Source organism: Hippopotamus amphibius, chromosome X, assembly GCF_030028045.1.
Source record: "Hippopotamus amphibius kiboko isolate mHipAmp2 chromosome X, mHipAmp2.hap2, whole genome shotgun sequence".
In the NCBI taxonomy this organism is placed as follows: Eukaryota; Metazoa; Chordata; class Mammalia; order Artiodactyla; family Hippopotamidae; genus Hippopotamus; species Hippopotamus amphibius.
The window spans coordinates 21,416,431-21,488,519 of record NC_080203.1 but is presented as its reverse complement, the minus strand read 5'-3'; the positions used below and the strand labels follow the sequence as shown (position 1 = coordinate 21,488,519).

The following is a 72,089-nucleotide window of genomic DNA, read 5'->3' as shown; positions in this document are numbered from 1 at the left end:
TGGTTTGGCAACCAGAGAAAAACCCTATCAACATTTTAGGGGCTGTGACTGAAGAATAACAGAAATCAATAAAAGACTGTATGCTTAGGAAGAAATACATGGGAGTGTGGAGTCAGGAGCTCACCACAATGTGAACAAGGAGGCCCAGATTTCCAACCACTGTGACTGCATAGATGAGGAATAAGAGGGCAAAGAGGATGGGCTGAAGCTGAGGATCATCAGTGAGGCCCACGAGGAAGAAATCTCTCAACTCACTGGCATTGCCTGCTCCTGTTGGGCCACTGCAGGTCTGCAGGAGGGATATGTATGACAATAGTGAGACGTGTACAGCTCAGGTCCTTAAACAGAGATCTGCAGTGTCTGGCCCTGGCTACCTAAGACACAACGTATTGTGTGTGTCAACTGTGACAAATACTTCATCCTGGCTCACCTATTTCTTGCTACCCTCCAGCCTATTGGTTACAAGATTTAAAGACATAAGGATGGGATATGGAGTCAAAAGAATGGATCTGAATTTCAGCTTTTGCTACATATTGTCTCTCTGACCTTGGGCAAGTGCCTCAACCTCTCTGAGTCTTCTTTGTAAACAGGGATAAAATACCAATTTTGTAAGACTGGTTGTAAAGACTAAAGGTGATAGCAGGTGTATGTAAAATATATAGCAAGGCATGGGAAAAAGAGCAGGTACTCAGTGAATCCTAATTTTCTTCCTCCTTCAACATACTTCTTTCCAGCACCAAACCTGTCCTCAGCTAAAGTTTAGCCTGAGCATAAAGTCAAGGATGCAAATCTTAGAACATGGGAGGGACTCTACAAACTTACTAGTTCCTTCATTATCAGTTGTGTGTTTGAGGGACAGTAGAGGATGAGTGGAGGGGGAATATAATATAAAACAATAAAATATAGAGGTAAGAGGACAAGCTCCAAAGTCAATTATAGGTGGGTTAGAATCCAATACTATGGCTTACTAGCTGTGTGACCTTGGACAAGCTAGTTAACCTATCTGAGCTTCAGTTTCCTAATCTTTAACATGAGAGTACCAAATTTTTCCTACTTCATTGATGTGCTATGAAGATGAAATAATTCATGTAAAGCACTTAGCACAGTCTCTGGTACACACTAAGCATGTGGTAGCTTTTATAATGATTGGAAATCTTCTAGTTTGTCTGTTCAAACCACACAGAAGCCCCTTTTAGATTCTGGCACTTGTCTCTCTAAGAATCCCTTCCTAGCTGAGCTCCTGTTACTGATCATTGTGTGTGATTCTCCAGTGTGTTGATGCAGTAAAAAGGGTGAGAACAACTACTTTCATCTAATACTGTTTTCAAGAGGGAGAAATCCAGAAATCAGGACATCAAAAGGGGAAGTAATTTGCTCAAAGTTGCCCTGGGATTTGATGTAAGTGCCAGAACTCAAACCCAGGTGTCCTGTCTACAGTATTTCTTCCGCTTGAAGGAGGTAGCAGCTTTTGACCTCTCCTCTTTCAGAAGCATGAAATCCATATCCTTGTTAGAATACAGGGAGTAGCTTAGAAATCTCAATGTTGAATTCTGCTTAGGGTCATCTCTATCCTTTCTCTTAATCAGGAAGATTGACAATGCCTAACCATACTTTATTTTAATACTGTTTTTCCTGTTAAGAGCTGAGACAGTGAGGGACAAACTATAGCATTGCACAGAGAATTTATATCATTGTCTTTAGAGTCAGAACACCTGGGTTTGAGTTCTGATTCCACACTATTTTTCGCTCTATAGTATTTGGTAAGTCCTTTCTGGGTCATAACATCTTCATCTATAAAATGGGCATAACACTTGCTCTTCTGAATTCACAAGATTACTGCAAAGATCCAATGAGAGTCTCTAGGAAAATGCTTTGTAAAGTTTAAATATAGTCAGGGCAAATATTCAGAAAGCATGCACTGGGATAGCCATGTCAACTTTTAAAACATTCTATGACGATTGCTAATTTGCTGCTCTTGAGCCCCCTCCTCCTTGGGTGATTCCCTGGCACCTGCCAGCCCACCTTGGTTTTCACAACATTGACCTCCATGTTCTTGTGGGCTACAAGTCAGACCCTAGAAGAGAAAGATAGATTAGCCTCTAGCAACCTGTAAGTTAATGCCTGATGCCCTTCTGCTCTTCCAAAGCTGTAGCTGCCAGATTTTGGCAGGTGTTCCATTAAAGTCACCTTTATGGCCATCTTTGGGAACTGAAATGTCCACAGTACATAGTAAAATCATTAAAATTTTAAATATTATCATGAATATATTAATAAATACCATTAATAAAGTACCTAGTAAGTGCCACACATTATGCTGGGTGATTGACATATCATTTTACTTAACCTGCTTAACCACCTTAACAAGTAACTGCTATTATTATCATTTCCATCCTACAAACCAGGCAACTGAGGCTTGGAGCATTTCAATGCCTTGCTCAAGATCTCATGGCTGTTAAGTGGCAGAGTCTACATTCAAATATGGTTTCGCAATATTCTAATGCTATCATTGTGTTTATGCTGTCTTTTCTAAATATAGAGTCATACAATTAGAGATTGTTAGTTTTTTCCAAGGGATTTACAAATCCTTTCTTTGTTATCATGCTAATCTTGGATATAACAAAAGTGGTTTCTCTTAATTTTATAGATGATGAATTGAAGCCACAAAAAAGTTATGTATTTTGTTCTTGGACATGCATGCATTCATTCACTCAGCTAATATTTATTGATTGCTTGATGTGTTCCAGGAAATGTGATAGGCACTAGGGGACCTTCCAATCCAAAGGAATAGATGGACAACCAACTAAAAAACAAATACATAAATAATATTTGAATAATAAAATTATAAAGAAAATAAAATAAGCTAATAGAATAGAGAGAACTCAGAGTCTGGAAAGGAAACATTAGGTAGAGTGGAAGGGAAAGCCTGTCTGAGGAGTTGATATTAGAAGCTAGAATCTGAATGGAAAGAAGCCAGCCACACAAAGATCCAGAGTACACCCAGATACTTAGTGACATTGTCAGGAATAGGATCGAGGTCTCCTAAATTCTACCCAGAGCTCCCATCTCCAGTTGGAAGAAAGGCAATAATAGAAGTTGACTAGGAATGACTGAATATGTGGGACATTCAAACTTTAATCTGCAAGCATCCCTGTCCTTTATCACTCACCTTTATTCTTTGAATGCCTCTAGAAGTCACAAATATTCACCAACCACTTTTCTGTTTCTGTACTCATTGAAGATGCTTCAGCCCAGCATCAGCAGTTGGGCTTTTCCCAGACGTTCCCTTGGCAATCACAGGTAAGTTTGTGTGCCCACAACAGTAAAGCATGTGGAACTAAGCTCCAAGTTATACTTCCCTCCCCACTTTCCCCTCCAGGCTTGGCCTTTTCTGTGTAATTGGCAGAATCATTAATATAGCAAAATTTCTGTCTTTGTGACCAGTCTCCTGAGATGCTGAGGAAAGTAAGTTCAAGGGCTTACCAGCTGTGACATCCAAAATGGCTGGAGCAGTAAGCAGAGGCATACCCAATGGGGTGTTTTCACTGACTCATACTGAGAGTTTGGGGACCTGTAGTCACCACTGAGATGTTTTGGGAACAGTTGGAAGAATCAAATTGACTATGAGATGTATTGTGTTATAAACTTTTTATCTAAAATGCATTCTTAGTCATATTAAAAAGCCTTAGCCACAATTAAAATATCAGTTGTTTCCCCAAACATATGGATTCTAGGAATTAGGGATAAATGACCAATACAGAAGATGGGAGTAAGGATATATTTCTCATTTTATGATCTGTCATATCACCTTGTTTACTCAATCCTTTACTCTGATTATAAACTGTAAAGTACTTTAAACATCAAAGAATTATTTAATTAGTTTTTCTGTGGTCAGCAAAGTAACTGAGTGCCACTTAGTGTTCTAATAAAATACTCTTGTACCTGAAATATATGTGGCAGCAAGCTGCCTCGTACCATACTGTTTCATTTTTTATCAGACCAGATTTTTTCTATGTATTTGTTTTATTTTTTTTATTCAATAAATGTTTATTAAATATCTGTCATGTGTTTGTCATTGTGCTAGGACCTGGAAATATAAAATCGATAGTAAATTAATAATATCCCTTACATAAACTCCACTTCCTCTCCTTAATACATGCACACACATGAGTGTGCTCACACACAAACACACATAGTCTCTCATTTGGAAGGCAAAAGCAGCTTCGATCTCCTTCGCTGCTGGCTCATTAGCAGCTTTTATAGAAAAAACGAAGTTATTATGCATTTTAAGGGCTAAATCTATTGATTTTAAAGCAAGAAAATTGTTTAAAAAGTAGACTTTATAGACATGTCTCTTGTGGGTAGATTCATTTAATTCTATTGCTTGGCTGTGCAAATATTTTTAGCCATTTAAAGGAGAAATTATTTTTTTTTCTTCAAGTTAAATTGTGGTACATTAGGTGATATTTGAACCAGTTTATGAGCTTCTGCTATGGCATGATGGGCTGACTCCACATATTGAAGAGTGCTGTCCCCAAATTTAATTATTTTGGGGCATTACACCGAGTAGGGTAAAATGAGCCATTTTGTTCATCACGACTGCAGCCATTGCTGAAATGAAGGTTATGGGATAACAACTTAAAGGCTAACTCATTAATGCTCAGGGATGAATGTGGTAATGTGCCAGCAGACCAAATTGATGCCTGAATGTTTTCATCTACAGACCTGTATCTCTTTCCCATGTTGTGATATACTAATGGGGGTGTCTTTATCCATTGTCACTGCCTGTAGACATTTGAATACCTTAGATGCAATACTTTCTGGGCACTCAGCCCTGCACCCTATCAATTTCTCAAAGTCCAAAGATCTCTTAGTGGCTAGAAGTAAAATTCTGATGGTGCCATAAAAGGCCTAATTTATAAAGATTTCTAACCATGGCATCAATGCAGTCCTTGCTTTTTTTCTCATAGGTGTTTATTAGTGAGCATTGCACCACCCCTAACTATTTGATGGGGGAAATGGACTAAATTAGTTCTCCAAATTGTGAAGACTGTGGATTTATGCCTAACTGAAAGCATTTCCTTCCTTTCAATGTTGAAGTGAGTGAAATTTCTGACATTTCTCCATTTGTGCCATGCATTTCTGGAGGATGTGAGGAATAGTCTGATGATACTCAAATGTGTTTCCCCTTCTTGTGTTACTGCGCTGATGGCTTGACAAAGGAGTCATCTATCCTGGTGACAGATCCTGAGGGATTTCCTTTCACCAGTCTACAGTGAATGAGGGCAGGTGTCCATCTTCATGGAGCCTCGAAAATGGAGTACTTTACTATCCTCCTTGAAATGAGTGTCCCCTCTTGGTTATGATGTCGTCCTGGCCATTTGCTCTCTGAAATGAAATTTTCTCTAACTTTTCTGAATGTATATTATATAGCTCAAAAGTTACAGTTTCATGCTCTGTATTTTAAAAGGATTTATTTAAGCAGTCAGTACAAGGAACTCTGCTAAATCCAATCACAAAATTTTATGTTATTCTCACAACAACTTTATGGGTAGGTACTATATTTCTGTTTTATAGGTGAAGAAAGTGAAGCTCAGAGAAAATAAATAAATTACTCAGGATCACACGGATGATACGTAACTAAGCCAGGAATATTATCCAGGTCCTTCTGACTCTACAATCTATCAATCAATGTTCTTTTGGCCACAGCACATTGAAATCATCTTTTAAAAACTTATTTGCTAATCTGCTCAGCATTTTTCTTTAAAACTGATGGTTTTCAACACATTAAAATCACCTGGGAGCTTAAAAATATACCCTACTTGGGTCCCATTTTCAGATTCTGATCTAACTGTTCTGGGATGTGATATGGGCATCCATATTTTTAAAAAGCTTCCCAGGTGACTCTAATGTATTGCCAGAGTTGAAAGCTACAATTTTAGAGTTTTATGCTGAGTTCCTTTTCCTGCTTCCTTTTTACAAGTAGCATATTTAACCCTAGCTGCCTGATTCCCCACAGGATCTGAGGAAAAATTTAGAGCTTTCATTTACTACAACAATTAGGGAGAGGTCTTTGCACAATGGTTAGGGACTAATGCCTTCGGATCTTCACAAGTGCCTCCTTATCTACTTGACCATCACTGAAATGGTGAACTGCAATCCTGGATAAACCCAAGGAATCATAAAAAAAGGCATTTCAGAAGTTACTGTAGACACATCTTCATCCCTTCCCTACAAGGAGATCTGGAGAGACATATCCTCCATCACAATTCTCAAAGCTATGAAGTACCTTCACTGAGGGGTGCTCTTTCTTTCTCTGTTTTTTTTTTTTTCTTTTAGACAACAAACTTTCATTGAACACACGTATGTGCCAGGAACTGTTAGTGGTTCTCAGGGTGATACTTCCCTTCTCTAGGGCACTTGGAATGGTGGGGAAGATTTTTTGACAGTGAAAATAGCTGTGAAGAAAGACTGGTATTAAGTTTAAGGTGGCCAAGGATGCTAAACATCCTGTAATGCTCAAAAATCTTGTGCAATTCTTTCATTCCAAATACCAAATAGCACTTTTACTGAGAAATAATAATGCATAATTCAGGTCTAAGATATGACTTATTTCCCCTTCAATAACAGTGGCTATGATCACCATCATCATATTCCTGTTGAGATTTTTTTTTTACTGTATATTACGCAACAATTTTTAAAAAAATTTTATTGGAGTATGGTTGCTTTACAAGGCTGTGTTAGCCTCCACTGCACAAAAAAAATGAATCAGCCATACACATAGAGATATCCCCTCCCTTTTGGACTTCTGTCCCATTTAGGTTGCCACACTACATTAGGTAGAGTTCCCTGTGCTATACAGTATGTTCCCACCAGCTGTCTATTTTATACATAGTATCAATAATGTATATGTGTCAATTCAGTCTCCCAATTCCTCCCACACCACCATTTTCATCCTTGGTATCATACATTTGTTCTGTACTTCTGTGTTTCTATTTCTGTTTTTCAAATAAGATCATCTATACCACTTTTTTCTAGATTCCACATATATGCATTATTATACTATACTTGCTTTTCTCTTTCTGACTTACTTCACTCTGTATGACACTCTCTAGGTCCATCCATGTCTCTGAAAATGACCCAATTTCATTCCTTTTTATGGCTGAGTAATAGTCATTTGTATATACATAACAAAATCTATTCCTGTTGAATTTCTCCTATTTTATAAATGAACTGTAACATGATCATAGAAGATATTATTCTTGTTTTTTAATTTAATTTTTATTGGTGTATAGTTGCTTTACAATGTTGTGTTAGTTTCCACTCTGATAGTTTTCTATACAAAGTGAATCAGCTATATCCCCTCTTTTTTGGATTTCCTTACCATTTAGGTCACCACGAAGCACTGAGTAGTTCCCTGTGCTATACACTAGGTTCTCATTAGTTATCCATTTTATACATAATAGTGTATGTATGTCCATTCCAACCTCCCAATCCATTCCACCCTCCCTTCCCCCCCTTGGTATTCATGTTTGTTCTCTATGTCTGTATCTCTACTTCTGATATGCAAATAAGATCATCTATACCATTTTTCTAGATTCCACATATATGCATTAATATACAATTTTTTTTTCTCTTTCTGTCTTACTTCACTCTGTATGACAGTCTCTAGGTCCATCCACCTCTCTACAAATGACGCAGTTTCATTCCTTTTTATGTCTGAGTAATATTCCGTTGCATATATGTACCACATCTTCTTTATCCATTCCTCTACTGATAGACATTTAGGTTGCTTCCATGTCCTGGCTGTTGTAAATAGAGCTGTAATGAACGTTGGGGTGCATGTGTCTTTTTGAATTATGTTTTTTTCTGGGTATATGCCCAGTAATGAGATTGCTGGATCATGTGGTAGTCCTATTTTTAGTTTTCTAAGGAACCTCCATACTGTTCTGTTGAGGGCTTTTAAAGGAATTTTGTCAGTCAATTTTGTCAGTCAGCAACTATTAAGCCCTTACTGCAATTGAATCTTTAACAGACACTATGTAAAAGGAAGACAGTCTTTAACTTTAGAGCTCATAATCTAGTTGGAGAGACAAAATATACACTTGTGAAGATTTAAAAACATTCCCCAAACAACATACCAACTAGTACATATATAAAGCCAAAAGGAGGGTGGTATAATGAAAAGAATATAATCTTCAGAGTCAGACATAACTAGGTTCAAATTTTGGCCTCAAAGTTTTTTTTTGTGTTATCTTGAGCATGATACTCAACATCTCTTGAGTGTCAGTTTTCTAATCTCTAAAATGGGATGTTTTCCTTGCAGAGTTTAAATAAGTATTACAAATAGTTATCTATTACAGCACTTGTAACATAGAAAGTGCTCAGTAAACAGAATTCCATATTGTTAAAAACAATATAATAAAAAAATATTTAACTGAGAAACCAACTGGAACACTCAACTCGACAATGATAGATAGACCATATCTCAGGTCGTACACCTAATCATAACACATTTGAAAAGAATTGAAATCATATAAAGTGTGGTGGCTGACTATAATTTATTTAAACTAGGAAGCAATAACAAAAAAATGGCAAAAATCTCCAATTATTTGGAAATTTAACCATCTAAATAATCCATGAAGCATAGGGGAAGACTCAAAGGAAATTGGAAATTACTTGGAAGGGAATGAAAATGAAAATGCAACATACCAAAACTTGGAGACTTCAGTTAAAGTGGTGCTTATAAATTTATAAAGTTGAAAGCATGTATCAGAAAATAAGAAAGATCTCAAATCAATTAAAAGTGTTTGTCTTAGAAAACTACTAAAATAATAGCAAATTAAACCATAATCAAACAAAAAGGAAATAATGAAGAGCATGAATCAATGAATATTTTTTTACCTTTTATAAAATTTTTCTGCTGATTTCTTTTTTATTTTATGTTTTTAAAGCTCTGTTGGAATATAATTGCTTTACACTGTTGTGCCAGTTTTTGCTGTACAACAGAGTGAATCAGCTGTATTTATACATATATTCCCGTATCCCCTCCCATCCACAACTCCTTTCCACCTTCTCTATCCTGGCCCTCTAAGTCATCACCCATCATCGAGTTGATCTCCCTGTGTTATGCAGCAGCTTCCCACTAGCTATCTATTTTACATTTGATAGTGTATATATATTAGTGCTACTCTCTCACTTCGTCCCAGTTTCCCTTCACCTCCTCCCCTCGTGCCCCGTGTCCTCAAGTCTGTTCTCGACATCTACATATTTATTCTTGCCGTCACTGGGTTCATCAGTATGATTTCTTTATATTCCATTTATATGAGTCAGCATATGGTATTTGTTTTTCTCTTTCTGGCTTATGTCGCTCTGCATGGCAGACTCTAGGTCTATCCACCTCATTACAAATAACTAAATTTCATTCATTTCTTTGGCTGAGTAATATTCCATTGTATATAATGCCACATATTCTTTATCCATTCAACTGTTGATAGGCATTTACGTTGCTTCCATCTCCTGGCTATTGTAAATAGTGCTGCAGTGAACATTGTGGTGCGTGTTTCCTTTTGGATTATGGTTTTCTCAGGGTATATGCCCAGGAGTGGGATTGCTGGGTCATACGGTAGTTCTATTTTTAGTTTTTTGAGGAACTCCATACCGATTTCCATAGTGGCTGTAGCAGTTTACATTCCCACCAACAGTGCAGGAGGGTTCCCTTTTCTCCACACCCTCCCCAGCATTTATGGTTTATAGATATTTTGATGATGACCATTCTGACTGGTGTGAGGTAATACCTCATTGTGTTTTGACTTGTATTTCTCTAATAATTAGTGATGTTGAGCATCTTTTCATGTGTTTGTTAGCCATCTGGATGTCTCTCTTGGAGAACTGTCTATTTAGGTCTTCTGCCCATTTTTGGATTGGGTTATTTGCTTTATTGGTAGTAAGCTACATGAGCTGCTTGTATATTTTGGAGATTAATCCTTTGTCTGTTGCTCCATTGGCAAATATTTTCTCCCATTCTGTGGGCTGCCTTCTTCTTTTATTTATGGTTTCTTTTGCTGTGCAAAAGCTTTTAAGTTTCATGAGGTCCCATTTGTTTATTATTTTATATTATTTCTATTATTTTAGGAGGTGGATCCAAAAGGATCTTGCTTTGATTTATGTCATAGAGTGGTCTGCCTATGTTTTCCTCTAAGAGGTTTACAGTATCTGGCCTTATATTTAGGACCTTAATCCATTGTGAGTTTATATTTGTGTATGGTGTTAGGAAGGGTTCTAATTTCTTTCTTTTACATGTAGCTGTCCAATTTTTCCAGCACCACTTATTGACATGTTGTCCTTTTTCCATTGCATATTCTTGCCTCCTTTGTCAAAGATAAGGTGCCCATATGTGCTTGGGTTTACCTCTGGGTTCTCTATTCTGTCCCATTGACCTATATTTCTGTTTTTGTGCTAGTACCATACTGTCTTGATCACTGTAGCCTTGTAGTATAGTTTGAGTTCAGGGAGCTTGATTCCACCAGCTCCGTCTTTTCTTCTCAAAATAGCTTTTGCTATTCAGGGTCTTTTGTGTATCCATACAAGTCATAAAATATGTTGTTCTATTTCTGTGGAAAATGCCATTGGTAATTTGGTAGAGATTGCATTGAATCTGTAAATTGCTTTGGGTAGTATAGTCATTTTCACAATGTTGATTCTTCCAATCCAAGAACATATGTCCCTCCATATGTTTGTATCGTCTTCCATTTCTTTCATCAGTGTCCTATAGTTTTTTGCATACAGGTCTTTTGCCTTCTTAATCAGGTTTATTCCCAGGTATTTCATTCTTCATATTGCAATGGTAAATGAGAGTGTTTCCATAATTTCTCTTTCTGCTCTTTCATTGTTAGTGTATAGGAATGCTAGAGATTTCTGTGCATTAATTTTGTGTCCTGCTACTTTTCTAAATTCATCGATTAGAGCTAATAGTTTTCTCGTAGCATCTTCAGGGTTTTCTATGTGTAACATCATGTCATCTGCAAAGAGTGACAATTTTACTTCTTTTCCAATTTGAATTCCTTTTATTCTGTTTTTGTCTCTGATTACTGTGGCTAAAACTTCCAAAACTATGTGAAAAAATAGTGGTGAGAGTGGGCACCCTTGTGTTGTTCCTGTTCTTAGAGGGAATGCTTTCATTTTTTCACCATTGAGAATGATGTTGGGTGTTGGTTCGTCATATATGCCTTTTATTATGTTGAGGTAATTTCCTTCTATGCCCATTTTCTGGAGAGCTTTTATCATAAATGGATGTTGAATTTTGTCAAAAGATTTTTCTGCGTTTATTGAGATGATCATATGGCTTTTATCCTTCAATTTGTTAATATGATGATTCACATTGATTAATTTGCATATATTGAAGAATCCTTGCATTCCAGGGATAAATCCCACTTGATCATGGTGTATGATCTTTTTTTAATGTGCTGTTGGATTCTGTTTGCTAGTATTTTGTTGAGGATTTTTGTATCTATATTCATCAGTGATATTGGCCTGTAATTTTCTTTATTTGTGATATCTTTTCCTGGTTTTTGTATCAGGATGCTGGTGGCCTCATAGAATGATTTTGGGAGTGTTCCTCCTTCTGCTATACTTTGGAAGAGTTTGAGAAGGATAGGTGTTAGTTCTTCTCTAAATGTTTGATAGAATTCGCCTGTGAAGCCATCTGGCCCTGGGCTTTTGTTTGTTGGGAAATTTTAAATCACAGTCTCAATTTCAGTGCTCGTGATTGATCTGTTCATATTTTCTATTTCATACTGGTTCAGTCTTGGAAGATTTTACTTTTCTCAGAATTTAACCATTTCTTCTAGATTATCCAATTTATTGCCATATAGTTGCTTGTAGTAGTTTCTCATGATCTTTTGTATTTCTGCGGTGCCAGTTGTTACTTCCTTTTCACTTCTAATTCTGTTGATTTGCATCTTCTCCATTTTTTTCTGGATGAGTCTGGCTAACGGTATCTCAATTTTGTTTATCTTCTCAAAGAATCAGCTTTTAGTTTTATCAATCTTTGCTATTGTTTCCTTCCTTTCTTTTTCATTTATTTCTGATCTGATCTTTAAGATTTCTTTCCTTCTGCTCACTTTGGGTTTTTTTTGTTCTTCTTTCTCTAATTGTTTTAGGTGAAAGATTGGGGTTTTTTTTGATATTTTTCTTGTTTCTTGAGATAGGATTGCATTGCTATAGGCTTCCATCTTAGAGTTGTGTTTACTGCATCCCATAGGTTTAGAGTTGTTGTGTTTTCATTGTCATTTATTTCTAGGTATTTTTTGATTTCCTCTTTGATTTCTTCAGTGATGTCTTGGTTATTTTTTTTAATTTTATTTATTTATTTATTATTATTTGGGGGGGTACACCAAGTTCAATCATCTGATTTTTTTGGGGGGGTACACCAAGTTCGATCATCTGTTTTTATACACATATCTCTGTATTCCCTCCCTTCCTTGACTCCCGCATCCTCGAGTCCCCCCCCACCCTCCCTGCCCCAGTCCTCTAAGGCATCTTCCATCCTCGAGTTGGACTCCCTTTGTTATACAACAACTTCCCACTGGCTATCTATTTTACAGTTGGTAGTATATATATGTCTGTGCTACTCTCTCGCTTCGTCTCATTTTCCCCTCCACCCCCCGTCCCCTCCCATACCACGAGTTCTCCAGTCCATTCTCTGTATCTGCGTCCTTGCTCTTGTCACTGAGTTCATCAGTACCATTTTTAGATTCCGTATATGTGAGTTAGCATACAATATTTGTCTTTCTCTTTCAGCCTTACTTCACTCTGTATGACAGACACTAGGTCTATCCACCTCATTACATATAGCTCCATCTCATCCCTTTTTATAGCTGAGTAATATTCCATTGTGTATATATGCCACATCTTCTTTATCCATTCATTTGCTGATGGGCATTAGGTTGCTTCCATGTCCTGGCTATTGTAAATAGTGCTGCAATAAACATTATGGTACATGTTTCTTTTGGGATTATGGTTTTCTTTGGGTATATGCCCAGGAGTGGGATTACTGGATCACATGGAAGTTCTATTTGTAGTTTTTTAAGGAACCTCCAAATTGTTTTCCATAGTGGCTGGACCAACTTACAATCCCACCAACAGTGCAGGAGAGTTCCCTTTTCTCCACACCCTCTCCAACATTTATTGTTTCCAGATTTTGTGATGATTGCCATTCTGACTGGTGTGAGGTGATACCTCATTGTGGCTTTGACTTGCATTTCTCTGATGATCAGTGATGTTGAGCATCTTTTCATGTGTTTGTTGACCATCTGGATGTCTTCTTTGGAGAAATGTCTATTTAGGTCTTCCACCCATGTGTGGATTGGGTTATTTGCTTTTTTGGTATTAAGCTTCATGAGCTGCTTGTATATTTTGGAGGTTAATCCTTTGTCCATTGTTTCATAGGCAACTATTTTTTCCCATTCTGAGGGTTGCCTTTTAGTCTTGTTTATGGTTTCTTTCACTGTGCAAAAGCTTTTAAGTTTCATGAGGTCCCATCTGTTTATTCTTGATTTTATTTCCATGATTCTAGGAGGTGGGTCCAAAAGGATCTTGCTTTGATGGATGTCATAGAGTGTTCTGCCTATGTTTTCCTCTAGGAGTTTTATAGTGTCTGGCCTTACATGTAGGTCTTTAATCCATTTGGAGTTTATTTTTGTGTATGGTGTTAGGAAGTGTTCTAATTTCATTCTTTGACATGTTGCTGTCCAATTTTCCCAGCACCACTTATTGAAGAGGCTGTCTTTTTTCCATTGTATACTCGTGCCTCCTTTGTCAAAGATAAGGTGCCCATATGTGTTTGGGCTTACTTCTGAGTTCTCTATTGTATTCCATTGATCTTCCTTTCTATTTTTGCGCCAGTACCATACTGTCTTTATCACTATGGCCTTATAGTATAGTTTGAAGTCAGGAAGCCTGATTCCACCAACTCCATTTTTCCTTCTCAAGATTGCTTTGGCTATTCAGGGTCTTTGGCATTTCCATACAAATCGTAAGATTTCTTGCTCTAGTTCTGTGAAAAATGCCATTGGTAATTTGATCGGGATTACATTGAATCTGTAAATTGCTTTGGGTAGTACAGTCATTTTCACGATGTTGATTCTTCCAATCCAAGAACATGGTATGTCCCTCCATCTGTTTGTGTTGTCTTTGATTTCTTTCAGCAATGTCTTAAAATATTCTGCATACAGATCTTTTGCCTCCTTAGGCAGGTTTATTCCTAGGTATTTATTCTTTGTGTTGCAATGGTGAATGAAAGAGTTTCCTTAATTTCCCTTTCTGCTCTTCCGTTGTTAGTGTATAGGAATGCAAGAGATTTCTGTGCATTAATTTTGTATCCTGCTACTTTACTAAACTCATCAATTAGTCCTAGCAGTTTTCTGGTAGAGTCTTTAGGGTTTTCTATATATAATATCATGTCCTCTGCAAAGTGTGACAATTTTACTTCTTCCTTTCCAATTTGTATTCCTTTTATTTCTTTTTCTTCTCTGATTGCTGTGGCTAAAACTTCCAAAACTATGTTGAATAATAATGGTGAGAGTGGACACCCTTGTCTTGTTCCTGTTCTTAGAGGGAATTCTTCCAGTTTTTCCCCATTGAGAATGATGTTGGCTTTTGGTCTCTCATATATGGCTTTTATTATGTTGAGATAATTTCCTTCTATGCCCATTTTCTGGAGAGTTTTTATCATAAATAGATGTTGATTTTTGTCAAAAGCTTTTTCTGCATCTATTGAGCAGATCATATGGTTTTTATCCTTCAATTTGTTAATATGATGTATCACATTGATTGATTTGCGTCTATTGAAGAATCCTTGCATCCCAGGGATAAACCCCACTTGATCATGGTGTATGATTTTTTTAATGTGCTGTTGGAGTCTGTTAGCTAGTATTTTGTTGAGGATTTTTGCATCTATTTTCATCAGTGATATTGGTCTGTAGTTTTCTTTTTTTGTGACATCTTTGCCTGGTTTTGGTATCAGGGTGATGGTGGCCTTGTAGATTGAGTTTGGGAGTGTTCCGCCTTCTGCAATATTTTGGAAGAGTTTGAGAAGGATAGGTGTTAGCTCTTCTCGAAATGTTTGATAGAATTCACCCATGAACCCATCTGGTCCTGGGCTTTTGTGTGTTGGGAGATTTTTAATCACTGCCTCAATTTCTGTATTTGTGATGGGTCTGTTGATAGTTTCTGTTTCTTCCTGGTTCAGTCTTTGAAGATTGTATTTTTCTAAGAATGTATCCATTTCTTCCAGGTTATCCAATTTGTTAGCATATAGTTGCTTGTAGTAAGTAGTGTCTCATGGTGTTTTGTATTTCTGAGGTGTCCATTGTTACTTCTCCTTTTTCATTTCTAATTCTGTTGATTTGCATCTTCTCCCTTTTTTTCTTGATGAGTCTGGCTAATGGTTTTTCAACTTTGTTAATCTTCTCAAAGAACCAGCTTTTAGTTTTACTAATTTTTGCTATTGCCTCCTTCCTTTGTTTTTCATTTATTTCTGCTCTGATCTTTATGATTTCTTTCCTTCTGCTCACTTTGGGGTTTCTTTGTTCTTCTTCTCTAATTGTTTTAGGTGTAAGGTTAGGTTGTTTATTCGATAATTTTCTTGTTTCTTAAGGTAGGACTGTATTGCTATAAACTTCGCTCTTAGAACTGCTTTTGCTGCATCCCATAGGTTTTGGGTTGTTGTGTTTTCATTGCCGTTTGTTTCTAGATATTTTTTGATTTCCTCTTTGATATCTTTAGTGATTCCTTGGTTGTTTAATAGTGAATTGTTTAGCCTCCTTGTGTTTGTATTTTTTGCTGTTTTTTTCCTGTAATTGATATCTAGTCTCATAGTGTTGTGGTCTGAGAACATGCTTGACATGATTTCAATTGTCTTGAATTTGCCAAGGTTTGATTTGTGACCCAAGATGTGATCTATCCTGGAAAATGTTCCGTGTGCACTTCAGAAGAAAGTGTATTCTGTCGTTTTTGGGTGGAATGTCCTATAAATATCAATTAAGTCAAGATGGTCTAATGTGTCATTTAAAGCTTGTGTGTCTTTATTTATTTTCTGTTTGGATGATCTGTCCATTGACGTAAGTGGGGTGTTCAAGTCTCCCACTATTATTGTGTTACTGTCGATGTCCCCTTTTATAGCTGTTAGCATTTGCCTTATGTATTGAGGTGCTCCTATGTTGGGAGCATAGATATTTACCATTGTGATATGTTCTTCTTGAATGGATCCCTTGATCATTATGTAGTGTCCTTCCTTGTCTTTTGTAATAATCTTTAGTTTCAAGTCTAATTTGTCTGATATGAGTATTGCTACTCCAGCTTTCTTTTGGCTTCCATTTGCATGGAATATCTTTTTCCATCCCTTTACTTTCAGTCTATATGTATCCCTTGGTCTGATGTGGGTTTCTTGTAGGCAGCATATAGAAGGGTCTTGTTTTTGTATCCATTCAGCCAGTCTGTGTCTTTTGGTTCGAGCATTTAATCCATTTACATTTAAGGTGATTATTGACTTGTGTGTTCCAATCACCATTTTCTTAATTGTTTTGGGTTTGTATTTGTAGGTGTTTTCCTTTTCTTGTGTTTCCTACTTAGAGAAGTTCCTTTAGCAATTGTTGTAAGGCTGGTTTGGTGGTGCTGAATTCTCTTAACTTTTGCTTGTCTGGAAAGCTTTTGATTTCTCCCTCAAATCTGAATGAGATTCTTGCTGGGTAGAGTATTCTTGGCTGTAGGTTTCTCTCTTTCAGGACTTTCAGTATATCCTGCCATTCCCTTCTGGCCTGCAGAGTTTCTGTAGAAAGGTCAGCTGTTATCCTTATGGGTTTTCCCTTATATATTATTTGTTGCTTTTCTCTTGCTGCTTTTAATATTTTTTCTTTGTGTTTAATTGTCATTAGTTTGATTAATATGTGCCTTGGTGTATTTCTCCTTGGGTTTATTCTGTATGGGACTCTCTGTGCTTCTTGGACTTGGTTAATTATTTCCTTTCCTATGTTGGGGAAGTTTTCCACTATAACCTCTTCAAATATTTTCACAGACCCTTTCTTGTTTTCTTCTTCTTCTGGGATGCCTATAATTCGAATGTTGGTTCGCTTAATGTTATCACTGAGGTCTCTGAGACTGTCTTCCATTCTTTTTATTCTTTTTTCTTTTTCCTGCTCTGTGGCAGTTATTTCCACCATTCTATCTTCCAACTAACTTACTCATTCTTCTGCCTCAGTTATTTGTTTAGACCATCTAGAGTATTTTTAATTTCAGTTATTGTGTTGTTCATTACTGTGTTTGCTCTTTAGCTCTTCTACATCCTTATTAACTGTTTCTTGTATTTTCTCTATTTTGTTTTTGAGATTTTGCATCATCTTTACTATCATTACTTTGAATTCTTTTTCAGGCAATTTGCCTCTTTCCTCTTCATTTTTTTTGGTCTTGTGGGTTTTTATCTTGCTCTTTTGCCTGTAAGATGTTTCTTTCTTTTCTCATTTTGTCTAATTTGTAGTATTTGCTTTCTCCTTTCCCTATGCTGCCTAGTAGTAATTCTTCTTGTTTCTGTTCTCTGCCCCCTGTGGTGGGGTTGTTCCACTGTCTTTAGTAGGCTTCCTAGTGGGAGGGTCTGGTGCCTGCTTTCTGGTATGTGGTTCTCAGTCTTTTCCCTCTGATGAGCAGGGCCATGTCTGGTGGTTTGTTTTAGGGTATCTGTGAGCTTAATATGGCTTTAGGTAATCTGTGTTCTGATAGGTGGGTTTGTGGTCCTGTCTTGTTTGTGGTTTGTTGTGAGGTATCCCACACTGGCAGTTGCAAGCAATTGGGCAAATCCCGGTCTTAGGCTTTGATAGAGGGCTATGTGAGAATTCTCTGTGGCCAGTCTTCCCTGTGGGTGAGGATTCTCTAGTAGTCAAGCATCCTGGACTTGGTGCTCCCTCTCCAGAGCCTCTGTCTTGACTTCTGGTTGAGGAATCCAGACTCCAGAGGTCACTCATCCTACTTATGTCAGGATCTTTGCAGTGTTTTCTTCTCTCCAAGGTCTTCTGCTAGTGTTCAACCAGTTTTCCGTGGGAATTATTGCATCTTTTGATGTATTCCCGATGCATCTGTGGAGAGAGATGCAATCCATGTCCTTCTGCTTCACTGCCATCTTTTTCCTCCTCTGCGCCTCTGCCGCAAGATGCCCACTGAGCTGCATCCTGGCTGAACATGGAGAAGCAATGAATTTTTTAAAAGGAGAGAGAAAGAAAATAAATGAAAAAAAAGTTGCCTCTTTGAAAAGATTAATAAAGTTGATAATTCTGTTTCAAGACTGAAAAGAGAAAAACATAAATTCCCAATATCAGGAATGAAAGAGGGATGTTACCACAGACCCTGCAGACATTAAAAGGAAAATAAGGGAATAGTATGAACAATTCTACACATATAAATTAGACAACTTAAATGAAGTCACCAACTCCTCAAAAGCCAAATTATCAAAATTTACTGAAAATTAAATATTTAACTTGAATAGTCCTTTAATTATTACAGAAATTGATTTCATAGTTAAAAATCTTATGAAAAATATATCTCTAGGTCTAAATTGTTTCATTGGTGTCATCCACCAAATTAAAGAAAATATAATAGCAATCTATTCCAGAAAATAGCAGTAAACACTTTCCATTTTACTTTATGATGCCAGCATTACCCTGATACCAAAACCAGTCAAAGATAGTGCAAAAAAATTAAAACTGCAAATCAATATCCTTCATACACCTAGATACAAAAATCCTCCATGAAATACTGGAAAACTAAAACCACAATACCCCAAAAGACTAAAACACTACAGCCAATTGGAATCTAACCTAGGAATGCAAGGACAGTTCAATACTAAAAAATCAATCAGATCAATCAATATAATTCACCACTTTAACAGTCTAAAGAAGAAAAAAAGCCAACATGATTATATCAATAGATGCATAAAATATTTGACAAAATAAAACATCCACTCATTATTTAAAAAAAAAAAACTCACAAGAAAATCAGGATTAAAATATTTCCTTCACCTGATAAAAAAGCATATATTAAAAATTTACAGTTAATATCATAATGATAAAGGACCGAGTGCTTTCCTCCTAAGATAAGGAACAAGGCAGGGATATCTACTCTCATAACTCATATTCAACACTGTACTAAAAGTTCCAGCTGATGGAGTAAGATAAGAAAAAGAAAGAAAGAAAGAACATACAGATTGGAAAGAAAGAAACAGTCCCCATTTGTAGACAAATGATTATCTATGTAGAAAATCTCAGGGAATGTAAAATAAAACCTTGTAGAGCTAATGAGTGAGTTTAGCAAGGTCACAGAATACAAGTTCAATACACAACATTTAATTGTATTTCTATTTTTTAATAAATTTCTGCAAGTTTTAAAGGTTACTTTCCACTTATAGTTATTGCAAAATATTGGCTGTATCCCCCATGTTGTGCAATACATCCTTGAACTTATCTTATATCCAATAGTTTGTACCTTCCAGTTTCCCACCCCATACTGCCTCCCCCCCCCCCGCCACTGGTAACCACTAGCTTGTTCCATATTTGTGAGTTTGATTCTTTTTTGTTACATTCACTAGTTTGTTGCAATTTTTAGATTCCACATATAAGTGATATCATATAGTATTTGTCTTTCTTTGTCTGACTTATTTCACTAAGCATAATGCCCACCACATCCATCCATGTTGCTGCAAATGGCAAAATTTCATTCTTTTTCTGGCTGAGTAGTATTCCACTGCATATATATACCACATCTTCTTTATCCATTCATCTGTTGATGGACACTTAGGTTGCTTCCATATCTTGGTAATTGTAAATAATGCTGCTATGAACATTGTGGTGCATGTATCTTTTTGAATTGGTGTGCGTCTTTGATTTTTCAGATACATACCCAGGAGAGTGATTGCTGGGTTGTATGGTAATCCTATTTTTAGCTTCTTGAGAAAAATCCATACTATTTTCCACAATGGCTGCACCAAGTTACATTCCCACCAACAGTGTACAAGTGTTCCCTTTTCTCTACATCTTTTCCAATATTTGCTATTTTCGGTCTTGTTGACAATAGCCATTCTGACAGGTGTAAGGTGATATCTCATTGTGATCTTGATTTGCATTTCCCTGATGATTAAGGATGTTGAGTATCTTTTCATGTGCCTGTTGATCATCTGCATTTCCACTGTCTAAAATTGTCTATTCAGTTTTCTGTCCATTTTTAAATCAGGTTGTTTGGTTTTTTGACGTTGAGTTGTATGAGCTGTTAATATATGTTGGATATTAATCTCTTATCTGTCATATCATTTGGAAATATTTTATCCCATTCAGTAGGTTGTCTTTTTATTTTCTCAATGGTTTCCTTTGATGTGCAAATGCTTTTAAGTTTAATTAGATTCCATTTATTTTTGCTTTTATTTCCTTTACTTCAGGAGATGGATCCAAAATGATATTGGTTTGATTTATGTTGGAATGTTCTGCTTATGTTTTCCTCTCAGAGTTTTATAGTATCTTGTCTTACATTTAGGTCTTTAATCCATTTTGAGTTTATTTTTGTATATGGCTTTAGAGAATGTTCTAGCTTCATTCCTTTACATGTAGCTGTTCAGTTTTTGCATCACCACTTATTGTAGAGACTGCCTTTTCTCCATCATATATTCTTGCCTCCTTTGCCATAGATTAATTGGCCATAAGTGCTTGGGTTTATTTATGGGCTCTCTATCCTGTTCCATTGATCTATGTATCTATTTTTGTGCCAGTACCATACTGTTTTGATTACCGTAGCTTTGTAGTATAGTCTGAAGTCAGGGCACATGATTCCTCCAACTCTGTTCCTCTTTCTCAAGATTGCTTTGGCTATTTAGGGTCTTTTGTGTTTCCATGCAAATTTTAAAATTATTTGTTCTACTTCTGTGAAAAATGCCATTGGTATTTTGATAGGGATTGCATTGAATCTGTAGATTGTCTTGGGTAGTATGGTTATTTTAACAATATTGATTCTTATCCAAGAACAGTGTGGCATGCAGGATCTTAGTTTCCCAAACAGGGATCAAACCCATGCCTCCTGCATTGGAAATGAGGAGTCTTGACCACTGCGCCACCAGGGAAGTCCTTCATCAGTGTCTTATAGTTTTTGGAGTACAGGTCTTTTGCCTCCTTAGGTAGGTTTATTCCTAGGTATTTTATTCTATTTGATGTGATAGTAAATGGGATTGTTTCCTAATTCCTCGTCCTGATACTTCATTGGTAGTGTACAGAAATGTAACAGATTTCTGTATATTAATTTTGTATCCTGCAACTTTACTGAATTCATTGGTGCACTCTAGTAGTTTTCTGGTGGCATGTTTAGAATTTTCTATATATAGTATCACGTCATCTGCAAACAGTTAATTGTATTTCTAAATTCAAGCAATGAACAACAAGAAGTCAAAATTAGGAAAATGTATATATATATATAATTTTAAATGGTTACAAAAATGAAATTGCTAAGTATTAATATAACAAACTTGTACAGGATTTGTATGCTAAAAATTATAAAATACTGATGAAAAGTTTCAAGAAAGATATAAATGGTGAGACATACCATGAGAATGGATTGGAGGATTCAGTGTAATAAAGATGCCAGTTCTCCTCAAGGTAATCTATAAATTTAATGCAGCATATATGTAGAATCTAGAAAAATGGTATAGACCATCTTATTTGCAAAGCAGGAATAGAGACACAAGTGTAGAGAACAAATGTTTGGACACCAAGGGGGAAAGGGGTGGGAGGAATTGGGAGACTGGGATTGACACATATACATTATTGATACTATGTATAAAACAGACAACTGATGGGAATATACCATATAGCACAGGGAACTCTACCTAATGCACTGTGGTGACCTAAATGGGAGGGAAGTCCAAAAGGGAGGGGATATATGTATGTGCATGGCTGATTCATTTTGCTGTGCAGTGGAGGCTAACACAACACTGCGAAGCAACCATACTACAATAAAAATTAATAAATAAACAAACAAATAAATAGTAAATTTAATGCAATAGCAATGAAAATCCCAGTAGAATTTTGTGGTTATTGTTACTATAGACAACAGGAATTTCTAAAGGTCTATATTCTAAATTTTATATAAAAGGAAAAAGAAAAGAAAATAGCTAAAACAATTTTGAGAAAAAGAACAAAGCTGATGGACTCACACTAACAAGTTTTAAGACTTAGCATAAAACCTACAGTAATGAATATAGTATGCATTGGCAAAGAAATAGACCCTTGGATCAATGGACCAGAATGGATAGTTGAGAAATAGACCCACACAATTTTGGCCATTTGGTCTTTGACAAAGGTATAAAAGCAATTCATTGGAGGAATTTTAATCTTTTCATCAAATGGAACAAGTGGTCATTCATATGTAAAAAAAATAAAAATAAAAATGAACTCTGACCTCAACTTCACACTTGATGCAAAAATTAACTCCAAATGGTGCATAGATAGATATAAATATAAAATGTAAAGCATTAAAGCTTACAGGAAACATAGGAGAAAACTTATGTAATCTGAGTTTAAGCAAAAGGTCTTAGAAAGGAAATGAAAACCATGACATATAAAAGAAAAAATAGATAAGTAAGTTCTTTGTTAAAATTAAGAACATTTTCTCTGTCAAAGGCACTGCCATGAAGATGAAAAAACAAAGACTGGGAGAAAATATTTGCAATTCATATATCCAACAAAGGACTTGTATCCAGGATATATGAATAACTCTGAAAACTCAACAGTAAAACAACAATCCAATTTAAAAATGGGCAAAAGGCATGAGCAGACATTTCACTGAAGAGAATATACAGATATAAAAATAAGTGCAGGAGAAGATATTTAGCATCAGTAGCTATTAGGCAGATGCAAATTAAAAACAAGATAAGATAACACTATCCAAAAATTATAATGTCTTTAAAAATACTGGAATACTAGTCTGTTGAGGATGTGGAGCAACTAGAATTCTTATACACTGCTCTTGGGAATGCAAAATTGTACAGCCACTCTAGAAAATTTATTGGAAGTTTCTTATCATGTTAAAAATGCACCTACCATATGACAAAGCAATTTTACTCTTGTTAATTTTTCTTAGAGAAATAAAAACTTATACTTAGGTAAAAATTTATATACCATTGTTTATAACAGCTTTGTTCATAATAGTGAAAAATTGGAAACAATGTAAACGTCCTTCAATGGATGAGTGGTAAAACAAACTGTGGTACAACCACATAACGTAATACGAAGTACTCAGCAAAACAAGCAAAAATCATTTCTGCCCTGGAAGCTCTCCCTGCAGGTTTCCGACAAATGTATTTGGATGTAAAGGGTTTACAACCAACAGAATAAAGGCATTTGACTACATTACTAAGTAAAGTGAGGTTAAGATGATTATGGTTACCATTTGTGGATAAAGCCTTCTAGTGGTGGAATGGAAGGACTTGGGAAATAGAGAAACATGAGCCTGAGAGAAAGTCATTAAATATTTATGGAGTGCCCTCTGAACTCATGCACTGCACTATTCTAGCAATGGGGACTGGTGAACTTCAAATTTATTGTACAACAAGGAAATATGTAAATAATTGCAGGAAGAAAATAGGTACCAGTCATGCAAGGGTTATAGATTAAGTGAATTCATAACAAGTTGAGTGTAAAGTGAAAAGACCACCATATAGAAAGTCATATTTTCTCACTGACTTCCATTATGACTGGAGAGGTGTAATATTTTTATTTTGCCTCAGCTAAAATAAACATCACATTTCAGGTTCTAAATGGGTGATTCAAAAAGCATGCTGCCTTTGTTGTTATATGTGAGGTTTAAGACTTTCACAATCTCTGAAGTCCAAATAGTCAATCAAACCATTTGAAATTTCAATATCTTTTAAAGAACCCTATTAATGATACACCACCAAGCTAATCCCCATTGAATGGACATACTCCCTGATATTGGGTTAAAAATATGTAGTGCAAGGAGCAGAAGCTCAGGAAACAAACATAAGAAGGTTACAATCCCAGCACTACCACAGCATCTGTGTTGATGTGGGATTTAACCTATCTGAATCTCATTTCCTATATAAGGGACTTTGTTTCTATGGGATCATAATATATAAGGAATCAGCTATGCTATTGAAGCAGATAGTACAAGTTTGTTCCTGTAAGCGTCATGTAGAAATTTCTGAGACTCAAGACAAGGAAACAAGCCCTTATTTGCACATTAACACTTTAATAACAAAGATTTGAACATACCTCTTACCTTCAAGCAAATTTTTCATTAATGGTAGTGTATTAAAAGCAATGCCTTTGATATGAAATGTGTTACTTCATTGGACTTCATAAAATATATAAACAGTCTGCATAAAGGGACTACTGTAAAATGTTGTTTACTTTTAATGAACTAGTCTAGTGTTACCTCAAAACTTTTAATGAAAGTTTCATCTGAACAGGTGGAAAAGAATGATGGATGGAATTCTGAAAAAAAAATTCTATCAAAACTTTGTTCTCCAGATCTTTTGTTTTGGCATGGAGAAGACCTCAGTGTAGAACCAGAAAACACCGTCTCTCTTCCCAGGAAGTAACCATGTCAGGATCATGGGGTGGGGGTAGGTAATTCCATAGCACAGGCTGAGAAGAGTTATATTGGAGTTAGCGAAATCATGGAGTTAAAAGCTGGAAGTCATATTTTGGAAATCAGCTCTTGAAATTGGGAAGAATGGCACCAAAGTGAGCAGAAGTGATAGCTGAAGAAGGAGGGGTGGAATATAAGATCTGGGAGTACTGCTAAGTTGATGGTCAGTTGAATCTCTTGGACTAGTGACAAGGGAGAATAGAGAGCTGCAGGTAGTGACATAGTCATCACAGGCCATTCATGCTAAGGGAAAGAATGCTGTGATATACAAGATGCTGAAGATTCTCATCTATGCTTTAGGACCTCAGAAAGAGAAGGGTAACCCAGGCTTGGAAAACATCTTTGCTAGGACTTTGAGAATGGAGAAAGTAAATGGCCAAAATCTAGGCATAACTGAAAGATAAATTGACATTGACCCCCATGAGAGTGCAACGTCCAGGTTCCCCATCAGGATGACAGTATACAAGACAATGAACAGTCCAAAGAGATGGATTAAACTAAAGTTAATGCTGAGGAAGATCAGTCATCCCTTGTAGAAGGAATTTTGCCACTACACAGGGATTTCCTTCCCATGGTTTCCAAATGGCATCTAGGACACAACTCCCAAGGCACAGACTCAGCAATATGGACAGGAACTTAATCTGAGAGATCTTCTGGGGCAGTACCTTGCCTTCAGGTTGGTAAGGTGCTCAATTTGAGATTGCCAATGCTAACTCTAATGTCTCTGTTCAACCTCAATGATCTTTTGTGGCATAAAAATGTGCTTTGTTCCACATTTATTTACATTTATGGATTTTATATTCCCTCTTTTAAGGGCTGGTCACCAAATTATGGGAAAGGACAGTGAAAATGAGTGAAGCTGGAAAAGGAAAGCTGCAGAACCCAGGAGGCTGTAAAGAGAACAGGTATACTACATCTTCCACTCTTGCCTTTGCATCTTGGCATAGATAGCTAGAAGGGGGCCAGGTCTAGGGCCCAATCTTGGTGTAGCTTTCACTTAGTAATTGAAACCCAAAGGATAAGGACCCTGAGAATCAGTTTTGTTTCTGTTTCCCAGTTGTGAAGCAAAGTTCTCACTGTGTCTCTCTCTTCTCAATATATTCATATGTCTTCCCAGTCTTACTGGATCAAGTTCCCATTTCACAGCCTGGCATTTAAGGCTCTCTTTCCACAACCCTTTTCCAATTATTTCTAGTCTTGGTTTTACTGTCCATGTTTACAAAAATTACAGTGGGGGTTTCAACCAGTAACAACTGCATTCTCTCTCTGGCTGAAGTATAAAAATTAAGACATGAAGGATGAGACACCACCATCTTGACCCTGTTACTCAGACCCTGGGATAAGTGTTGAGGAGCAGAGCCAGAGGGGAAAAGAAAAGACCAGGATGTTAACTGATAATGCAATCTCTTGGTGATCAGGCTGAGACATTGGACCAATAATGATGCCACAATGAGTATGCATGGGTGTATATGGGTTTTCTTAACCCAACTATTAGAGATATTCCAACTTCTTACTCTCTTTGAGCCCATTCCAGACTCTGTGCCTTATGCTGACCAATATGCTTATATGTATTTCTCTTCCTCTCAGTAGTCCAAGCTTCTACTCCCTTAAATTCCAGCTCAGGATGTTCTCCTTCAGAGGAAGCTTCTCTGATTGTTTCTTTCTCTGTATACCTATTTGCCTTCCCTTAACGTTTCTGGAATCTTTTAACAATCATGCATATGTTCCTACTATGAATAACAATTAAGGCTTTCAACTAGATCCCAAGTCCCTCAAGGCAATTTGCCATGGCCTTTTTAGTCCTCTCTCAATCCAATTCCAGTCTCAAAATTTTATTCTCTCTTGGTATGCACAACTCCTTTCCCTCCAGGATGTTCTAATTTTCTCACCATTCTTTTTCAATTTTTCGCTGGGTCCTCTTTTTCTACCCAAACTTTGATTGTTGGGATTCTTTCATTCACTCATTTGTACCTTAATTTTATTTATAGTTACACTATGACAGTCTGTGCATATTGTTCATGAATCTCTTCCCTTCCTTTCCCTTCCCTCCTCTCCCCTTTCCATTCCCTCTCCCTTCCTCCTCTTTCTCCTTGCCCTCCTCTTTTTAAACATCAATCAATTTGAAAGAGCTGATGATCTGTATTCCATAACTTTAACCCAAATGTTTCTCTTCAATTTCAGTCCTATTTATAGCTGCTTACTGGACATTCTCTCCTAGGTATCAGAGAATGTATCCCAAACCAAATATCTTCCATCTCTTTCAACTTGGCCTTTTCTTTGTGTCTCTCATTTCCATTAATTGTCTAATGTTTTACCAATTCACCATCATCATTGGCTTCCTTATGTTTATCCTCTATGTCTAATCAGTCACAAAACCTTATTGATTCAAATTCTCAGAAATCTCTCACATCTGTTTATCCCCATCCTTGCATGTCTCTATTGTTATTGCCTTAATGCTGGTCTTCATACTCTTTTATATGGGTTATTGTAATAGTTACTTTAGCTATCTTTCTTCCTAGCTCCCCCCGGTCCATCTTCCACCTGCTCCTAAAGTTATCTTGCTAAATGGATTTTACCATGTAACTCCTTTGCTTTGGAAATGTTTATAATCCTCCACCATATACAGTATAAAGTCCAAACTGCTATTTGGCACAGCAGTTTCAGGCCAACACAATCTGGGCTCAAATCAATTTTCCAGATGTACTTTTCATCATTCCCTCCATGTGCCCTACACTTCAGCTCCACTTAAGCTACAGTTCTCCAGAACATGAATATAAAACAAAATGTGAAATCCCCTATTTTAATCCTGATTGCATTGTTTTAAGGTATTTATAAGTATCCTAAAGGCAAGGACTATGTATTATTCACCTTTGTAGCACTGGTCATAGGTAGATCTCAATAAATATTACATAAACTCATGAATGAATGATAACCTGGATTTGAATTCCATTTCTGCCATTACTTATCAATGTGACTTTTGACCAGTTATCTAAGCTTTCAGAGCCTTAGTTTCCTCATCTGTAAACTGGGCATAGTAATAATTGCCATCCAGCTCTATAGATTCTGAAGAGAATTTTCTTTTATGTGTCCCTTTTATGTGTTTTAATTTCTATACTCTCAAGGCCCTACTCTGGCTTTGGCAGACAGTGGCAGAAACAACAAGGAGAGCGCTGTGGGGCCAAACCCTGAGCAACAGCTGCAGTGGGGCTGCCTCACAGCTGTTGCCCAGGTTCTTGGGAAGTTTGCATTGTTAACACTTTGGGTCTAGTTCTTGAGAACCCTATGGATTATTTAATCTTTGACTTTTTGCGTCTTGGTTTCTGGGTAACCAACACACATTATTTACCTACCCCTCTGCTTCATCTTTTCTGGGTAACCCTTCTCAAGCAGACCATGATTAGATAGAAACAATACACTCACCAATATCTCAGATGAAATGACTTTTTAAGCTTTTCCCATCTTGGTGGCCCCCTTGTAGACATATTTCCCTTTTTCAGTTAACAATGCTCCAGGTATATTTTGACCTGTATAAAGAACTGTTAGACTCAAACCTCTCTTCTTTTAGACATTCATATTCTGTTATTGATAGCTCAACTTGTATGATTTTATTTAGCAACTGTGTCACACCCTTGCCTTACATCAGCCTAGGAGCAAGTATAAAACCCCAGGGCATCTCTACACCAATTGCTGTCATGACAAATCATCCTGTATATGTGTACTTGATGTTCTGAATCATTAAGGAGAACTATGAAATTATTACTTTCTACTCACCATTCCATTATCTTGATAATTGTTACTATCTTGATTCTATTATCCATCTTTTCAGCTCCCATTCATGTATTCCTCTCTTCTCATACTCAGCTTTGAGTTCTCTGCCTGTTTGATCATTTGTCTATGTCCTCATCCACATAATCTGTATATTTTTTCTGCAATTCTTTACTGTGGGAAAATATACATAACTTAAAATGTACCATTTTAACCATTTCAATTAACTATTTATTTATTTATTACATATATATCCTTATCAACTGAATGTGGCCTCCCAAAATTCATATGTTGAACGCCTAACCCCCAAGGTGATGGTATAAGGAGGTGGGAATTTTGGGGGGTGATTAGGTCATGAGGGTGGAGGTCTCATGGGTAGGATTAGTACTCTTATAAGAATAGACAGGAGACATTGCTCTCTTTCTGTTTGCTCTCCACAATGTGAGTATAAAATGGGAAGGTGCCCATCTACAGAACCTGAACATACTGGCACCCTAATCTTAAGCTTCTCAGCCTCTAGAATTGTGAGTAATAAATTTCTGTTGTTTAAGCCACCCATTCTGTGTGTGTGTGTGTGTGTGTGTGTGTATTTGCATATATGCATATATATTGAGTACTTACTGCAGTTATATGGCCAATACTGAAAAATTATGAAACACAATTCATTTTTATGCAGCTAATAATTTCCTTAGGGAAGGTGACAGTTTATCTTTTTAACATGTCACTACATTTCTAGGTTTTATTTCACCCATACTATAGCAATAGCTCTCTGCTCCTCAATGGTCTGTTCACTGATGGCCTTGGCCTTCCTGGATCTCCAGTGCATCCTCCAAATTATCATCAGAACAGTCTCTTAGAAACTCTACACTCATTTTCTCAACCTTGGATGCACCTTAAAAACACCAAAGCACAATAAAAATGTCAAAATCTGGATTTCAAAATAGATCACTTAAGTAAGAATTTCATGGGTAGGGCCTGAATATCTATATTTTTGAAGATCCTCACATGATATGCACAATAAGGGTTGACAACTACTGCTATAGACTGATTATGTATCTCCTCTATTTGAAACTCTACCCTCTTGCAGTCACCTCTACTCAAGCCCCTTTGCATGGCTAAAGTGACTTCCATGATCTGGTCTGGGATTCATCTCTTAACACTCTTTGTGTCACTTTTCATAATTCAGTAATTTATTCTCTAATTTAGCAGTGCTGTTTCATAATTTTATACCTTTTCACGCAGTGTATGCTCTGCTTGAAATATCTTTCCCTTCCTTATCTGTCTGTCAAAATATAATCTATCCTTCAAAACTTAAATGACACCTCCTCCAGGAAGTTTGTCCTGAACCTACTGTCTCTGTAGCTGGTAAAAATTTTTATTGTTACTTATAATAAAAAATTAATTATAAGCATTTGTTTCCATGTCTCCCCTATTCAACTGTAGAGTCATTGAGGGCTAGGAATGTGCCTTACTTACCTCTGTAGCCCCAAAACTTAGACACTAGATCCAGCACATAGTAGATGCCCAAAACACATTTGTGGACTGAATTGATGAATAAATTATTAATTTTTTAAATGTTTCAACATCTCTAAGACAGAAAAATAAAGAAGAAAGATTCAAAAGAAGGGGTTTGTCAGTTGAAAACACTCAGTGAGAGGATCTTTGTCTTTGGGAAGAAGGGATTTTGTCTGGAGAAAACTAGACTGTACTACAAAGGATAACTAATTCCATGTAGACCGGCAGCCGAGAATAAGCTTTGGCCAAAGTGTTGATGGACGACAGCTGGAAGTATGGCTTGTGAATCAACTAAAAATGACACATCAATCTGAACTGCAAAATAAATCACTGAGACTGCAAAGGCTTTTATTCACTTTAAATCTCACCCTACGTGAACATCTAATAGAACACTTCAAAATTGTTGTAACACTTTACCACTTTACACATTCACATACATAATCTCATTTAAGCTTCCCAACAATCCTATAAGGACAGCATTATCAACCTTATTTTAGGATGGAAAAACTGAGGCTCTAAAAAATTCAGTAAATAGTCCAAGGTAACACAGATGATGAATAGTAGATTCAGAAAACAAATAGGCCTTGAGATAATAAAGGGAGATGAAATAAGATAAGAAAACATATATATGGAAAGTAAAGAAAGAAATCCACAATATAAACTTTAAATTTTGTTCTGGGGTCTATTAACCTCAAGTATATTGATATTTTCTCAGTGATAGTAAAGGAATTGGTCAGAGAAGGAGATGCTTCTAGGCTAAGATCAATTGACCATCTATGATGTACTAGGTATAGTGCAAGTCACTTTACATTTAATACCAATGATATCCCTATATGGTAGATATTATTATCCAAACAGTTATAAAATGTAGAAATTGAGACACAGAAAAATTAAATAATTTGCCTAAAGTTCTGTAAAAATGTTGAACCCTGTTCTGTTTGACTGTAAAACCAGTGCAACTTAGGTAACTTTATATAGTTAATTCCTATATGTTAGTTGCACTTAAGAAAAATGTTTTATGAAAGAACTATTTGCAATATCTATTATCTTTTTATGAAAGTAAGACACAAAGTCAGAGAAAGAAAAGAACAGTATTCTGAGCACAGTTGAAATAATCATGAAAGTCAACCTGGAGGAAAAGTGAGACTTGAATCTTGAGAGATGGATAAAGTTTGTAGCACCAACTAGGCAAGGAAGGGCATTCCAGGAAGAGATAACGGCATGGTTGAAGGTACTGAGGAGAGCGGCATCTGCTGAAGAGTCAGTAAAGAACCCAAGAATGGTGGGTATAATAGTTTGCTACCACTCAAGAAATGTAGTATGTCCTAACCTTCATGGTTTGAGAAATACATTCTGTCCCCTGAAATTTTGGGGTTTAGGAGAAGTTACTTTCCTGGATACTAGCAACAACTGAGGGCCTCTCTGATACAAGGAAATTGAATTGTTGATTGCTGGACTGTGTTATGAAAGGGAGAAAGCCACTGATTATCATCAGCTCCCTGCAGGGCCCTACTGGCACAACAGTGATAACTGGCAAATAGACCTTGAGATAAGAACAAGAGAAGAAATGAGATGAGATAAGGAAGCTTAAAAAAAAAGGCCCAAAATAGGTATCTTTCATAGATTAGGATTTTTATTGAAAAAGTAATACAGGCACGTCATACAAAAAGTTTCAAAGAGCACAAAAGGGTATAACAATGAAAGCCAGTCTACTTCTGTACATACAAACATATGTATGTATATATGTCTTTTTTTAATCAAAAACGGAAGGACACTGTGTACTCCATTGTGATCTTTACTTTTTCTTTAATATCAATAAGCTTTGAAAATCATTATATTTTAATATTGATTTTAAATATTGAATACTGTTTCAATATATGAATGTATACTACTTATCTGGTCCTGTAATAATGGACATTTAGCTTCTTCACAATTTCTCACTGGTACAAATAATGCTGCCATGAACTTGCATATGTATACATTTGCATACTTGTACAAGTATTTTCATAAAATAAATTTCTAAAATGAGAATTTTTGAGTCAAAAATAAATGCATTTTTCATATTCGTAGATATTGTAAAATTATGCTCTCCAAAGAGGTTGCACCAGTTTATAATCCCATCTACAAGGAATGAAATGCTCATCTTTCTATCCTTACCAACACTGGGCATTATTTAGCTTTTGATATTTTCCAATCTGATGGAAGGAAGTGATGTTTCACTATTGTTTTCATTTATGTTGCTTTAATTCTTAGTAAGGTTACACGTATTTTTCTGTGCTTATTGGCCATGTGTAGTTGTTTTCAGTGAACTGTGTTATTTATGGCCTTTATTCATTTTTCTATTTCTTTGCCTTTTTACCTATTGATTTGTAAAAAGATCTTTACATATTAATAACAGTCCAGTGTGGGTCAGATGTATTGAAGATGTTTTTTCAAAATTGTTTTTCGACTTTGTTTATTGTATTTTCATGCAGAAAATACATTTAAATGTTGTATGTAGTTAGATTTATCAAACCTTCTGTTTTCTAGCTTGTGCTTCTTCCTTAGAAAGGTCTTTCCACTTCAAGATTGTATATAATTTTTCCATCTTTTTCCTGACACCTTTACACAATTGCCTCTTCCATTTGATTCCTTGATACTTCTGGAATTTATTTTGGAATAAAAATCTGGGAAATCTCTATTCTATGGCATTAATTTATTGAGAGTAGTACTGCCAGATTTAGCAAATAAAATACAAGATTTCCTCTTAAATTTGAATTTCAGATAAACAATGAATTTTTTAGTATAATCCTACCTTAGTGCACAGGACATACTTATCTAAAGATTATTTGTTGTTTATCAGAAATTTAAAATTATTGTGCATCTTCTGTTTTATAGGGAATCCTAACCAAGAGGAAAATGAGGAATAGCTTAAAAGTATAAAAGAAAGTTCTGTAGATTGATGAATTAACACTTTCTGGTCAGTGGGAAGCCCTTAATACAGGCACTTAGACATTGACTCAAGCAGAGCAATTACAATTCTGGGGTGTGAATTAAATGTGCTTGTTTTGTCTTCTGGGCTTTGCCTTGAAAAATGAAACCTCTTAAATAAAATGCAAGGGGCTCAATGGATTTGAAGGGTTTTTTGCTTTCCAATTCTTCTTTAAAAGAAAGATCAGTTTAATAGAAATTGAAAAGTAAGATTCTGTTATATTTGTCATACTAAGACAATTTTGATATATACGCTTTCTCATAAGATTAGTGTTTCAAGTTCAAATTATTGGTAAATTTCCCAAATTGATTTTATCATTTGGAGTTGTTAGGGAAATGCCATTCTTATTAATAACTTTAGATAATAAGTTTAAGTGGAATTCTTTGTGATTAAGTCTTTTATTTTTTGAGTGCCCAAGTGAGCTGGATCTGAAATTTGGAATGTCTGTAATTCATGAATATCTGCTTACCTAGTTCTTTACTAAAAATTAACTTTACTTTTGGAACAAGCTCCTGTACTTGCTCCTGTGGTATGTTAAGAAAAGCATTGGGTCTGGAGTTAGAAGACCTGGATTAAAGTCACAGATCTGCCTTTTGGTAGCTCTGTGCTGTAAAATATATAAATATAAATGGCTTAACATCTTTGATCCACAAGTTTCCTCATCCATAAAGTGGGCATAGTAATCCCTGTATCATAGCGATTAAGAATGAAATTAGAAGGACTTCCCTGGTGGTCCAATGGGTAAGAATCTGCACTGCCAGTGCAGGGGGCCTGGGTTCGATCCCTGGTCGGGGAACTAGATCCCCCATGCATGCCACAACTAAGAGTTCACATCCTGCAACTAAGAAGTCCACATGCCACAACTAAGAGCTCACATGCTGCAACTAAAGATTCCACATGCCACAATGAAGAGTCCATGTGATACAACTAAGACCTGGTGCAGCCAAAATTAATTAATTAATTAATTAATTTTTAAAAAGAATGAAATGAGATGCACAAAGTGTACTGTGCACAGTGAACAGACATGGCACTTTACAGGTATTTGATAAATGTCCATTTATTTGTATATACCTGGATATTAAACATTATATATATTTGGAAAAACATTTCCATTGATGCTTTTCTAGAAAGTGGAATTTTGTTTGACATTTGATTTCTCTATAAAGGCTGATGAGTTTTCTATTCTCATAAATATGGGGAAAACCAGATAAATATAAGGATCTAATTTTAGAATGCTCAGTATGAAACAAACATACAAAACCCGCAAAATATACAACAACACATATCAATGGAGTTCCTTCCGTAAATTTAATAATGTTTGCCTTTGTTTTATAAAAAATAAGATCTTAATAAGATCCACTTAACTTAACTAAGGGGAAAAAACACCAGCTAGACTTGGGATGGGGGCGGAATGAGTCCAATGACTTTCTTACCATTTGAAATAAGCCTATGCTTGGCCACATCAAGTCACAGATGGAGGGCATTTGGTTTCTGCTATTTTTTTTCTCATTGGAAACTTGTCAAATATTTGTTATATGCTGTGGAGTGGTTAGATGTGGGAAAGGAGCCCAAGCTCTGTGGCTGGCCCCAGGATTTTTGGATGAGTGTTGATCTGTAGGGGTAGGAAGGTTGCTGGTGAGAATGTGTGATATTCAAGAGGCACCCAGGGAAGGCTGATGAAGAACAAGGCTTCCCAGAGACAGGATTTTGAATGATAATCCCATAGATTATCCCTTGTCACTTTCTCCAACATAGGCTCTACTCCCAATTACAGTCACAGCCCTAGTGAGGAAGTTAGAAGACCTGGGTTCTAGTCCTTAATTCCCTATGTTCTGGAGCAAGTAATTTCAACTTGCTGGGCCTTAGATTCTTCATCTGTAGAACTGAGGTGGTATGTGTATGGGATGTGGGTGGGGATGGTTTAACTACCTCCAAGTGTGGTGTGAGAAGAAAATGAGAGAACAGATTTGAGTGTTCTTTGAAAAGGCAAGAAGGTTATGTAAATACAACTGCAGATATTATTTGTCATCATTCAGAGTGATAGCAATGATAATTTGATAATCAAAAGCAACCAGATATTCTTCTTGATTTAGAGTGTGAAGAAGCCTTGGGTAGCATTAAAACTTGGGATTTCTTAGGATACTTCAGGAGCAGCAAACTGTTCCTTCATCACCTCTTCTTCATCCCTTTTCTCCAGTCAGCTCATGACTCAGAACAGGTTAAGGAGTCTCTTTTTTTGTGGTATCACTTTTAAGGGTATATTTATCATCACATCAATAGCTAGATGTATACTAAAGCTCTGCTAAGAGGGAACATTATGGAAGTTTAAAACTATTAACTTTTTTTAAGCTCTTTAATGGAATATAATTGCTTTACAATGTTGTGCCAGTTTTTGCTGTACACCAAAGTGAATCAGCTGTATTTATACATATATCCCCATATTCCCTCCCTCCCGTGACTCCCTCCAACCCTCTCTATCCCACCCCTCTGTCATCACTCATCATCGAGTTGATCTCCCTGTGTTATGCAGCAGCTTCTCACTATCTATTTATTTTACATATGGTAGTCTATATATGTCAATGCTACGGTCTCACTACATCCAAGCTTCCCCTTCACCCCTCCCAACCCTGTGTCCCCAAATCCGTTCTCTACATCTGCATCTTTATTCTTGCCACGTCACTGGGTTCATCAGTACCATTTTTTAAGATTCCATATATATGAGCTGGCATACAGTATTTGTTTTTTTCTTTCTGGCTTACATCGCTCTGCATGGCAGACTCTAGGTCCATCCACCTCACTACAAATAACTCAATTTCATTCCTTTCTTTGGCTGAGTCATATTCCATTGTATATATGTACCACATCTTCTTTATCCATTCATCTGTTGATGGGCATTTAGGTTGCTTCCATGTCCTGGCTATTGTAAATAGTGCTGCAGTGAACATTGTGGTACATGTTTCTATTTGGATTAAGGTTTTCTCTGGCTATATGCCCAGCAGTGGGATTGCTGGGTAATATGGTAATTCTATTTTTAGTTTTTTGAGGAACCTCCATACTGTTTTCCATAGTGGCTATACCAATTTACATTCCTATCAACAGTGCAGGAGGGTTCCCTTTTCTCCACACCCTCCCCAGCATATTGCTTCTACATTTTTTGGTGATGGCCATTCTAACCAGTGTGAAGTGAGACCTCATTGTGGCTTTGACTTGCATTTCTCTTATAATTAGTGATGTGGAGCATCTTTTCATGTGTTTGTTAGCCATCTGGATATCTCCATTGGAGAACTGTCTATTTAGGTTTTCTGCCCATTTTTGGACTGGGTTATTTGCTTTTTTGGTATGAAGCTGCATGAGCTGCTTGTATGTTTTGGAGATTAATCCTTTGTCTGTTGCTTCATTGGCAAGTATTTTCTCCCATTCTGAGGGTTGCCTTCTTGTCTTGCTTATGGTTTCTTTCACTGTGCAAAAGCTTCCAAGTTTCATTAGGTCCCATTTGTTTATTTTTGTTTTTATTTCCATTATTCTAGGAGGTGGGTCCAAAAGGATCTTTCTTTGATGTATGCCATAGAGTGTTCTGCCTATGTTTTCCTCTAAGAGTTTCATAATGTCTGGCCTTACATGTAGGTCTTTAATCCATTTTGAGTTTATTGTTGTGTATGATGTTAGGAGGTGTTCTAATTTCATTCTTTGACATGTAGCTGTCCAATTTTCCCAGCACCACTTATTGAGGAGCCTGTCTTTTTTCCATTGTATACTCTTGCCTCCTTTGTCAAGGATAAGCTACCCAATGTGCGTGGGTCTATCTCTGGGCTCTCTATTCTCTTCCATTGATCTTTCTTTGTATTTTTGTGCCAGTACCATACTGTCTGGATCACTGTAACCTTGTAGTATAGTTTGAGGCCTGGGAGCCTGATTCCTCCAACTCTGTCTTTCCTTCTCAAGATTGCTTTGGCTATTCAGGGTCTTTTGAGTTTCCACACAAATATTACAATTTCTTGTTCTAGTTCTGTGAAAAAAATGCCATTGGTAATTTGATAGGGATTGTGTTGAATCTGTAAATTGCTTTGGGTAGTATAGTCATTTTCACAATATTGACTCTTCCAATCCAAGAATATGGCATGTCCCCCCAACCGTTTGTATCATCTTTCATTTCTTTCATCAGTGTCTTATAGCTTTCTGCATACAGGTCTTTTGCCTTTTAGGCAGATTTATTCCTAGATATTTTATTCTTTTTGTTGCAGTGGTAAATGGGAGTGTTTCCTTAATTTCTTTCTGATCTTTCACTGTTAGTGTATAGGAATGCAAAAGATTTCTGCGCATTCATTTTGTATCCTGCTACTTTACTAAATTCATCGATTCATGCTAGCAGTTTTCTGGTAGAGTCTTTAGGGTTTTCTATGTATAATATCGTGCCATCTGCAAAGAGTGACAATTTTACTTCTTCTTTTCCAATTTGGATTCCTTTTATTTCTTTTTCTTCTCTGATCGTTCTGGCTAACCCTTCCAAAACTGTGTTGAATAATAATGATGATAGTGGGCACCCTTGTCTTGTTCCTGTTCTTAGAGGGAATGCTTTCAGTTTTTCACCATTGAGAATGACATTGGCTGTTGTTTTTTCATATATGACTTTTATTATGTTCAGGTAATTTCCTTCTATGCCCACTTTCTGGAGAGTTTTTATCATAAATGGGTGTTGAATTTTGCCGAAAGTTTTTCTGAGATTACCATATGTTTTTTATCCTTCTACTTGTTAATATGATGTATCACATTGATTAATTTCTGTATATTGAAGAATCCTTGCATCCCAGGGATAAACCCCACTTGATCATGGTGTATGATCTTTTTAATGTGCTGTTGGATTCTGTTTGCTTGTATTTTGTTGAGGATGTTTGCATCTATATTCACTAGTGATATTGCCCTGTAGTGTCCTATTTTGTGACATCTTTGTCTGGTTTGGTATCCGGGTGATGGTGGCCTCGTGGAATGAGTTTGGGAGTGTTTCTCCTTCTCCTATATTTTGGAAGAGTAAAACCATTAACTTTTTAATTTAATTTGAAAATAAATCTCTGATTCACAGTGAAGAGTCACCTGCCTTAGGATCAATGAAAGGAAAGTCATGTCATCAATCTAATGAAGAGCTTGAACCATCAGATTATTCCTCAACTTCTCTTCCAGCTTTGATATTTAAACCAAGATTCCTGGTGACAAAATCTCAGCTACCTTTCCAATGTAATCTCCCCCTACTCCCAGTCTCTCATTGTAAGCTAAGTAATTTCCTTTGCTTTCCCTTCCCAACCTTGTCCCAGTTGCCCTTCGCATTTTTGTTTGTTTGTTTTTCTTTTTTTATTTTTTTTGCCCTTAGCATTTTAATGCACTTTTTTCCAAAATTAATTTTTGTCCCTTTCCTCTTCACCTAGCTAAGCTTATGAAGCCTGAGTTATCAATGATGAAAAAAGGGAGGATTGATCAGGCAATGTACTGGGTGTTTTATCTATGTAATTTCTAATCCTTACATAAGCCTTTTGAGGTGAGCTTTAGTCTTCCCCATTTACAGGAAAGGAAACTGTAGCTCAGAATGTTTAAGTAACTTGCTTGAGATCCCATAGCTAGTGGCAAATTTAGGGTTTGAGTTAAAATCTGTCGGGATCCATAGTTGGGCTTTCAAGTTCAAGACCCACCTCCCCCAGGCCCAAAGACATTCACCTTCCTCAGACACCCTACTGGTCTTCAAACCAAGCCATACATTTAATACCATCTTGCAGTAGACTTATTTTAGTTCGTATCTTTTCTTTCCAATTCCTTTTCGAGTTCCCCAAGAGAAAGGACCAGCTGATTCAGTTCTCTATACCCAGTGGCCAGTTCTGTGATTTGCATACAGAAGGAGCTTAATAAATATTTGTTGATGAGCGGACATCAGATTAATTTCCTGTTTAAAACCTGTGTTTGAGTATTGTTGAATATGTTTTTATTACTGAAAGGAAACAGTAGCTAAGGTAATTTGTGAACTGAAACCATTGTTACCTCTGTTGCTAAGGGAAATCAGTTACCCTGGGATACTAATTAACTGCAGCTATTGTGGAAATTAAGCCAGCAGCTCCCAGCCGGTTCAGAGAGCTGATGGGTGGAGGGAAGCTAGAAGGTGTCAAGTAAGAAAGTATCTTTTCTGATATTTCAGGAAGAGACTAAGGGAGGGGGTAGCTTGTCCACTTTCAGCACCATCACACCTCTGTGAAGCTTATTTCTCTTCCTTAGTGGGCAAAGAGTTTGTTCCCTGTAATTAGCTCAAACAATGGAGGTAAGGTGAATAGACAGCCTATGGCTGAAATCAACAGTTGGATTTTTGCTAACCATTGAGGGATAAGCATCTGGGGGTGCGAGGCTTTGATGTAAAAGCAGCTCCAAGTCTGAATAAAAAGTACCTGTTGGAAGAAACTTTTGACTCTGAGTTCTGATTCCAGTTAAGCTGATGAAGGGAAAGCAAGAGATCAATAAGAAAAGGAAACAGACTCTACCTGGGGCATCTATTGCATTTAAGAGAATTATCTACTCTGCTGTCTAAATTGGAGTTCAACTGTTTTAATAAAGAGATTTATAATTCTAGAAAACATCTGAACACCATACCCAGAGCTCAAATTTTTGGACTTGGCCTCAAGTTGCTCTAACAGACTAGTTCCACCTAGTGATAGTATACCTAAATTGCAGTTTGTTTTTCTCAGAAAAGGAAAACGTGGCCTTTACAGGCGGCCACTGCAGCACTGAAGTCATGAAATTATTCAACAGCTGAGCACTGGCTTCACGAGAGGCCCAGGGCTAGGGACGGTGACGCATGTCTGGGGAAGGAAGAGTGAGTGCTTTGCATATTGGCTAAGTGAGACAATAATAAAACTTTGGATTAACAGCAGGAGGTGAGAGCACCATGCTTCCAAGGAGCATATAAAATAATATTTAGATACCAAAGAGGTGAGATTAACTCTTTCCCTACTGACTCATGCTATTGAAAGATCTGTACAAGAGCTCTGCTGAATGAGAGAGAGCCACGAGGTGAGAGAAAAAAAAAATTCCAGAGAGGATTCTGAACAGAAGGACAAGAAGACACAATGAAATCCAGCAGCAACATGTTACCCCTCCTTCAAATGAAGTAAATTTGATAAGGTAATTGTCCAAGTTCACCGGAGTGACACAGATTTTCTTAACTCCACACTCAGCCAATTGCATGCTGGGTTAAACACCTTCCACTCTGAGCATCTAAAGCATGGTGGGCCAAGGTACAGGTCTGACAGTCCCCAACCAGAGCTATTCTGCACTAGGAATTAGTAGAAAACCACACACTTTAATGCCAGAGATGTGGAAATAACGGGTGGATCAGGCTTTCTGTATTTCAAATAGAGGTGAGTTTCAGACCTCATTCTGTGGACAGAGTTCACCAAGCTCACTGGTCTGCAAGTGTAGGCTTTGGGCTGCTGCACCCATATCTGGGGACCTAGACCCTGAAAATATTCTCCAGACTTCACAAACATTTTCCTCTCCCATAAGTAGATATAGCTCCACTGGAAGCGTAGATGTTTACACACCCAGTAGGCCCCACCTCCACCTCATTCTCCTTAGGGCCACAGCTTCCTGCTTATGCCAAGATTCCACTTCCAATTCATCTCTGGAATAGCCAGTGAGCACCTGTGGCCCTCCTGCTGTGTCCCAGGTATTTGGTCAGTCTATAAAACCCAAGCTTCTAGTGAATACACTGATTTTAATGTGGGTCTTCCAGGTTCCTCTTAGGTTACAGAGGATAGAGTGTGGAGGAACAAGGTTCTTAAATCTTACCAAAATCTCTCCATTTTGTTCTGATTCAGCAGATTAGCAAACAGACAAGACCCAGGACAGGATTTTGCCCCAGCACTTCCAGAAAATTTCCCCCTAAGAATTTTCCCCAGTTTTTATCAGCTTTCACTGATCTTCTACTCTTTTTGAATTCCGGTAATATAAAATCAAGGATTGTAGGCTTTTTTTTAAATTTATTTATTTATTTTATTTATTCATTGTCTGTGTTGGGTCTTCGTTGCTGCACACGGGCTTTCTCTAGTTGCTGAGAGTGGGGGCTACTCTTCATTGTGGTGCACAGGCTCCTCATTGTAGTGGCTTCTCTTGTTGTGGAGCACAGGCCCTAGGCATGTGGGCTTCAATAGTTGCAGCACATGGGCTCAGTAGTTGTGGCTCATGGGCTCCAGAGCACAGGTTCAATAGTTGTGGCGCATGGGCTTAGTTGCTCCGCGGCATGTGGAATCTTCCCAGGGCAGGGCTCAAACCCATGTACCCTGCATTGGCAGGCGGATTCTTTACCACTGCGCCACCTAGGAAGTCCTGTAGGCTTTTTAAAGATTCCAGAAACCAGTCAGTAAATGGTTGCCTGGAGCAGAAATCCCCTTCATGGGACACAACACATTTCATCTGACACCTGCCTGACTACCCCTTCCCACTATTCATAAAACACAGAGTCTACCATCTTACCAGGCAGTTATTGCAACCTCCATCACTTCCATTAATAACCCTAGTAGCCAAAAAGATCTCCTTCATTCCATTGATCTCAAATTTTCCCATGGTATAGCCTGAACCCACCAGGGGGAATTGGTAACATTTAAACAAGAACTGTTTAAAACATTTTCAAAGATTTTTAAAGGTATCTGCTTAAAAAGTATTTTGCTTTGAAAGTGATGCTGTCTCTTACAGAAAAAAAAACAGTTTTTAGAAATTCTTTTGCTAAAGATAGTCAGTGGGAAGTTGTTGTACAACAAAGGGAGTCCAACTCGAGGATGGAAGATGCCTTAGAGGACTGGGGCGGGGAGGGTGGGGAGGACTAGAGGAGGGGGGAGTCAAGGAAGGGAGGGAATACGGGGATATGTGTATAAAAACAGATGATTGAACTTGGTGTACCCCCCAAAAAATAAAAAAATAAAAAATAAATTAAAAAAAGACAAAAAAAAAAAAAAAAAGAAATTCTTTTGCTAAAGCAGTTTGTAGTCATTCCCCTGGGTATGTGTCTTCTATTAAGGCAATGATCTCAGAATCCTTGCTACAAAAGCCTGAACAAAATGCTAAATCCCTTCAAACATCCCTGGACAGGCAGATATATTGGTGGTCAGCTGCAGAGGGCAGCTCGGAAACTGAAGTCAATCTACTTTAGCCTCTGTGTTTTAGCAGCATTTTCTTAAATTGCTCTTCTCTGTTGCTAGTTGTTATAGGGCATTTTCTGTTGAAAGGGAAATTTGTGCATGCAAAGCCTGAGAAACACCTGTCTAACACAGATCCCTGGAATCATAAATTCACATTAAACTGGGGAACAGAAAGGAGAAAAATTTGTAGATGGAAATAATTTCCCCTTTTACCTTGCAAAAGTCATCAGGCAGGACCTTGACTTAAACTGGTACAAAATAATGATTCATTTATCAGGATTGAAGTGAAAACTCCTGAGAGCCAGAAGGGATTCCCTGGGGGAAGAAAAGGGATGGTGACTGCCATGTTGCATAACTCCAGGAGGCACCACTTAACAAGTGGAAGGCTCCAAAGAATGGTCCCCTGGTAGCAAATGAAACAGGTGGCTTAGTGGAGGTCTAGGAAACAGGTTGAAACCAGAGTAGGATAGCAAGTGGCTCTGGATAATAAAATCAGTTAGCATTGAGAGTGTAGGTGTTTGTATGGAGCTCTAGCTCTGCAGGAGTCTAGGCAAAGGAATCCAACAGGGGACAGAAAAAGCCAGCCCAGTTCTAGGTACTGATGCATTGCTAGGGAAGGTGGCAGTATTAACTAATAGAGGGTCCACATAGGAACTTGGGCCACCAGGTTATAAGTCTGACTTATAACAAGGGAGACTGGAGAGTAAAGCAAGCGTGGAATGGAAGAGCTTAAATTGCTGCTAGGGTTTCTGCTAGAAGTAGCAACAGTTCAGAAAAGAGTGAAAGAGAGTTTGCAGTTGGAGAATTTAGTTGCCTGCACTGGAGGAGCTCTAAAAGGTCCAGGAGTTGGGAGCTTACCAGGCTAACCCTAATTGTATTCCTCAAAATCCTGTTGTGCTTCACACAAACGAATTTGAAAACCTGGACTTTTAAATTTTATTTTCTACAACAATAAAAATTACCAAAACTCACTCCCAGTACACATAGATAGAAAATATAACCAAATTACCATATAAGAAACTGAGGAAACTGTCAAAGAAAAATTCTTCTCCAAAACCACCAGGCCCAAATTGTTTCATGGGTAAATTCTACCAAATTTTTTAAAAATACATTTTTAAAAATTTTAGGACACTTTTAAATTTACCAAAAATTTGCAGGGATAGTACAGAATTCCCAAATATCCCGTACCATTCTTCCCTTATTTTTAACATCTTACATTAGTAGTGTGTATTTGTTAAAGAAGCAATATTGATACATTATTAAAGTCCATATTTTATTCAAATTTACCAGTTTTAACCTAGTGTCCTTTTTCTGTCCCACAATATCCCAGCCAAGATACCACATTACATATAGCCATCTTGTCTCTTTAAGCTCCTATTGGCTGTGATGTTTTCTCAGACTTTCCTTTTGTTTTTGATGCTCTTGGCTGTTTGGAGGAGTACATGTCAGGTATGTTGTAGAATATCCCTGAATTGAGATTTCCTGAAGTTTTTCTCAGGATTAGACTGGGTTTATAGACTTTTGGGAAGAAGACCATAGAGGTAAAGTGCCATTCAAGTCACATCACATTAAGTGAGCGTGGTATCATCATGACTTATCACTGTAGATGTTAATCTTGATTACCTGGCTGGGGTAGCACTTGTCTGGTTTCCCTACTGCAGAGTTAGTCCTCTCACTCCCACCTTTTCCTAATATAATCTTTGGAAGGCAGTCACTATGTGTACCCCATGCTTAAGGAGTGAGGAATATCCTGAGGGTAAAGTATCTAATGAAATTACTTAGAATTCTTCTGCACAGATGACCTATCATCTCTCCCGCATATAATGATTTAGTCAATCATTTATTCACAAGATATTTATTTCATGGATATTTATTTCAAATTGTGGGTTATAATCCAACACTATTTTATTTTGCTGTTAAATTATTCCAGTTTTGGCCATTGAGAGCTCTTTTAGTCAACTTCTTTGTCCCTTTGACATACCTCCATCATTTTAGGGATTTTTTTTTTCATACTTTCCTGCTTCCTGGCACTAGAAGATGCTTCAGGCTCATTTTGTAAAGTCCTGCTCCAGTCCTAGAATCTGTAAGTTGCTCCAAGGAGCCCTGATTCCTTTTATTGTAGAACAGTATTAGAAACCAATGTCTGGGTGGTAGGTGTGCTTGTTGCTACTGGAGTGTCATTCCTTCCACGCCCTCTCACCTAAAAGAGAAAGCAAATAGAGAAGCGCTAGCACCACTGCACCGCGCAACCCTCGGCTGTCCGAGTGCCTGTTTGCTGCCTCGTACTTTCACCATTTAGCAGCCATGATAAGCGCCAGCAGAACCGCAGTAGCCTGTCTTGTCGGTGCCGCAGCCTCCTGGGGCCCCACAGTCGCGTGCCACCAGGATGGCTAGGCTGGCCTTAGTCATGAGGCTTTTAGGATTGTTTCAAGGCCAGACTATGCATCAGAAGCAATCAAGGGAGCAGTTGTTGGTACTGATTTGGGTACTACAAACTCCTGTGTGGCAGTTATGGAAGGTAAACAAGCAAAGGTGCTAGAGAATGCTGAAGGTGCCAGAACCACCTCTTCAGTTGTAGCCTTTACAGCAGATGGTGAGCGACTTGTTGGCATGCTGGCCAAGCAACAGGCTGTCACCAACCCAAACAACACATTCTATGCTACCAAGCGACTCATTGGCCACAGATACAATGACCCAGAAGTTCAGAAAGACATTAAAAATGTTCCTTTTAAAATTGTCCGTGCTTCTAATGGTGATGCCTGGGTTGAAGCTCATGGAAAACTCTATTCCCCAAGTCAGATTGGAGCATTTGTGTTGATGAAGATGAAAGAGACTGCAGAGAATTACTTGGGGCATAGAGCAAAAAATGCTGTGATCACAGTCCCAGCTTATTTCAATGACTCTCAGAGACAGGCCACTAAGGATGCTGGCCAGATATCTGGAATAAATGTGCTTCAGGTAATTAATGAACCCACAGCAGCTTCTCTGGCCTATGGTCTAGACAAATCAGAAGACGAAATCATTGCTGTATATGATTTAGGTGGTGGAACTTTTGATATTTCCATACTGGAAATTCAGAAAGGAGTATTTGAGGTGAAATTCACCAATGGAGACACTTTCTTGGGTGGTGAAGACTTTGACCAGGACTTGTTGCCTCACATTGTGAAGGAGTTCAAAAGAGAGATGCGGGTTGATTTGACCAAACACAACCTGGTGCTTCAATGCATTTGGAAAGCTGCTGAGAAGGCCAAGTGTGAACTGTCTTCATCTGTGCAGACAGACATCAACTTGCCATACATTACAATGGATGCTTCTGGACACAAACATTTGAATATGAAGCTGACCCTGGCTCAGTTTGAGGGGATTGTCACTGATCTAATCAGAAGGACCATTGCTCCATGCCAGAAAGCCATGCAAGATGCAGAAGTCAGCAAGAGTGACACAGAAGAAGTGATTCTGGGAAGAATTAAGATGGCGGAGTAGGAGGACGGGTGTTCACTCCCTCTTGCAAGAGCACCAGAGGTACAAGTAACTGCTGAACAATCATCAACAGAAACACACTGGAACTCACCAAAAAAGACACCCCACATCCAGAGACAAAGGAGAAGCCACAATGAGATGGTAGGAGGGGCACAATCGCGTTAAAATCAAATCCCATAAATGCTGGTTGGGTGACTCATAAACTGGAGAACAGTTATACCACAGAAGTCCACCCACTAAAGTGAGGGTTCTGAGCCCCACGTCAGGCTTCCCAACTTGGGGGTCCAGCAACGAGAGGAGGAATCCCCAGAGAATCAGATTTTGAAAGCCAGCAGGATTTGATTGTAGGACCTCCACAGGACTGGAGGAAACAGAGACTCCTCTCTTGGAGGGCACACAAAAAATAGTGTGCTCACCAGGACCCAGGGGGAAGGAGCAGTGACCCCATAGGAGACTGAACCAGGCCTACCTGCTGGTGTTGTAGGGTTGCCTGCAGAGTTGGGGGCAGCTGTGGCTCACGAAGGAGACAGGGAAACTGGTGTCAGGGGTTCTGGGAAGTGCTCATTGGCATGAGCCCTCCCAGAGTCCACCATCAGCCCCACCAAAGAGCCTGTAAGCTCCAGTGCTGGGTAGCCTCAGGCCAAACGGCCACCAGGGTGGGAACAAAGCCCCATCCATTGGCAGACAAGAAGATTAAATTTTCACTGAGCTCCACCAACCCAGTCCACCCACCATCAGTCCCTCCCATCAGGAAGTACACATGAGCCTCCTAGATAGCTTCCTCCACAAGAGGGCAGACAGCAGGATCAAGCAGTATCAGCAGTATTTTGTTCTGTGGAACTGAAAACCACTGCCACAGATAGAGAAAATGAAAAGGCAGGAGACTTTGTACCAGATGAAGGGACAAGATAAAACCCCAGGAAAGCAACTAAATGAAGAGGAGATAGGCACCCTTACAGAAAAAGAATTCAGAATAATGATGGTGAACATGATCCAGGACTTTGAAAAAACACTGGATGCAAAGATCGAATACTTGCAAGAAAAGATTACCAAAGACCTAGAAGAATTAAAGCACAAACAAACAGAGATATGCAACACAATAACTGAAATGAAAAATACACTAGAAGGAACCAAGAGCAGATTATCTGAGGCAGAAGGGTGAATAAGTGACCTGGAAGACAGAATGGTGATACTCACGGATGTGGAAAAGAATAAAGAAAAAGAATGAAAAGAACTGAAGACAGCCTAAGAGACCTCTGGGACAACGTTAAATGCACCAACATTCACATTATAGGGGTGCCAGAAGGAGAAGAGAGAGAGAAAGGACCCAAGAAAATATTGGAAGAGATTACAGCTGAAAACTTCCCTAACATGGGAAAGGAAATAGCGACCCAAGTCCAGGAAGCACAGAGGGTCCGAGGCAGGATAAACCCAAGGAGAAACATGCCAAGACATATAGTAGACAAACTGACAAAAATTAAAGACAGAGAAAAGTTATTAAAAGCAACAAGGGAAAAATGACAAATAACATACAAGGGAACTCCCATCAGGTTAACAGCTGATTTCTCAGCAGAAACTCTGCAAGCCAGAAGGGAGTGGCATGATATATTTAAACTGATGAAAGGGAAGATCCTACAACCAGGAATACTCAACCCAGCAAGAATCTCATTCAGATTTGATGGAGAAATCAAAAGCTTTACAGACAAGCAACAGCTAAGAGAATTCAGCACCACCAAACCAGCCCTACAACAAAGGCTAAAGGAACTTCTCTAGGCATGAAACACAGGAGAGGGAAAAGACATGCAAAAACACAGCCAAAACAGTTAAGAAAATGGTAATAGGAACATGCATGTCGATAATTGCCTTGAATGTAAATGGACTAAATGCACCAACCAAAAGACACAGACTGGCTGAATGGATACAAAAACAAGACCTATATATATGCTGTCTACCAGAGACCCACTTCAGACCTAGGGACACATACAGACTGAAAGTGAGGGGATGGAAAAAGATATTCCATGCAAATGCAAATCAAAAGAAAGCTAGAGTAGTGATACTCATATCAGATAAAATCGACTTTAAAATAAAAAGTGTTACAAGAGACAAGAAAGGACAGTACATAAAGATCAAGGGATCCATCCAAGAAGAGGATATAACAATTATAAATATATATGCAGCCAATATAGGAGCACCTCAATACATAAGGCAAATGCTAACAACTATGAAAGAGGAAATTAACAGTAACACAATAATAGTGGAGGAATTTAACACCCCACTTACACCAATGGACAGATCTTCCACACAGAAAATTAATAAGGAAACACAAGTTTTAAATGACACAATAAGCCACCTAGATTTAATAGATATCTATAGGACATTACATCCAAAAACAGCGGATTACACATTCTTCTCAAGTGCACATGGAACATTCTCTAGGATAGATCACATTTTGGGTCATAAATCAAGCCTTGGTAAATTCAAGAAAATTGAAATCATATCAAGCATCTTTTCTGACCACAACGCTATGGGATTAGAAATTGCTTACAGGAAAAAAACTGTAAAAAACACAAACACATGGAGGCTAAACAATATGCTACTAAATAACCAAGAGATCACTAAAGAAATCAAAGAGGAAATCAAAAAGTACCTAGAGACAAATGACAATGAAAACACAAAGATCCAAAACCTATGGGATGCAGCAAAGGCAGTTCTAAGAGGGAAGTTTATAGCAATACAATCCTACCTCAAGTAACAGGAAAAATCCCAAATAAACAATCTAACCTTACACCTAAAGAAACTAGAGAAAGAACAGCAAACAAAATCCAAAGTTAGTAGAGGGAGAGAGATCATAAAGATCAGAGCAGAAATAAATGAAATAGAAACAAAGAAAACAATAGTAAAAATCAATAAAACTAAAAGCTAGTTCTTTGAGAAGATAAATAAAATTGATAAACCTCTAGCAAGACTCATCAAGAAAAAGAGGGAGAGGCCTCAAATCTATAAAATTAGAAAAGAAACAGGAGAAGTTACAACAGATACCACAGAAATGAAAAGCACCATAAGAGACTATTACAAGCAACTATGTGTCAATAAAATGGACGACCTGGATGAGATGGGCAGATTCTTAGAAAGGTATAACCTTCCAAGACTGAATGAGGAAGACATAGAAAATATGAACAGACCAATCATAAGTACAGAAATTGAGACTGTGATTAAAAATCTCCCAACAAACAAAACCCCAGGGCCAGGTGGATTCACAGGTGAATTTTATCAAACATTTAGAGAAGAGCTAACACCCATCCTTCTCAAACTCTTCCAAAACATTGCAGAGGAAGCAACACTCCCAAAATCATTTTATGAAGCCACCATCACCCTGATACCAAAACCAGACAAAGATACTAAAAAAAAAAAAAAAGAAAACTACACACCAACATCACTGATGAATTTAGATGCAAAAATCCTCAACAAAATACTAGCCAACAGAATCCAACAATACATTCAAAGGGTCATACAGCATAATCAAGTGGGGTTTATCCCTGGAATGCAAGGATTCTTCAATATATGCAAATCAATCAATGTGACACACCATATTAACAAATTGAAGGATAAAAACCACATGATCATCTCAATAGATGCAGAAAAAGCTTTTGACAAATTTCAACACCCATTTATGATAAAAACTCTCAAGAAGGTGGGCATAGAGGGAACCTACCTCAACATAATAAAGGCCATATATGACAAACCCACAGCAAACATCATTCTCAATGGTGGAAAACTGGAAGCATTCCCTCTAACATCAGGAACAAGACAAGGATGTCCACTCTCGCCACTAGTATTCAACATGGTTTTGGAAGTCCTTGCCACCCACAGCACTCAGAGAAGAAAAAGAAATCAAAGGAATCCAAATTGGAAAAGAAGTAAAACTGTCACTCTTTGAAGATGCCATGGTATTATACATAGAAAACCCTAAAGATTCTACTAGAACACTGCTAGCACCAATCAATGAATTTAGTAAAGTAGCAGGATACAAAATGAATGCACAGAAATCTCTTGCATTCCTGTACACTAACAATGAAAAAGCAGAAAGAGAAATTAAGGAAACTCTCCCATTTACCATTGCAACACAAAGAATAAAATACCTAGGAATAAACCTGCCTAAGGAGGCAAAAGACCTCTATGCAGAAAACTATAAGACACTGAAGAAAGAAATCAAAGACAATACAAACAGATGGAGAGACATATCATGTTCTTGGATTGGAAGAATCAACATTGTGAAAATGACTATCCTACCCAAAGAAACTTACAGATTCAATGCAATACCTGTTAAATTACCAATGGCATTTTTCACAGAACTAGAACATGAAATCTTACGGTTTGTATGGAAATGCAAAAGACCCCAAATAGCCAAAGCAATCTTGAGAAGGAAAGACGGAGTTGGTGGAATCAGGCTTCCTGACTTCAGCCTATACTACAAGGCTACACTGATCAAGACAGTATGGTACAGGCACAAAAAGAGAAATATAGATCAATGGAACAGGATAGAAAGCCCAGAGATAAACTATGGTCAACTAATCTATGACAAAGGAGGCAAGGATATACAATTGGAAAAAAGGCAGCCTCTTCAATAAGTGGTGCTGGGAAAACTGGACAGCTACATGGAAAAGAATGAAATTAGAACACTTCCTAACACCATACACAAAAATAAACCCAAAATGGATAAAAGACCTATATGTAAGGCCAGACACTATAAAACTCCTAGAGGAAAACATAGGAAGAACACTCTTCAACGTAAATAACAGCAAGATCTTTTTTGATCCACCCCCTAGAATAATGGAAATAAAAACAAAAATAAATAAGTGGGACCTAATGAAACTTCAAAGTTTCTGCACAACAAAGGAAACTATAAGCAAGACGAAAAGACAACCCTCAGAATGGGAGAATGTATTTGCAAATGAATCAACAGACAAAGGATTAATCTCCAAAATATATAAAAGTTCATTCAGCTCAATATCAAAAAAATAACAACCCAATCAAAAAATGGGCAGAAGACCTAAACAGGCATTTCTCCAAAGAAGACATACAGATGGCCAAGAGGCACAAAAAAAGCTGCTCTACATCACTAATTATTAGAGAAATGCAAATCAAAACTACAATGAGGTATTACCTCACACCAGTTAGAATGGGCATCATCAGAAAATCTACAAATGGTAAATGCTGGAGAGGGTATGAAGATAAGGAATGCTCTTGCATTGCTGGTGGGAATGTAAATTGATATAGCCACTGTGGAGAACAGGATGGAGGTTCCTTGCAGAACTAAAAACAGAACTACCATATGACCCAGCAATCCCACTGATGGGCATATACCCAGAGAACACCATAATTCAAAAAGACACATGCACTCCAATGTTCATTGCAGCACTATTTACAACAGGCAGGACATGGAAGCAACCTAAATGTCCATTGACAGATGAATGGATAAAGAAGATGTGGTACATACATACAATGGAATATTACTCAGCTATAAAAAGCAATGAAACTGGGACATTTTTAGAGACATGGATGGACCTAGAGACTGTCATACAGAGTGAAGTGAGTCAGAAAGAGAAAAAGAAATATTGTATATTAACACATATATGTGGACTACTGAAAAATGGTACAAATCAACCGGTTTGCAAGGCAGAAATAGAGACCCAGATGTAGAGAACAAACATATGGACACCAAGTACGGAAAGCAGGGAGGGTTGGGGGGGGGGGTAATGAATTGGGAGATTGGGATACCAAATTGTACACTCTAAATATATGCAGTTTATTGTAAATAATAAAAAGATAAAAAGTTTAAAAAATAAATAATAAAAGAAGTGATTCTGGTTGGTGGCATGACTAGGATGCCCAAGGTTCAGCAGACTGTGCAGGATCTCTTTGCCTGAGCCCCGAGTAAAGCTGTCAATCCTGATGAGGCAGTGGCCATTGGAGCTGCCATTCAGGGAGGTGTGTTGGCTGGTGATGTCACAGATGTGTTGCTCCTGGATGTCACTCCCCTCTCTTTGGGTATTGAGACTCTGGGATGTGTGTTCACCAAGCTTATTAACAGGAACACCACTATTCAAACCAAGAAGAGACAGGATTTTTCTACAGCTGCTGGTGGACAGACTCAAGTGGAGATTAAAGTGTATCAGGGTGAGAGAGAGAGATGGCTGGAGACAACAAACTTCTTGGACAGTTTACTTTGATTGGAATTCCCCCAGCGCCTCCTGGAGTCCCTCAGATTGAAGTTACATTTGACATTGATGGCAAAGGGATCGTACATGTTTCTGCCAAAGGTAAGGGTACAGGACGTGAGCAGCAGATTGTGATCCAGTCTTCTGGTGGGTTAAGCAAATATGATATTGAAAATATGGTTAAAAATGCAGAGAAGTATGCTGAGGAAGACCGGCGAAAGAAGGAACGACTTGAAGCAGTTAATATGGCTGAAAGAGTCATTCATGACACAGAAACCAAGATGGAGGAATTCAAGGACCAATTGCCTGCTGATGAATGAAACAAGCTAAAGAAGAGATTTCCAAAATGAGGGAGCTCCTTGCTTGAAAAGACAGTGAAACAGGAGAAAACAAAAGGCAGGCAGCATCTTCCCTTCAGCAGGCATCATTGAAGCTCTTCGAAATGGCATACGAAAAGATGGCATCTGAGCGAGAAGGCTCTGGAAGTTCTGGCACTGGGGAGCAAAAGGAAGATCAAAAGGAGGAGAAACAGTAACAGCAGTAAACTTTGAAGTCGAAAGGACAACATATTATGATGCTTGGGAATAGAGGGATTTCCTGAGCTGAAATGGGCAAACTTCAGTCTTCTTCTGTGTTTTTGCAGTATTCAATATATAATTTCCTGACTATGTAAATTTAGTGACCATTAGTTAATGATCATTTAATGAGTGACAATTCCAACAGTACAAGCTTTGCAGTATTCTGCCCCTAGCCTATCATTCTTTTTAAGCTGCATGTAAAATGGGAAAGATGATTTATTGATCATTCTAAAGATTTAACGTTTTGTGTTGAAGTAGTCTTATTTTCAAAGGGTGGAACCATCTCACACAATGAAGACAGTCAGGTCTGGAATGAGACAACAGGGTGATGAGATCCTTCTAGTTACCTGAGGACTGCTGTACTGTCCTGTGTGTATGTGGAGTTCTTCAATTGAGGCCTCACAAGGCAAGCCAGCTGTGCCATGGTGGGAGGTAGGTTGGGGGAAGCTAGATCAATGGAAAACTAAGCTAGCTATTTATGTTAGGTCCAGCATTTAAAACACAAGTCTCTCAATCTTTCTGAAGGCATAGTTCATAGCTACCCTTTGGCTTATGTCTGGCACCTGTATCCTTGATGATTGTTCTTTTTGATGCATTCTGGATTTTTTTTAAATAAATAGGAAAAGCATCGTGAAAAAAAAAAGCAAATATATATATATGCATACTGACCTGTGTATATACAGATATCTATAAATATTTCTGTATGTAACCATCTCTAACTAAACTAAACATGAGTGCATACCAATGTCTCTGACTCTAACTCATTAGTACATAGATCAATCTAGTCTCTTTTACTTGCTTTTCTGTAAATTTCCACTCCAGTGGTGAGAAACCCGTTTAGCACTAGCCACCATCCATTTAATTAATTGTTGAATGCCGGTATACATGTAAAACAGCATCAAAATTGGTAACTTGTACTCCCATGAGACAAAACTTTACTAAATAGAATACAATGCTTATGTATATTTCCTTTTGCCTTTAGTCTTACAGACTCCACTCATTTCCAAGTTATTTATGTCAGCCTCTTTTTCCCGTACTCCTTTCAGTGAAGTTGTTTCATATATTGATAATACTTTGATTCTTTTGTCATAGTCTGTATTCTTTTCTGTGATCCTCTGAACTCCTAAGTGATTTTTTTCATTTGTATACATTAAGATATACTCTGTGTCATAAAGTTTTATAGGTTTTGAAAAATGCACAGCATTATGTATCCACCATTACAGTATCACACAAAATAGTTTTACCACCTTAATAAACCCCCTATGCTTCACCTATTCAATACTCTCCATGATCTTTCCCTACCCCGCCAGAAACCCTGCCAAATACTGATCTTTTAAACATCTATAGTTTTGCCTTTCCAAAATGTCATATACTTGGAATTACACAGTATGTAGACTTTCCAGATTGGCTCTTTTTACTTAGAAACTATGCATTTAAGATTCATCTATGGCCTGTGCTTCCGCACCATGGTGCACTGCATGCATCTGATGCTGGAGGCCGTGCCTGTCACGGCACCACAGACCTCCATCCTATGCATTAGGAATACACCAAAAGACACAATAATTCCCTCAGACAACCAGCTGAACACCAGCAAACAACCTCAGAGACCAGAAAGGACTGCAAAGATCCCAACATAACTGGGTAGGACAAGGGGGGGAAAAGGAGAAAGAAGAGGAGAAGAAAGGAAAGGGGTGGGTCCCACACCCTAGGGTGGGGGGATCTAAAACAGAGGGAAGATTGCCGAATTCAGGGAAACGTCCCTTACCTGATGGGGAAACCCCTTCTCCCATGGGGAATTTCCCTAGGTCAGAGGGAGACATATGGGACTGTTCAAAGAGGGTGAAGTGGCTGAGCTGTTGCAGATGGGAGAGTGAGAAACACACAGAGGGTCTGCACAATGGCTCTTCATGTCAGGACTGAGACATTGATTCACAGTTGAACCTGGGAGCTGGAACATGGGAACTGGAAAACTGGTTCAGGGCGAGAAACATTGTTGGCAGTGGGGAGACAGACTGAGAGGACAGGAGGGAAGAAATCCTCAGTAGAGTGCCTACTGCAGAAAGCTGTGCAGCCATAGTGGTGGCTCAATACTGCTGACTCACAAGCAGTGGGGAGGAGCCACGGGTATAGCCTCGCTCTTGGTGCCTGCAACAGACAAAGGAAGGACCCCTGTGGGCCTATCTAATGCAATCAGGGATAAAAAAAGGCCCCTGGGCAGGGCTGGCCTCGAGTGCCTGCAGCCAAGAGCCAAAAGCACTGAGAGTGGCCCAGCTCTGGAGACATTCTGTTTACACCTGAGCCCCTGGCATCCCTCTGCAACAGGCACCACCATGGCCAACTGAGCTGCCGTGACACAGGCAGGGGGCACAGGCAGAGTCATTGCAGGGGGGAGAAGCCGAGTTGGAGTTGCTCTCTCAGTCTGAGCTGCCCAAGCCACCATGACCCAGGCAGGGCACCACTGCTCACTCACTCACAGGGGAAGGAGCCACTATTGTACCCTCTCTCTCCCCACACACCAGTGATTACAGATGAACAATAAAGACAGTTCTGCTGGTCACAGAATAATACAAAAAGCCCAAGGTGGTTAGAAGGACACTTACAGCTGAGACCCCAAATAAAAAGAAATATTAGTATTAATTCTTTTGATCTGGTCCATTCTGGGGTCAGTTCTAGTTTTTGTTTGTCTGTTTGTTTGTTTTTTTATTAATTACAATTTTAGTCCTAAGGAATCTACACATTTTATAACATATTTCTATTTCTATTTTTATTTTTAGCCTTTTTATACATTTCTATTTCTAGCTAAGTTTTTTATAGTGCTGACTGCATCTCTCCTACCCTCTTTTCATCTCTATCTTTTATACATTTCTATTTCTTTCTTTTTCTTTTCATATTTCCAGTCACACTACACTCTTCTGTAGCCATGTCTTCTATCCTTTTTTAGTTTATTTTATCTAAATATACTTATAAGCAATATTATTGGTCTGCTCTGTTTCCTTGCTTTATTCTCCAGATGACACACTGCTTTGGTATTTATTATTAGGTTTTGTCTTTATCTTAGTTCTAAGTATAATTGTCTGATTTCATTCTGAGAATCTTCAGTCTGTCTGGTGGTACTATTGCTCTATATTATATTTGATCCTAGCTTTCAAAATCTCCCTGGATTTGTGTTTGTGTGTGTGTGGTTTTTTGTTGTTGTTGTTGTTTCTTTGTTTATTTTGTTTTTGTTTTTGTTTTGTTCTGTTTTGGTTTTGAATTTCCGTTGGTTTTCTCTTTGATTGTCTGATAGCATACTGGGGTTCTTCTGTCAGGTCTTTCTAGTGCCTTATGTTCTATTGGATTCAGTATCTGTGTGTCTTATACATGTATGTGTTTCCCTGACTTAGTATTTGTTTGACTCAACACTTTGCCATTATTCTGGGGCTTGGACAGTCTCCTTTAAACCCCTTTATTGCCGGGGCAAACAAACTCTGAAGTTTGGACTACTATGAGAAAACAAAGAAACACAATGTAGGCAAAGAAGCAGGAAAAAAACCTAAAAGATCAAATTATGAAGAGGATAAATGAAAAATGCCGGAAAAAGAATTAAGAGTAATGGGAGTAAATATGACACAAAAGCTCAATGACAAAGTACAGCAAATACAAGAAAAAGTTAATAAGAACTCAGAAGAACTAAAAAGCAAACAAACAGTAACGGACAACAAAATAATTGAAATTAAAAATACTCTAAATAGTATAAACAGCAGAATAACTGAGGCAGAAGAACGAATAAGGGAGCTGGTAGATAGAATGGGGGAAATAACTGCCACAAAGCAGGAAAAAGAAAAAAGAATAAAAGGAATGGAAGACAGTCTCAGAAACAACATTAAGCATACCAGCATTCGAATCAGAGGCATCCAAGAAGAAGAAGAAAAAAAGAAAGGGTCTGAGAAAATATTTGAAGAGGTTATAGTGGAAAACTTCCCCAACATGGGAAAGGAAATAATTAACCAAGTCCAAGAAGCACAGAGAGTCCCATACAGAATAAACCCAAGGAGAAATACACCAAGACACATATTAATCAAACTAATGAAAATTAAATACACACACAAAATATTAAAAGCAGCAAGAGAAAAGCAACAAATAACATAAAAGGGAAAATCCATAAGGATAACAGCTAATCTTTCTGCAGAAACTCTGCAGGCCAGAAGGGAGGGGCAGGATGTACTGAAGGTCTTGAAAGAGAAAAACCTACAAGCAAGAATACTCTACCCAGCAAGAATCTCATTCAGATTCAATGGAGAAATCAAAAGTTTTACAGACAAGCAAAAGCTAAGAAAATTCAGCACAACCAAAGCAGCCTTACAACAATTGTTAAAGGAACTTTTCTAGGTAGGAAACACAAGCAAAGGAAAAGACCTACAAAAACAAACCCAAAACAATTAAGAAAATGGTAATTGGAACACACATGTCAATAATCACCTTAAATGTAAATGGATTAAATGTTCCAACCAAAAGACACAGACTGGCTGAATGGATACAAAAACTAGACCCTTCTACATGCTGTCTACAATAAATCCACTTCAGATAAAGAGATACATATAGACAGAAACTAAAGGGATGGAAAAAGATGTTCCATGCAAATAGAAGTCAAAAGAAAGCTGGAGTAGCAATACTCATATCAGACAAATTAGACTTTAAAGTAAAGACTATTACTAGAGACAAAGAAGAACACTCCATAGTGATCAAGGCATCCATCCAAGAATAACATATAACAAGTGTAAATATCTGTGCACCCAACATAGGAGCACCTCAATACATAAGGCAAATGCTAACAGCCATAAATGGGGAAATTGACAGTAACACAATAACAGTAGGAGATGTGAACACCCCACTTACATCAATGGACAGATCATCCAAACAGAAGATAAATAAGGACACACAAGCTTTAAATGACACATTAGACCATCTCTATTTAATGGATATTTATAGGATATTCCATCCAAAACTATAGAATAAACTTTCTTCTTAAGTGCACATGGAACATTTCCCAGGATAGATCACATCTTGGGTCACAAATCAAGCCTCAGTATATTCAAGAAAATTGAAATCATATCAAGCATCTTCTCAGACCATAACGCCATGAGACTAGATATCAATTACAGGAAAAAAATTCTACAAAATAGAATATCATGGAGACTAAACAATACACCATTAAACAACCAAGAAATCACTAAAGAAATCAAAGAGGAAATCAAAAAATATCTAGAAACAAATGACAATGAAAACATAATAACCCAAACCTATGAGATGCAGCAAAAGCAGTTCTAAGAGGGAAATTTACAGCAGTACAGTCCTACCTTAAAAAACAAGAAAAATATCGAATAAACAACCTAACCTTACACTTAAAACAATTAGAAGAAGAACAAAGAAGCCCAAAGTGAGCAGCAGGAAAGAAATCATAAAGATCAGAACAGAAATAAATGAAAATAAAGGAAGGAAACAATAGCAAACATTAATGAAACTAACAGCTGGTTCTTTGAGAAGATAAACAAAATTGATAAACCATTAACCAGACTAATCAGGAAAAAAGGGAGAAGACACAAATCAACAGAATTAGAAATGAAAAAGGTAAAGTAACAACTGACATTGCAGAAATACAAAAGATCATGAGAGTCTACTACAAGCAACTGTATGCCAATAAATGGGATAATCTGGAAGAAATGGATAAGTTCTTAGAAAAATACAATCTTCCAAGACTGAACCAGAAGAAATAGAAAATATGAACAGACCAATCAAAAGCACCAAAATTGAGACTGTGACTAAAAATCTCCAAAAAAACAAAAGCCCAGGGCCAGATGGCTTCACAGGTGAGTTCTATCAAAGATTTTGAGAAGAGCTAAAAGCTATCCTTCTCAAACTCTTCAAAATATAGCAGGAGGAGGAACACTCCCAAACTCATTCTACGAGGCCACCATCACCCTGATACCAAAACCAGGCAAAGATGGCACCAACAAAGAACATTACAGACCAATATCACTGATGAATATAGATGCAAAAATCCTCAACAAAATATTAGCTAACAGAATCCAACAGCACATTAAAGATATCACACAACATGATCAAGTGGGGTTTATCCCTGGGATGCAGGGATTCTTCAATATATGCAAATCAATCAATGTGATATATCATATCAACAAATTGAAGGATAAAAACCATATTAAAATCTAAATAAATGCAGAAAAAGATTTGACAAAATTCAACATCCATTTATGATAAAAGCTCTCCAGAAAATGGGCATAGAATGAAATTACCACAACATAACAAAAGCCATATATGAGAAACCAAAAGCCAACATTTTTCTAAATGGTGAAAAACTGAAAGAATTCCCTTGAAGAATAGGAACAAGACAAGGGTGCCCACTTTCACCATTATTATTCAACATAGTTTTGGAAGTTCTAGCCACAGCAATCAGAGAAGAAAATGAAATAAAAGGAATTCAAATTGGAAAAGGAGAAGTAAAATTGTCACCTTTTGCAGATGACATGATCTTATACATAGAAAACCCTGAAGACTCTACCAGAAAACTGCTAGCACTATTCAATGAATTTAGTAAAGTAGCAGGATACAAAATGAATGTGCAGTAATCTCTTGCATTCCTATACACTAACAATGAAAAAGCAGAAAGAGAAATTAAGGAAACTCTCCCATTTACCACTGCAACAAAAAGAATAAATTACCTAGGAATAAACCTGCCTAAAGAGGCAAAATACCTGTATGCAGAAAACTATAAGACACTGATGAAACACATAAAAGATGATAAAAACAGATGGAGAGACATACCATGTTCTTGGATTGGAAGAATCAATATTGTGAAAATGCTTATATTACCCAAAGGAATTTACAGATTCAACACAATCCGTATCAAATTACCAATGGCATTTCTCACAGAAGTAGAACAGGAAATCTTACGATTTGTATGGAAACGTAAAAGACCCCAAATAGCCAAAGCAATCCTGAGAAGGAAAGATGGAGTTGGTGGAATTGGGTTTCCTGACTTCAAACTATACTACAAGGCCACAGTGATTAGGACAGTATGGTACTGGCACAAAAACAGAAGGGAAGATCAATGGAATAGAATAGAGAGCCCAGAAATAAACCCCCGTACATATGGGCACCTTATCTTTGACAAAGGAGGCAAGAATATACAGTGGAAAAAAAGACAGCCTCTTCAATAAGTGGTGCTGCGAAAATTGGACAGCAACATGTCAAAGAATGAAATTTGAACACTTCCTAACACCATACACAAAAATAAACTCCAAATGGATTAAAGACCTACATGTAAGGCCAGACACTATAAAACTCCTAGAGGAAAACAAAGGCAGAACACTCTATGGCATACATCAAAGCAAGATTCTTTTGGACCCACCTCCTAGAATCATGGAAATAACATCAAGAAGAAACAAATGGGACCTAATGAAACTTAAAAGCTTTTGCACTGCAATAGAAACCATAAACAAGACAAGAAGACAGCCCTCCAAATGGGAGAAAATACTTGCCAACGAAGCAATGGACAAAGGATTAATCTCCAAAACATACCAGTAGCTCATGCAGCTTAATACCAAAAAAGCAAATAACCCAATCCACAAATGGGCAGAAGTCCTAAATAGTCAGGTCTCCAAGGAAGACATCCAGATGGCTATCGAACACATGAAAAGATGCTCCACATCACTAATTGTAAGAGAAATGCAAGTCAAAGCCACAATGTGGTATCACCTCACACTGGTCAGAATGGCCATCAGCAAAAAATCTAGAAACAATAAATGTTAGAGAGGTTGTGGAGAAAAGGGAACTCTCCTGCACTGTTGGTGGGAATGTAAGTTGATACAGCCTCTATGGAAAACAGTTTGGAGGTTCCTCAAAAAACTAAAACAAGAACTACCATATGATCCAGTAATCCCACTACTGGGCATATACCCTGAGAAAACCATAATCCAAAATGAAACGTGTACCACAATGTTCATTGCAGCACTATTTACAATAGCCAGGACGTGGAAGCAACTGATATGCCCATCAACAGATGAATGGATAAAGAAGATGTGGCATATATATACAATGGAATGATCCTCAGCTATAAAAAGGAATGAAATGGTGCTATATGTAATGAAGTGGATAGACCTAGAGTCTGTCATACAGAGTGAAATAAGCCAGAAAGAGTAAAACAAATATTGTATGCTAACTCACATACACAGATTCTTAAAAAAAAAAAATTATACTGATGAACCCAGTGACAGGACAAGAATAAGGATGCAGATGCAGAGAATGGACTAGAGGACACGGCTTTGGGGGGTCGGGGGGTGAAGGGGAAGCTGGGATGAAGTGAGAGCGTAGCATAGACATATATATACTACCAAGTGTAAAATAGATAGCTAGTGGGAAGTTACTGTATAACAAAGGGAGATCAATTCGTTGATGGGTGATGCCTTGGCAGGCCAGGACGGGGAGGGTGGGGGGGAGTCGCCAGAGGGAGAGGATATGCGGATATGTGTATAAATACAGCTGATTCACTTTGGTGTACCCCATAAGCTGGTACAAGACTGTAAAACAATTATATTCCAATAAAGAGCTTTAAAAAATGAAGACACAGAATAAAAAAGATTAATCTATGTGTTTTTGTGGCTTAATGTTTCATTTCTTTTGATAGCTGTATAATTCTGCTTTGTGTATGTACCACGGTTTTTTTTTTTTAATTTTTTTATTTTTTGGGGGGTACACCAAGTTCAATCATCTGTTTTTATACACATATCCCCGTATTCCCTCCCTTCCTTGACTCCCCGCCCTCGAGTCCCCCCCACCCTCCCCGCCCCAGTCCTCTAAGGCATCTTCCATCCTCGAGCTGGACTCCCTTTGTTATACAACAACTTCCCACTATCTATTTTACAGTTGGTAGTATTTATCCATTTACTTATTGATGGATATGTAAGCATCTTCCAATTTTTAGCAATTATGAATAATCTGACTTCTTTCAAGGTTTTCTTTGTCTTTGGTTTTCTGAAGTTTTAATATGATACGTCTAGGTGTAGGTTTTTCTGTTTCTTTTGACATTTCTTCTGCTTGGTATTCTCTGAATTACCGGATCTGTCCTTTGTGTCTGTCATATATTTTGGAAAGGTCTCTGCCATTATCACTTCAAATGCTTCTCTTCCATTCTCTTTTCTCCTTCTGGTATTACAATTGTTCCTATGTTACACCCTTTGAAATTGTCCCACAGTTCTTGTATGCTCTGTTCTGTTTTAAATTTTTTTTCTTTCTGTTCATTTCAGTTCAGGAAATTTCTACTGACCTGTCTTCAAGCTAACTGATTCTTTCCTCAGTCTTACTCAGTCTATGAATAAGATTATCAAAGAAAGTATTTAACTCTGCTACAGTGTTTTTTCATTTCTAGCATTTTTTGATTATTTTTTAGAATTTTTCTTTCTAATTATATTAGCTATCTATTTTTGCATGGTTTCTATTTTTTCCATTTAAATCCTTAGCATATTAATTCATAGTTATTTTAAATTTCCTGTCTGATAATTCCAACATCTGTGCCGTATCTGAGTCTGGTTCTGATGCTTGGTTTGTCTCTTTTGACTGTGTATTTCCTTGACTTTCAGCATGTCATGCAATTTTTTGCTGAAAGCCAGACATGTTGTAGCAGGTAATAAAAACTGAGGTATATAGACTTTAGTAAAATTATTTATGTTAATCTGCCTAGGAGTTGAACATCAGTTTTCCGATGAGTCACTGAAAAGTCACTGATTTTCAGTTATTTCAGCTATTTCTTGTTGTTAGGTCAGAAGTGATGACTTCCAAGCTCTTTACATATTGGAGCTGTAACTGGAAGGCTCCAATTCTATCAGATTTTAGAAACAAAGTACTTTAAATCTATTTAATCTATTATCGAGCAAGAGAGAGAAGAAAAGTTTCCAAACAGGTACAAAAAACCTGACAAAAGAAAACTATAGTCAATTTTCAATACTTAACACCAATGAAAAAAATACCAAATTAAATGTCAACAATTAGAAGCCATCAGTCCATTAAAAGAAAAATACACCAAGACAGTGAGTTTAAACCAGAAATGCAAAGAAGATTCAATATTAGGAAATTTATTAATAAAATTAAACATGTAAATTTGTCAAAGAAAAATCTTATAAACATTTCCAAATACAGCATGACTTTTTATAAAATTCAATGGCCATGGCTGATTAATAAAAGCAAGCTATTAATTAAACAAAACAAAACGAAAGGACAAGAACAATAAAGAAGTAAGGAGAGAACGAGAAAATAATTAGCATCTTGCTAAATGGTATAGCAATACTAGAATTATTACTCTTTGTCAGAAATAAGGCAAAGATGTCCACTATCATCTCTATTACTTAACATTATTTGAGAGCTTTCTAGCGCAAATATACAAGAGTAAGAAGAGACATCGACGTTGAAAAGGAGTTAATTTTTTTTAATTTTTCACAGATGATATAACTGTATACTTTAAATCAACAACACAAACAAAAGTAAGTTATTAAAAATGGTAAGAACATCTCTCTACCTTTTCTTTTCCCTTCTCTTGGGGATGGTGGTATGGCTGAGATTTATAAAGTGACAAGGCAGAGGAGCCAGTGGGCTGAGGAAATGGCAGTGGGGCCAGGGGCTGAGGAAATCACCAGACAGGAAACTGATTATATATAAGAATATTGAGGGACTTCACTGGTTGTCCAGTGGTTAAGAATCTGCCTGCCAATGTAGGGGACATGGGTTTGATCCCTGGTCCAGGAATATCCCACATGCCATGGAGCAATAAGCCCATGCGTCACAACTACTGAGCCTGTGCTCTAGAGTCTATGATCCACAACTACTGAGCCCACGTGCCGCAATTACTGAAGTCCATGTGCCTAGAGCCCATGTTCTGCAACAAGAGAAACCACCGCAATGAGAAGCCTGCACACCACAAGGAAGAGTAGCCTCTGCTTGCTGCAACTAGCGAAAGCCCACATGTAGCAATGACGACCCAGTGCTGCCAATAAATAAATAAATAAATAAATAAATAAATAAATAAATAAATTTAAAAAAAAGAATATTGAAAATATCAGTAAATATATATATATATTTTCTCATGGGATATGGTAATACATGTATAAATACAACTGATTCACTTTGTTGTACAGCAGAAACTGGCACAACAGTGTAAAGTAAATATATTGAGAGTAATGAGATCTCCGTATCTCACTGTCAGAGAAGGGATTTACAAATACGGAAAGGGGAAGGCTAAAAAGAGTTCTGGGATGTTGGATTTGAATTGGAGATATTGATGTGTATTCATCATACGCACACACAGAAAAATAGATATAGATGTAGTGAGATGTGTGTTGTGTACACACACATACACATATGTACAAAAATATTTCCCAGCTCTGTCTACTAGAGGCACTGAATGCACAGATCGTGGTTTATAAATATCACCCTCCTTTTAAAGGAAACAAGATTCCTTGGAAATGGACCCATTATGGGAAAGGAACAGGAAAAGTACAAGATGATCCTGAAACATCTTGTTCTGTTTTACACATAAGGAGACAAAGAATGAAGGGGATGTGTCAAAAGCACACTGGAGCAAGTCTGAAGGGACTCCCACGAGCCAAATATAGGATAATTTGAGGATCAAAATAAATAACGGTAGTGAAGGATTACAACCAAATAAATACAGGAATCCATAAGTCCATATAAATACAAAATTTAATGAGTTTTTTAAAAGGAGGAGAAATAAAATTCTTCTTTAGAGTAGAATGTAAGCTAATGATTGTAGAAGAAATAATGTAAAGAGAAAAATCATCATTTGAGAATTACCATAATAGTGGTTAAGTTAGGTAAGAATCATCAAGGCAACTTAGTGCATGTTTGATTGAAGAACAGGGTAGTGGGATAGCCTCAGTGTATCTCCTCCAAAAAGACAACAATTATACAGGGAAGAATGATGACTCTAAGTTGGAGAAACTGGAAAACACCGTCTTATGCAAGTAACAAAGACTACCATCATCACTGGTGGAACAGGATTGCCATCATTGCCCCTTGATGCTCCGTTTAAAACACATTATCATTTCTGTGTTCTTTCTGCCAGGATTGCATGGCTTGAGTTTGGACAGGAGAAATTACCAAATGGATCCGGGTTGAAGGACATCATACAAAATGGAAGACATGTACTTATTAATCTGTCATGGTCATGAAAAGATTGAGAAAATGTTCTAGATTGTGGGAAACTCTAAATAAATGAAGACTAAAAGTAACATGTGATCATGGATTGTACCTTGGACCAGAAAATAAAAAGACATAGTTGTGCACTTGACAAAATTTGAATAGGATCTGTAGGTTGGATAGTAGTGCTGTATCAATGATGATTCATTGATTTTGATGGTCCTATTTGTAACTATGAGTAATAACATCCTTGCTTTTGAGAAGTACACACTGGAGTATTTTGGGATGATTGGGCAAACTGAACTTTGCTATCAAACCAATTGGTTTATAAAAAAGAGTAATGATTGTGTGTGTATTCATGTGTGTGGGGGTATGTGTCTTCAGAGAAAGGGAGAAATGGAAAAAATATGCTGAAATATTAGCAATTGGCTAATATGGGTGAAGGGCATACAGGAGCTCTTTATTCTTTCAGCTTATTAGTAAAGTTGAAATATTTCACAAAAATACTGAATCACCATGCTATACACCTAAAACTAACACAATATTATAAATCAACTATATTTCAATTTAAAAAAAGAAATGAAAAATAAATCTACCATGAAACTTTGTAATTTAGACCTGAGAAGGTCATTAAAATAAATATGCTATAAGATAGAAAAAATAAGAACTATATATACTGGTAAATCACCTTTCTCTATAGTAAAGAAAATATTATCAAGTGTTCTGTATTAAGATCTATAATATCATTCAAAATTAATCCAAACATAGCTTATTTACTTAAGAATAAACATATTTTATTCTTTAAAAAGTAGGAGAGATCAATAAGATGGATAAAACAAAAATAAAAATTAAACAATGCAAGTGTCCATATATAAAGCGCATTTTTTAAATGTCATGAAAGAAGACATAACATTTACGCTTGCAACTATAAGAACAAACAAACAGGCAAAAAATAGGCTCTAGGAATAGACCTAACTAGAAATGTATAGGGAGCACATAAAGAAAATATAAAACATTGTGTTGGGTCATAAAAGTTAAATGAATGGGATGACATACTTTGCTCTTTAAATTCCTCTGTAATGTTAACATGATCCTATAATAACACTAACAGGATTTTTTTAACTTTATTTTTTAGAGCAGTTTTAAGTTTACGACATTTACAACATTGAGAGGTAGTTACAGGAATTTTCCAGATACCCCTTGCCTACACACACACATACCCGACACCTTTATCAACATCACTCACCAGAATGATACTTTTTGTTAAACCAAGGATGAACCCACATTGACACATCATTATCAGCCAAAGCCCTAAGGGTTTACCTTAGGGTTCACTCTTGGTGTTGTACATTCTGTGTTTGGACAAATGCATAGTGGCATATATATCCATATAGGGATTTTTTAATTAGTCAAGCTTATTTTAAAATTCCTCTGGGAAAAAATCATTGAAGAATAAACAAACCCTTTCTGCAAAAGAATAATAATGAAATGAAACTGGCCTATAACATCTTATGTAAAGTAAAGAGACCCAAATCATTTTGGAATTTGGTATATCAAAAAAAACGGCACCTAAAATCAGTACAAAAAAGAAGAGATGATTTAATTAATAACTAGTACTGAGACAAATGGGCTTCCCTCTAGAAAAAAAAGAGATTGGCTCCTGATTCATGCCATAAACCAAATAAATTTTAGGTAGATCAAAGAAGCAAATTAAAAATTTAAGACAAAGTATTAGAAGAAAACATGGGAGCTCTTGTCTTTCATTTCAGAGTACAGAAGACCTTTCTAAGTATGATACAAACTGAGAAGTCATAAAATTAAAGACAGATAAATTAACTATTCAAACCTTTATGAATTTATGCTTCTGGAGAAAAAGAATCTATTTAATTTTTCTTATTTACCCTGCTAAGTTCAGATAAAAACCTTGGATATTATATATAAAACAACCTTTAAAATATTGAAAATGGAGAGAAAAAGGAAGATTGGCCTGGGACCTCAGGACCCAAGGAATGGCATGGTGGAGAGATCCCTAGGTATTCGTTTTTCTTCTTATTGCCAGACTAGGCAAGGGAGAGCCTGGAAATCTGGAAGCACAAACGGGCAGTGACAAAAAAAGAAAACAAATAACAAAAGCCTGCTCTCTCTAGCTAAAGGGCCAGAAAAGGGGCAACCTAACAAAATAGAAATTTTTAGACAATGTGTTCTACTCTGACTACACACCATAGAAAATCTTTGGCCCCACCCACACTCCTGCCAGCAAATGTTAATGAAGAGTGTAGACTTGCACCCTCCTCAGGCTATAAAATGTCTTGACACCCCTGTCAGGGTGGTGTCAGATAAGGCCAGTAGGGAGCTGGGATATTCATCCATACTTGGCAGTAATGAGACATCCTCTCACCCACAATATCCATGAACACAACAAGGGGAGCAGTAACGAGAGGCCCCTTCCTCTTGTAGTCAGTGTGATATCACTGGAGGCCTAGCGCAAAATCAAACTCCCACACCTGACTAGTGACCATCAATAATGAGAATCTCACCTGCACCCTGCCCTGTATCAATAGAGACTAAGTGGAAACATGAACTTCCATCCCTACCTAACAGTAAAGAGGCATGATACCCTCTCTCAACTAGAATAATATCAGAGGAAGTTTACTGAAACCCAACATTAATAAACTCCAGAGTATCATAACATAATAACCAAAATATCCAAGTTGTAATCAAAATTCATACCAAGAACCAGAAAAAATCTCAACTTCAATGAAAAAAGACAACTAACAGATACCAACCTTAAGATGATAGAGATTTGAGAATTAAAAGCACTCATCATAATAATGCTTCAACAGAAAATTACAAACATTCTTGAAACAAATGAAAAAATTAGGAAGTCTCAACCAAAAATAGAAAGTCTTAGCAAAGAAATGAAAGATATAAAGAATAACTAAATGGAAACATTAGAACTGAGAAATACAATAACAAATAAAAAACTAAATAGATAAGATCAGCATAAGAATGAACATGATGTAGGAGATAATCAGTGAACTTGAAGATCAAAAAATAAAAATTACCCAATTCGAACAATAGAGAGAAAATAGAGCTTTAAAAAATTAACAGACCCTTAGGAATATGTGGGACTATAACAAAATAGCTGGCATGCATGTCATTATACTCTCATAAAAATGGAGAAAGAGGATGGGAATACAAAAGTTTGAAGTTTAAGGTAAAAAGTAAAAAGGTGTAAAGATATAATGACTAAGAATTTCCCAAATTTGGCAGAAGGCCAACAGATCCATGAAGTTGAGCAAATCCTAAACACCAAAAATATTCATGCCAAGACACATCATGATTAAATTCCTGAAAAATAAAGCAAAGAAAAAGTGTGTAAGCTGCCAGACAAAAACACATTATCAGTGGGGAGAAGGCTATAAAAATGATAGGGAATGCCTCATCAGAATTGATGGAGCACAGAAGAAAGTGGCACAATATTTTTCAAGTGCTGAAAGAAAAGAACTGTCAGCTCAGAATTCATATATCCAGTGAAAATATCCTTCAGGAAAGACGGAGAAATCAAAATATTCTCAAATGAAGGAAAACTAAGAATTTTTCACTAGTAGATCTACCCTAAGGAATGGCTAAAGGAATTTCTCTAAACCAGATGGAAATGATAAATGAAGGAATCTTGGAATATTAAGAAAGAAGGAAGAACAATGGAAAGAGAAAACATATGGGCAAATATAATTTTAACACTGCCTAATATGGTTCTCAAAGCATGTAGAGAAAATATTTAAGACAATTATATAGTAAATGGAAGAGGGTAAAGAGATGGAAACTGAAGTAAGTTTTCTAATCTTCATTTGAACAGGTAAAATGTTGATACCAGTAGACTTGCATAAGTTATGTATACATAATTCAATATCTACTGCAAATAGTAAGAAAAGCTATACACTTAGACACTCTCAAAAACACTATATATGGAGCTAAGAGACATGCAGAACATTCCATCCAACAGCAACAGAATACACATTCTTCTCAAGTGCCCATGAAGTATCCAGGATAAATCATGCTGGGTCACAAAACAAGGCTTAACAAATTTAAGACTCGAATCATACCAAGTATCTTTCCCGATCATAATGGAATGAAACTAGAAATAAAAAGCAAAAGGAAAAAATGGAGAATTTATAAAATGTGGAAATTAAACAACACATTCTTGAATAGTCAGTAGGTCATAAAAGAAATCAAAAGGGAAATTAGAAAATATGTTGCGACAAATGAAAACAAAACACAAGATAGCATACCAAAACTTATATGAGGCAGCAAAAACAAAAGAAAGAGGGAAGTTTATAGCAATAAATTCATATATTAACAAAGAAGAGGGTGGAGCTGTGGCAGACAGCAGGGAGTGAGAAACATACGGAGGGTCTGCAGCGCAGATTAGCATTCCCGGACCGAGACGTCAATCCACAGCTGAACAGAGGGTCCAGGAGTAGGAGCATGGGAACCGGAGAGCTGGTTCAGGGTGAGAAATATTGTTGCCAGTAAGGTGACGGACCAAGAGGACAGGAGGGAAGAGGTCCGTGGCGAGGAGTGCCTGCCCCTGAGAGCTGCCCAGCCATGATGGTGGCTGGAGGCTGCAGGCTCACGGGTGGGGGGGAGGAGCCGTGCACATAGCCTCTCCCTCTCTTTCTGCGCCTCTGCAACAGGCAGTGGAGAGATGCCCCGTGGGCCACCTAAGGCGCTCAGGGATAACAAGTATCCTCAGGCACTCGGGCGGGGCTAGATTAAAACCCCTTGGATTGCTGCCAGCAGGGAGGCTGCCAAGAAAAACAAAACAAAACAACAACAACAACAAAAAAAAAAAAACCCGAGAGAGGCCCAACTCTGAGACTTTCTGTTTACGCCTGAGCCACCAGCATCCCTCTGCAACAGGCATCTCCAAGCCCGACTGAAACAACAGTGCGCCACTGCTCACTCACTCCCAGGGGAAGGAGCCACTATTGTACCCTCTCCCTCCCCACACACCTACGCTTACAGACTAACAATAAAGGAAACTCTGCTGGTCACAGAATAATGCAAAAAACCCCAAGGTGAGTAGAAGGACACTTACAACTGAGACTCTAAGGAAACAGAAATATTAGTATCAATTCCTATTGAACTGGTCCATTCTGGGATCAGTTCTGGATTTATTTTTTTTTCTTTTTCTCTTTTTTTTTTCTTTATTAAATACGATCTTAGCCCTAAGGGATCTACAAGTTTTATAACATAATTTTTAATGATAATTTTTATTCTTTTTTTTGCCTTTTTATATACTTCTATATCTAGCTAAGTTTTTGGTAGTACGGACAAAATATTTCTCATACTTTCCTTTCATCCCTATCTTTTATACATTTCTATTTCTTTCTTTTTATTTGCATATTTCCAGCCACACTACGCTCTTCTGTTCCCCTTTTTTCCAACTATTTTAAGTTTATTTTATCTTAACATACTTATAAGCAACACTATCGATCTGCGCAGACTCCTTGCTCTATTCTCCAGAGGACGCACGACCTTGGTATTTAATATTAGGTTTTTGTCTTTATCTTAGTTCTTTGTACAGTTGTCTAATTACATTCTGAGAATCTCCATTCTCTCTGGTGGGACTCTGGCTCTTTTCTATATATGATCCTAGCTTACAATATCTCCCTGGATTAATGTTTGTATGTGTAAGGTGCTATTTGTTTGTTTGTTTGCTTTTGCTTTTGTCTCTGATTTGTTCTGTTTCAGTTGTCAATTTCTATTGGGTTTCTCTTTGAATATCTGATAGCACACTGGGGTTCAGTCAGGTCTTTCTAGAGACTTATGTCCTAATGGATTCAGTAATTGTGTGTCTTATACATGTATGTGTTTCCTAGACTTAATATTTGTTTAATCCAATACTTGGACATTAGTCTGAGGCTTGGACAATCTTCTATAAACACCTCTATCTCCAGGACAAGCAACCCCAAAAGGTTGGAAAACCATGAGGAAACAGAGAAACCCCATGCAGGCAAAGGAGCAGGAAAAAACCCCACAAGACCAAATAAATGAGGAGGAAATAGGAAAAATGCCTGAAAAAGAATTTAGAGTAATGATAATAAAAATGATACAAAATCTTGATAACAAAATAGAAAAAGTACAAGAAACAGTTCATAAGAACTCAGAAAAACAAACAGCAATGGATAACATAATAACTGAAATTAAAAATACTCTAGATGCCATAACCAGCAGAATGACTGAGGCAGAAGAACAAATAAGTGAGTTGGAAGATAGAATGGGGGAAATAAATGCCACAGAGCAGGAAAAAGAAAAAAGAATAAAAAGAATAGAAGACAGTCTCAGAGACCTCAGTGATAACATTAAGCGAACCAACATTCGAATTATAGGCATCGCAGAAGAAGAAGAAAACAAGAAAGGGTCTGAGAAAATATTTGAAGAGGTTATAGCGGAAAACATCCCCAACATGGGAAAGGAAATAATTAACCAAGTCCAAGAAGCACAAAGAGTCGCATACAGAATAAACCCAAGGAGAAATACACCAAGACACATGTTAATCAAACTAACGACAATTAAACACAAAGAAAAAATATTAAAAGCAGCAAGAGAAAAGCAACAAATAATGTATAAGGGAAAACCCATCAGGATAACAGCTGACCTTTCTACAGAAACTCTGCAGGCCAGAAGGGAATGGCAGGATATACTGAAAGTCCTGAAAGAGAGAAACCTACAGCCAAGAATACTCTACCCAGCAAGAATCTCATTCAGATTTGAGGGAGAAATCAAAAGCTTTCCAGACAAGCAAAAGTTAAGAGAATTCAGCACCACCAAACCAGCCTTACAACAAGTGCTAAAGGAACTTCTCTAAGTAGGAAACACAAGAAAAGGAAAACACCTACAAATACAAACCCAAAACAATTAAGAAAATGGCAATTGGAACACACATATCAAGAATCACTTTAAATGTAAATGGATTAAATGCTCCAACCAAAAGACACAGACTGGCTGAATGGATACAAAAACAAGATCCTTCTATATGCTGCCTATAAGAAACCCACTTCAGACCAAGGGATACATATAGACTGAAAGTAAAGGGATGGAAAAAGATATTCCATGCAAATGGAAGCCAAAAGAAAACTGGAGTAGCAATACTCATATCAGACAAATTAGACTTGAAAACAAAGACTATTACAAGAGACAAGGAAGGACACTACATAATGATCAAGGGATCCATTCAAGAAGAACATATCACAATGGTAAATATCTATGCTCCCATTATAGGAGCACCTCAATACATAAGGCAAATGCTAACAGCTATAAAAGGGGACATCGACAGTAACACAATAATAGTGGGAGACTTGAAAACCCCACTTATGTCACTGGACAGATCATCCAAACAGAAAATAAATAAAGACACATAAGCTTTAAATGACACATTAGACCATCTCGACTGAATTGATATTTAGAGGACATTCCATTCAAAAATGCAGACTACACTTTCTTC

At 37.3% G+C, this 72,089-nt stretch overlaps 1 pseudogene; it reads left to right on the top strand.

The window, feature by feature from the left end:
* Positions 1 to 44,406: 44,406 nt before the first annotated feature.
* On the top strand, positions 44,407 to 52,456 carry LOC130841892 (stress-70 protein, mitochondrial-like; annotated as a pseudogene).
* The last annotated feature ends 19,633 nt before the right edge of the window (positions 52,457 to 72,089 follow it).